Genomic DNA, 70,840 nt, shown 5'->3' with positions numbered 1-70,840 from the left:
TAAAGACTATTGTATTTGAACACTCTGAATTGAAATGATGACTTTCAGAAGCAGTTTAGCATCAAGTGTTGAAAGTGTTATTTGACTATCTTTTAGTCATAAAATAAGACCAATTGGAAATAGACATATTAAAGATCATATTCTATGTAATTTCCATGCTACACATCCATACTTGATCCATGTTGCTAATTTTGTTAATGTTGTGATTGATGATAGGTCAAGTTATAATTATGATTAACCAAGGCCGCTTTAATCCTATGTTAGCATAATTAGTAGACCGGATTGTTTAAGGATATTTTGAATAAGATAGCAAAGATGAGCTCAATAAAGTATTATCATGAACATTGTTTGTAATATATATGTGGTCCAAGTGGGAGATTGATAGAATAAATGTGGACCGACAATATATTAAACATTGTCCAGGATTAATCCATCTTTTCGCATGCAATTTATGATTTAATCTTGAGTATGGGCCACCTAATGTGTAGAGCCCAATGCCATCACGGGCTTTAGATGATGGGCCTAAGGCCCGTGAGGCCCAATAACCAATGGGTATGGTCCCTAAGGCAGGAGGGTATAAAAGGGCTTTGGCTTGTGTCTTTTGTAATGATCACATCCTTTTGAAAGAACAAAAAAAAAAACCGCTCTCTCTCCCGCTCCCATTGCCTGAGAGAATTCAGAGAAAGGTGGTACCCTCCATCAGCCTTAGAAGATCCATACCGTCTTCATCAAAAGCGTCAAAATGGATTCAGGTTGGTTCCTATCTAAAGATTAATTGTTGAATATATTCTATATGTGTGTTTTGGTGTTAATGGAGAAGACATGAAATTTTGTTTTCAGTTCCTACACAGACTCTCTATTTTAAGACAGAATATACAGCCTTCAGTTCCCTCTCCTCTGTTCCCTTTTCTCTCAGAAAACTTTTTTAATTTATTTATATTATCATTATGTAGTTAATCTAATTGAATTAAAATCTTATATGTTATTTTGCATTGACAACCTCGTAATTCTTTGAACTTGATATCAATCATACTCTCAAGGCTAACACAATAAATAAATCAAAAGAAAAAAAAAAAAAAAAGCCTTCAGAATGAGGGTTAATTACACAGAGACAACCAACTCATCATCTAAATAGTGGCTTAGAAAGCTAAGAGGGATATCTTCCTATGGAACTCAGGAACTTTCTAGAATATGACAGACCAACCATGATTAAAATAGTAGTACTTAAAGTATTCTCTAATTAAAACCAAACTCTCAGAATCTAAATGTTAGCTTCTTCTATAGCTCTTGGTCTTAGCTAGAAATAGAAGCTAAATCTTTAAAAGAACAATTTTAATATGGTAAATTAAATTTTTGTTAACGTAAAAATTAAAAGAGGCTTGGCCCCATGAAGAGAGTCTAGTCCTTGTAAAAAATAGAGCTTTTTAATTAATGGCTTATTAAACTGCTTGTGAAGTTGAAAAAGTGAATCCAAAGGTGGCCTTCACTGAGTTGTAGAGTGAAGAAGAAGCCATGTGGGTGGGGCTCCATGGAAATTCAACGGAGCTCAAGGAGTGGGCAACTCGCCGCCCAGCATCCCATTTCCCTGGCTTTGGAGCATGGTCAGGCCAGCTCCAACATGATCACGGTCTACTCTAAAACACTATTCAAGTAAAAGTTAATGAAAGTGTTTTATATATATATATATATATATATATATATATATATATATATATATATATATAGAGAGAGAGAGAGAGAGAGAGAGAGAGAGAGAGAGAGAGAGAGAGGTGAGGATCCATTGGCACGAGGATGAGGAAGCAAGGTATCAATGGGACAAGAAGGAGCATCTTCTGCCCATATGGTACAGATTTCTATTCCAGCCTCACTGGAGTGGACATATGACCTCTGCACAGTTAGCAATGGACCCCCTACCTTTCTTGTTGTTCATGCACCCTCTAAAGGCCAAGTGAAAAACAGGCAAAAAGGAGTCAAAGAAAGGGGAGGAATTGGGAGGACTTTAGAGGCCATTACGCTCTTTTCATCTGAGTAAACCACATTGCCCCATCCTCTGGCGGGCATCATATGGCCCATTCAAGCTGTCCTCTCTTCATCCATATCTTTGGATGCACTGCATCTGAGTTCCTCCCTTTAATCCCATAAAAATTATTGTCTACTCCTCCATCATTTCAATCATGCCCTCTATGAATTGGCAACATCCATGAGATTCTATTTATCCATTTGTTTTCTGGACCCATCGCTAATCCCACTATTGTCGTTTTTATTTACTTGGCTCTGTTCGATGCTGGAGGCTGTCGACGATTCTATGTCAAAAGCTTGTTGCCCCCCAAATGCTATCTGCACCCCCTCACTTGATGGCAACCCATTACCACTCCCAACTTGTACTATTGGTCCACCCATCGTCGGACACCTAATACTTGGACTTGTTCCTCATCATTCGTCTGTTTCCCATTCCTTGTTGTGGCAGAAATTCGGTGTCGTGGAGCCTCTCTGATATGTCCATGGATTGCCTGCCAGTTGCTCCTCCTGTTGACTCACTTTGAAGCTGTCTTGCAGATGGTGTATCCAAATATCATGATTGGTATTTTTGACACTAGGGAAGTATGATAGAACCCTATCAACTTACCTTCTAGATTAAACCATAACTTGTTCTTATCAAGTTTATACATATGGGTTGCAAGTGTTTTTTGGGAAGATGTCATGGATGTTGATTAAAGATTTTTTTCCCTCACTCACATAGGAACATCCACTATATGACACCTCCATGATTTATTGCTTGCAGTGATTGGATCAGTTGAAAAAACCAAAGTATGACTGAGTTGCATACATATCAAGCCAGAGTGTATATGACAAATGAAAGCAACACAAATCCAGAAAAATTCAACTGTGAGAATGTAAACATAGTTGTATTTACGAATTGTAAACATGGGTGGACTCTCCCCCCCTTTCTCTGCCTTCCAATCTTCAAGAAACCAGAGACTACAGGCAAATGATGATAGGGGTTAAATAGCCGAGATAGGTGCATTGGGGCCCCAAATATAGGGTCATTTTTCACTATGCTGCCCCATGACTGGCAGTGATTGCATGCGTAAGAGTACTTGTCCCTCCAAAGCCAACTAATCAACATCAGCTGCCCATCAACATGGAAGCATCAGCGCACAGGATGCAACAAGCCACAAGTGATTTGGGATCGATGCTTGAATGCAGAAAAAACAACCACTAAAAATGAAAAAAAAAAAAAAAAATTGGATTACAAGTCTCTATGCAGCTGGATCCTCTGTGTGGAGAAGTGCAAATATCAATAGCACTTGTGCCATGTCAAAGGAAAGTAGGAAACAGACTTGATTTGTGGAGAGGAGAGAAAGGGAGCACATTCATGTGATATGTGGCAATGGGGGAATAAGGGCCAAAATTGTAGTCAAATGGTCCTTGTCGGGTAGAAGCAAGAGTGTTCTCCATATCCTTTCCTCACTATTTTCTCCATCTCCTGCCCCTCATGTGTATTTGTTCCCTGCGGCATTCAACATTCTCCATTACTCTGTAAGATACATAAACAGGAACACATATACATAGATACATCAAGAATTATACGCATACAAAAACTGCATGTCTATTCGAAAAAATACATACATAGATATATAGATTCATCAAGTATTATTTTCAAATTAAATTGCAGAATCTCCTGATCATTTCAATTCAACAATTTTCTTTGTTTATTTTGTGGGACAATATGAACTAGAATCTGACCAATTTAAAGTTTAGATAAAAGGCATACCTGAGCATTTTTTATAGCTTCTGTTTCAGAGTTGAAGTTGTGAAGTGAACTAGCTGCTGCAAGCTCCCTAGAAAGAAACTGAAGTTTTGGGAAGCAAAAATGAGAAGAAACCGAGAAAATCTGTCAGGGTTTTAGATTGTAAGATTTGTTTATTTACCTCGACCTGATTCTGCAGTGAGTGCACATAATTGATTATCTCATCCAACATTACTGCCATTCCCTTATTCTGTGGATCATAAACCTCTGTTAATTGGAATATATACATGCAAATTACACCAATTCAGCCATGCATCAATGCATATTTTTTTACATAATTGTATACATAAAAGCTTGAAGGTATTCATATTCATGTATTCTACCTTGTAGCATCCAGGAACAAGGTCCTGCAAGCATCGCAGCCGAGTCTTGATTTTCTCCCTTCTCACCTGATTCAAAACAATACATTGCAATTTAATTCTTGGAGACATAATGTTTTCCTTTAAAATAAAACTCCCACTCTAGATGGGAGATCCCTTTTTTTTTTTTTTGTCATGGATTTTGAAAATGAAATTTATGGGAAAAACAATACAAGCATACCCTTTCTGCTATACTGTGGTTGTCAGTAGCTTGTCCTCTTCTTGCTCGGACATGAATCACTTCATCTGGTTTGTCCAATAATTCTTTATCACTGTTCCTCCCTTTCTTTCCTTTACCCAAGTTCTGAAAACAGTAAAAAATCAAAGGATCAGGACCCAAGTTAATATGAAACTTGAAACCAGAACTGGAAACATAAATAAATAGACAGCAAGGCAGAGAAACTCACATTCTTTTTCTTAGTACTACTAATTTCTTTCAAACCACTTCCAGAAGCCATAGAAGAAATGTTCTCTGAGCTGCTTTTTGATTGTTCCATCACCTTTCTCCTCTTGCTTTCATGGAAAGCATTTCCACTCGAGGGCATGCTCTGAACCACTGGCATTGAGCTCAGTCCATTGGACTCAAAACTAGATTGAAGATTATAAGCAAACGTTCCCATGAGCTCAGGCTGCTGGTGGGCCAAAAGATTCTCCACTGAAACATCAGTTATGTTGAAATTCTCCAACATAATTGGATTCATCTCTGCAAACTGGTTCACCATTTCCATGGTCACATCCATGCCCAAGAAAGGTTGAGAAGGCCTAAAGCTCTGCATACTGTCAGAAAAATCAACTATTACACAATTCCAATTATAGAGCCTCCTGAGAGAACTCAAGGGATGTTCAAATAATTGAGGGTATGGTTCTGCCATTTAAATAGCATTTTTCTGATGTAGTGCACCCACATAGAGTGAATCTCTCTTGTTTTGGCCAATGGGGTCATGGATCTCACAACTGGGTTTGAGGGTAATTTCATTTTCCTTTGTAATTAAGGAAGAAAAAATTGGAAGCATATGATAGAGACACTTGGCAACCCAATAAAAAGGCTGTATTGCCCCTTGGCGGGGTCTGAATTGAGGATATGTATCCAATGGGGAAGTGGGCCATAATAAGCTTCCGGTGTTTGGTTAGGCAGATGATAAAGGTTCAGGTAGGCATGGCAAAAGATAAGGAAACAGGGAGGGGCTTTCTTTTTTGGTTCTTTTTTCTTCCATCCATTCCTTTGAACTAGGTTACACGCATAACAAAGCAAAAAAAATAAAAAATGACTAGGTTTCTTCCAATCAGATTCATGAGAAATGTATGGCCTTGTGGATGGTAGTCATTTTCAGGGCTTACAAACAACATGGTCTTTGAAATGATGTGGCAAAATTTAACGTCATCCTTCTTTCAATTCAACTATCATTCTCATTCATTGTGGCACTTGTCTGAATTTTTCTTGACTTGAGAGGTATTTTAAAGAGTCATCAGTTTGTATAAGCATTGGTTTCACCCACCCCTGTTTTTGCTACATGTTATGCCATTCAATTAGCATAAATGAAAAGATATGGGCACCACCAAGATTTCTTTTATATTCCAAATTCTTCTCCAAGGATTGAGCGGCATTTATTTGTTTTTGACAAACACTTCAATGTTAGGATTTGGGTGGTCAGGGCTCACTCCCTCTTTTCCCTTTCTTTGATTTCTATTCATGCCACACTGAGAGTCCAAGAAGTGTGCTTGGGAATTGTGGTGAAATGCTGTTAAAATGAAAGCAGAGGAAAGACACATAGTTAAGGGAAGTGTCAGAATATAGAAGCAATCTTCTCTGTAATAACATGCCCATGAGTTTATGTGTCTCCTTTTACATGCATCAAAGATTGGTTTTAATTGAGAGGTATGGCTCACAGAGATCTTACTTGTGGCTATGATCCAAAGGAGACTGTGGGCCTATATGTGATGGTTTAGGATTTAGAACAGAAGAAAATGGGATGTGTTCCTAGATAATGCATTATATTTGTGCACCACATCCCATTTTCATCTGATCTAAATTCTAACACCCCATAAAATATGACTTTAGCGCTGCCAAGTGTTAGAACTTAGACCTATAAACACCCACACTAGAAGATAAAAGGCAACTCTTTCTGATCCAATCTTTCTTTTGTCTACTAATAAAGAAGAAACTGACCTAATTTTCTGAGGGGACTGATCAAAGTTACAAAAGGTTTTTCTGTATCTCTAATCTGTCTCCTATCAAATTCGAAATAAGTTTTTTGTGACAAAGAAAGCAAGGTACATTGTAGCCATAACTTTTAAGCATCATATCTTCATATCTTTTTGAGTAAGAGAGAGAGAGAGAGAGAGAGAGAGAGGGGGGGGGGGGGGGGAGGCGCTGGTCAGGGCAGCTAATGTGGTTTATATCAAAGAACACTGAATCTTAATAACCCATTGGTCAAAAGGTGTTCTTTATGTTCACACTTGAGAGTTGAGACTTTGGTAAGATTTAGATGATTCTATCTTCTTTTTCTTCCTTCTTTCCTTACCAAAGCAGGAAAGACTTTCCAAGACTTTATCTAACCTTCTACCATTCCTCCCTTTCATTTAACATACATCAACATGCTTACATTACTTGGCTTCTGTCCTAATTTGGAGCTAAAAGTGATGAGTTTGCAATCTGGAGGTTAAGACCCCTTTGCTAATAATTGGAAACCTTTTTTTATCACTAAAATACGAAAACATAAATAATTTATTTTTCTTTTCATATTTAAAATTGAATTGAATTTTTTTTTAAATGAAGTTGTGAGAAAATTTTTATCAGCCACATCACACTTTTTTTTGGGCAAAACAAACTATGTGGACCCTCATAAATAGATGCCAAAAAAATTGGTATAGTTATGTTTGGTTGCAGGAAAATCTAAGAAAAAATGTGAAGGGGAAAAGTAAAAAGAAAGAAAATTTTAAAAATTAATAAATTGTTTCTATATATTATTAGAAACTCATTTCATTTATTTTATTTATATATATATATAAAGACTAAATAATTTAAAAATATATTAATTTCTAATAAATTTTAATTCTATTTAATTTTTTATATTTTTATAATAAAACCAAACATAAGAAAATTAATATGTATATATATATATAGGATGAGGTAATATGCAATAAAAACATAAATTATGTCAAAACTCAAAATCAAATAAGAGGAATTGGAAATTAACAAGATATTTAACAAAGAAATTTAACGAAAATGAACATCAAACTTTATATTACATAACTTGAAAAACATACTTATAAAGAGAAATAGGGAAACATAATATCTTACAATGGAAAGGATAGGAAAGCTTTGGCTTGAAGGCTTACATGATGAGGAAGAATAGTGAAGGGAGAGCTTAATATGAAGGAAGAACAATGAAAAATTTAACCATGCTAACGACTGAGGAACTAGCCTCCTTAAATAGCTAAAAATAGGAATCTTAAACAGTACAAAGCAGTAGACAGAGTACTATATGCTTTTTTACTTTGGCTACGAATAGTTACCACCCGTGAATGAATAGTGAACAGTAAACTGACTTTTTATTGTAGCATTATAGACTTTTTGGGGAACGAATCTCACTTTCGACGGAGTATTGATGGCTGACAGGCTGCTTTTGAATTGTAGTATCACATGCTGGAGACAATTATGCTTTCAATGCTAAAATTGCTTAAAGTTTGTCGTTGAAGAATATTCTTGTCAATGGAAAGTCACAAGAAGGCTTGAATGGAGTGTGCTTAATGTCACCATATGACAGAAGCATATTACTGAAAGAGCTTATTTTGATTTCCTTACTGGAGGGAGAACCCTCTCGCAAACGTCACCATTATCTTGGAGGTAGTTTGTAGTAGAATCATTTGATTCAGCATAAGAGTCATCTTAGGAAAAACTTGAGCTACTTTTGTCAAGGATTTTCTAAAATTCTTGAGGGGTTTTTGTTGCGGCAAGCATGGACTGGAGCTGCTGTTTCTTAAGAAGAAATTGTAACATATCATCAAAGGTTGAAGCTTGTGTAAAGTACTTAAGAAAATATTGTTTTACTGCTTAAAATGAGGCATCATTTTTTAGAGTAACCCACCATTTAGTCTTGAAAGTCCTTCCCAGTGCTAGAAAGGTTGTTGATTCATCCGTAATAATGATATAGTCACACTAGACTATCCAAGTAAGGCCAAATTCACTTAAAAAGAATAGTAAATGGGGAAAAGTTGAAAGTTCTCTAGGGGCAACAAAAGAACTTTTGAATAGATTAAAGCCATCCAAGACGGGTTTTGGGAGAACCTTAATAGTCAAACCAAAATAAGTCCATTGTCCACTAATTGTGGAACCAAAATGGAAAAGAAGGGAGTTGAAGCTTAGATGGAAAATAAAACATCCATGAATGATGGAAGTCCTTATTTTGGATAAGAAAAGCATCAAACCATGCTCTCTGGTGGTCCCAATAGTTGAAAAATCTTGGTTTTGAAGGCTTAGAGAATTCTCTTGAAAATTTTGGATTTCCACCCCACTGCTTAACTGTAAGAATTTTAAAAATATGGCAAGTAGAAAATGTCAAATCCAAGTTGCTGTATTTATCAACATTGTGCTTGATTTTAACAAAGCCAGTTTCCACAAGGATATGTTCATAAAATCCCTTGTTTTCAAAAGATCACTAGAGAGATAATGAAAGTTTTCATGAAAAACTTTTGCAGCTATCTCCCCAGGGTTTTCAGAGAAAAATTCTCTAAAATAAACAAAATGGGTTGATTAAAATCTTTTTGCCAATATCTTGATTTTGCAAAGAGAGGTGTGGGGTTGACAGCCACCACAATTTGCTTATTTGAAAAAGACGAGTTTGATGCTAATTCCTTTAGAGAAGGATTAGCCTTAGTCATTTGCTTAAAGGTTTGAGACCCTAAAATAGTTGGAAAATGAGTAGCTTTGACTGGTTTAGAAGGATCTGAAGGATCATAGTACAAGGATAACATCTTATTAGGCATATGGTCAAAAGAATGAAGCCTTGCTTCTTCTTCTAATTCAACTTGTTGACTCCAAAGCATTTTATGGGGAGAAGGATCTTGTACTATGATCCTTCGGATCATTCTAAACCAGTCAAGGCTACTCAATTTCCAACTATTTCAGGGTCTCAAACCTTTAAGCAAGTGACTAAGGCTAATCCCTCTCAAAAGGAATTAACATCAAGCTCGTCTTTTTCAAACAAGCAAATTGTGGTGGCTGCCAACCCCACACCTCTTTATGAAAAATCAAGATATTGGCAAAAAGATCTTAATCAACCCATTTTGGTTATTAAAAGAGAATTTTTCTCTGAAAACCCCATGGAGATAGCTGCAAAAGCTTTTCATGAAAACTTTCATTATCCCTCTAGTGATCTTTTGAAAACAAGAGAATTTTATGAACATATCCTTGTGGAAACTAACTCTGATACCATAGACACCCAGGACGAGGTAATATGCAATGAAAACATAAATTATATCAAAACTCAAAATCAAATAAGAGAAATTGGAAATTAACAAGATATTTAACAAAAGAAATTTAAAAAAAAAAGAACATCAAACTTTATATTACATAACTTGAAAAACATACTTATAAGGAGAAATAGGGAAACATAATATCTTACAATGGAAAGGATAGGAAAGCTTTGAAAAAAGCTTTGGCTTGAAGGCTTACATGATGAGAGAGAAAGAAGAGAGAATGAGGAGCTTAAGATGGAGAAGATGGGGAAAATTGGTTATGAATAGAGCCTACTTACAACTAAGGAGCTGGCCTCATTAAATAACTAAAAAATAGAATCTTAAACAGTACAAAACAGTAGACAAAGTACTGTATGCTTTTTTACTTTGGCTATGAATAGTAACCATCCATGAATGAATAGTGAATAGTAAAACTGACTTTTTGCTATATCACTATAGACTTTTTGGCGAACGAATCTCACTTTTGGTGGAGTAATGATGGCTGATAGGCTGCTTTTGAACTGTGGAATCACATATTTGAGACTAAAATGCTTTCGATGCTAAAACTGATTAAAGCTTATCGACGAAGAATATTCTTAACAATGAAGAGTCACGAGGAGGCTTGAATAGAGTGTACTTAATGACGTCATATGACTGAAAATACTTATTTTGACTTCCTTATTGGAGGGAGAATACCCTCGCAATCATCTCCATTATCTAGAAGGTTGTATGTTGTAGAATCATCTGATTCAACATAAGAGTCTTCTTGAGAAAAACTTGAGCTGCTTTTGTCAAGGATTTTCTACAATTCTTAAGGGGTTTTTGTTGCGGCAAACATGGCCTGGAGCTGTTGTTTCTTAAGAAGAAATTGTGACATATCATCAGAGGCTGAAGTTTGTGTAGGGTGCTTAAGAAGAAACTGTGACATGTCATAAAAAGATATGTAATACAAAATGCATATAAAAAAGTAATATCACTTATAATTCTATCAAATCAAATTGTGATGCATATCTATGACCCACAAACAAGTTGACTTTAAATTAAACAAAGAAATAAGAAATTTGATAATTAAAATATAATTACCAAAATAAATAAAAAAATGGTGAATCTAATAAGTGAAAAAGTAATTGTCCATCATTAATAAATTAGAAGGTATCCAAATGCATTTTCCAAAGTTTCATATATATTTTGTATTTTTAGTTAAAGATCATATTTTAGGGGTCAAAACTATCCAAATTATGTTTTAAAATATCTCCAAATCTACTTTGATTAAGGAATAACATTTATAAGGAATAAGAAAAACTATTCAAATATAGTAAAATCATGATAAATAAATTTTCATTAAATTAATAACAATGTTTAAATAATAAAATCTTCTAGTTTCGAGTTGGATCAATATACTGAATTAATAATCTTTTTAAATGCATAAAATAATAATAATTTTTTAATTATATTTCAAGAATCAACGAAATATAAATTAATAATTGATGAAATACATAAAAAATAGTAAATAAAAATTCATAATACAAACTCTTTATCAAAATATGCATCTAAAACTGTCTATCCTCTGTTTGTATATAAACTAAATTCAACCTGATCCTTAATTTTGTTGTAATTCATACACTATATATTTTTCATGTATAGGTAGTATAGTAAAAATATAATATTCTCTCTAAATTAATAAATATTCATTTATTAACAAATCAATAACTCTATTAAAATAATAATTTCTTTTGGTTTTAATAGTATTGTTTATGGGGATTTTAATATGTCTCATATACCCTATAAATAAAGGGTCTCTTTAATCTACAAAATTGTACTAAACACAAAGAAAGAGTTTCACACTTGAAAAGAATTATAGAAAGCTCCCTCAAAGACTATAAAAGTTTTTTAAAGCCTTTAAAGATTCTAAGGGCAAGTTTGAAGATTCTGGATTTGAAGATTTGAATATCAAGTTCAAAACTTTGAAGATCAAGTTCAAAGCTTTGAAAATCAAGCTTGTGTTATAGGAATATAAAGTTGAAATAATATTTATTTTTTTTCAATATTAAGTGTAAAAAAAAAAAAAAAACTAATTGTCAATAATATCCATACATATGATTTAAAATAATTTTTTTTTAAATCTCACATTGTACATAGTTTAAAATCATTTTTTATTTTCATTTTTAAAAAAATCCTTGAGAATTTATTTTTTGGCTAAATAATAAAGACCTATTTGGGTATGTGATTTAAAAACAAAATTATTTTTAAAAATTTATATCACTATTTAGTTATTATTCTTTAAAAACAATTTTTAAAAACAAAGCAAAATAAAGGATTGTTCTTCCAAAAAAAATTTCGTTAAAGAAAATGAATTTTAAATCAAGTGAGAACTTGTATTGAATTTATTAATAAGTTTAATAATAAAAAAAAATAATTTTTAAGTCAAAAAATATATATAATGACTAAAAAAATACTAGACATGATTAATGTTTTAAATTCTTTAATAAATCTTGTAAATTTTAAGAATAATTTGAAATTCAAATAATTCAAATAATTTAGAATATCATATTGGTGATTGAGTCATAAATGTATGGATATAATAAAAAATTAAGGATTAGAGGTTTATGAGAAATGATAAAATGTTTTTCCTCTAATATGATGATCAATTGTTCCCGTGAGTACAAGAGCTATAAGTAGATTAATATCCATACTTTTATAATATTTATAAAATATATAAAATTATGTAAATAGTATTAGAAATTATTAATTTTGAATCATTATTATTTATTTTTTTAAAATAAATCAATTAATGTTAATATCTTTTTTATAACATTTATAAAAAAAATAATTTATGATTTTTTTTATATTATTAATATTTATATTTTATTAAAAACCATTTATATTTTAATTTATTTGTAATTAAAAAATTAGTTTTATTTTTAATAAGATATTAAATTAAATTTGCATTATATAAATTGATTTTACAATTTGTGTTTTTTTCAAAATAAAAAAAATGTTTTTGAAGACAACTTATCTAAAAAAATGTTTTTAGTTTTTAAATTTAAAAAAAAAAAACTTATACTAGTTAAAATATCTCGTAATTGTAATGAATTGAAATTCAACTTATAAGTGAGTTTTTACTTTCATTAAAATTACTTTTAATTTTATTTTATCATAATTTAAGTTATTCAAACAAGAAAATAAAGAAGAAAATAAACAAGATGTTTATTCCTACTCTTTATTCTTGTGTTCCAAACACATTTTTAAGATATTGATTCACAACCTATCAAACTATAATTTTAATCATTGGGAGTATATGATAAGATTTAGAACATTAGAGGAGTATATAAATAAATATGACCATATATTATAAATAAATATGAAATTGTATGTATGGTATGGTATGATATGATTCATCCTGGTTTTCAATAGTTACGAATTCCATTATGCAGCTGGACCTAAGCTCAAATATTTTCAGGGAAAATTCTTTATTGTAAATTTTAGTTGGCTCCCAATAATTGTAATGTGAGTGGGTGAAATTCCCAATGAGATAAAAGTGTAACTGAGCAGTGGACACCCTCAAAGCTCCAACCTTGTGTTGGCAATGGCTGGTCTTGCTTTTCTTCACACTACCTCTCTTCTTCTCACCAAGTCTTGCTCCATCAAAATGGCCATAATGGACCACCAGGGTCACAAAATGAGAGCCCCATACCAGCTGAAGCAAGGTCAAAGCCGTCTTTTCCACCCGCTCCCATCTGGTTTGGAAATGGAGGTTATCACCCAGAAGAAAATCCCAAATGAGAGAGGTGGAAAATCTGATCAAAACCCACCTCTAGTCTTCATCCATGGAAGCTATCATGCGGCCTGGTGCTGGGCTGAGCACTGGTTGCCCTTCTTTTCAACCAATGGCTTTGATTGCTATGCTGTTAGCTTGTTGGGTCAGGTCATCTTTCTCTCTTTCTATTATTGTTTGCTGTTTTGATTGTATCTGAAATGGGGAAAAACGTCTAGTGCTTATTTGGTTCTTTAGCAATTTTCCCTGCTCAAGAATTTTAGACGACCCCATGTTTGCTGTTGCTCTTCTTTTCTTTTTCGTTTTCTTTTTAATGATTTGTTTGGCTGTTCAGAAAATGTAGGAAATTTTTTTTAATTTTAATATTGATATTTTCCTTATTGGGGGACATAAGGGAAAAGAAAACTCCAGTCTAAGAGAGCATAGTTAACTGCTGAGCTTATCGAGTTGAGTGGGAAACCATAACAACATGAAAAGTAAGGTTCAGAATTTTGGTTAATTTTCTTTGGGGTAAAATTTCTCAGCTACCAATGATCATCATTTGTTTAGGGTATATACTTTCTTTCATCAGCAAAATCTGCATTATCTACACAGCCTAACTGTACATCAGGATCCATGGATGTATTTATAGATTTAGATCTTGACATACTAGTCTCCATTAGTTAATTCTGCACATGTTTTCTTTTAGACAAAACCAACACTTTCTTGCCATGAGCAAGCTTAATGCCTAAGAAATTGTCTTTAGTTTGAAAAATATTTTGCAACTGTGTTCTCACATCTTCAATCCCTCACAAATCACTACCATGTACAAGTATATCATCAACATAAACAATTAGAACCACCATTCCTCACTGTATAATGTTCACAAAGACTGAGTGATTTAAGTGACATTTAGAAAAAACTAAGAGAGGTTAGTACTCCACCAAGCTTATCAAATCACGTTAGAGGGGATTATTTCAACCCTTATATGGCTTTCCTCAAGCTACACACCTTTCTTTACTCCCCTTGAGCAAACCTAGGTGGTTTTATTTTGTTGCTCCATATAGATTTCTTTCTGCAAATCATCATATAAAAATGCATTTTTAACATCAAGTTAGTATAAAGGCCAATCAAAATAGAAAAAAAAAAAAAACCTTCAAAATTAACAAGTGCATTAAATTAAGTTTAGCCACAGATGAAAAGTAATCAACATTGTATGTTTGCATATATCCCTTGGCAACTAGTCATACTTTCAACCTCTCAATAGTACCATTTGTGTGGTATTTTATAGCAAAGACCCAGTGGCAATCGATAATTTCTCTTTTCTCTTGTAAAGTAGTTAAATCTCATGTGCCACAGTCACACAAACCATTCATCTCCTCTTTCAAGCTAGGATGAGAGAGAGCCTCCAAATAAGAGATCATTCAGATGTTCAACAAAATTAAACTTTGACAGGTGTTCTTTGAGTGATCCTAGGCAATTAAGTATTCAAGGCATAATAAGAGATCATTCAGATGCAATACAGACAGTTCAACTATTGAGGGGAATATTAACATTATTGGAAGATTTTTTGCAAGCTAAACCTCTGTGCCTATCCAATCTAATCATAGAGGCAAATTCTGCTATTGTAATAGCTTGGTTGTCTAATAGGGAGAGAAGCTCATTGAAATTTGACAACTGGATCCACAAAATTATAGATGCTTCTTTTGAGGTGGGATGTTTCTTCTCTTGAGTTCCTCATTCAGCTTATCAAACTAAAAACTAGTTAGCCAAGCAAGGAGCAAAGCACTTGGTCTCCTTTATTGAGATTTCTTCCCCCTTGAGTGTAAAATGTTTCTTTAGTGTTTGTACATTTCTTTTTCTTTTCATTGTGCGAGTAGTTCTAGATTTTTTGTGGAGTAGGATAGTTATTGACTTTGTGATCAGAAATTGTACATCCTGGAAGAATCATTTGTCCTTCTTTGTACTTACCATTCATTGAATGAATATGTTTGTTTCTAGTAAAAAGAAAACATAAAAAATAGAAAGTTAATTTTTTAACCATTTTCCAAGAAGAGCTTTATTTCCGGTTGCAAGCCTTCTTAAACCAAGTCCACAATTCTTCTTTTCCTTACAAACCACATGTCACTTCATGAGATGCATCCCTTTTCCTGAAAGCTTAACCTTCCACGAGAAGCCATGTTTCTTTTTTTTTTTTTTTAAGCCAATTTTTTTGATACCTTAGAATTGACAAAGAAAGGCATAACAAAATTGGCAAACTGGAAAGGGTGATCTTGGTTGCATATCATCGGTTCATTTAGCATATCAATTGCATATTATGACTACAAAATCTGTGCTTGTGGATACTTTGACTGCCATCCTTTTTTGCATTTGAATTGCTCAATCATTCATCATGCTCATGAAAATTGATTATCACCGCATTCATTTGGTTCTGACAATGATAAATCCACTTCAACATTCTAATTTATGGCTGCTTCCTGTACCTTTTTACAATGATTGATTATTTGTAAGTGAATGATGACCTTCATCTGCATTCTAACTTCCTTATTTCATTATGGCATCAAATCATGTACTACTCCTCCTCTTTTGCCTTTATTGAATTACAGATATTTTATTTTATTTTGTTTGCAAACCTTGTGCTGATTTCTCATACCTTCTCTTCATGCTTAGGGTGAAAGTGATGCACCTACAGCTTCAGTTGCTGGTTCTCTCCAGGTATTTTAGCTCTCCACCAGAAGACAATTTTCTTTTACAAACTTATTTTGTAACTCATGCTTCTCTTCTTCTTCTTCTTCTTCTTCTTCTTCTTCTTCTTCTTCTTCTTTTTTCACTCTTTTATTTATTCTATGATTTCCATCTAGGATACAATGCTCTCCTTGTTTTCAGTTCACTCCAGATTCTGCACTAGACACATGCAGGTGATGTTGCTGATTTCATCCGGAAAGAACTAAAATTGCCACCAGTGTTACTTGGGCACTCCTTTGGAGGTCTTATTGTTCAATATTACATTGCAAATATAAGGAATGAAAAATTTCTAGGTAAGCATTCTTGTTCAGTTAGTTCTTGTCCATGCTTAAGAAGGCAAAGTAGGGCCTATAGATGGATGGGGCATTAAACTTTAGGATGAAGCATAAAACCCATTTTCCTCATTATAAATAAAATATGATTAAAAAATGAAGAAATTGATACACATGTTTATGAAACAATGTTTAAATGGATAATTCATCATGTTAAGAGAATAGATTCATCAGAGTCAAAACAAATTTATAGGTACAGTTACTTTTGTTTATCAATCCTGAGTACATTGAAAACAGTAGTAGAAGTTTGTTTGCATTATTCAGAAAAAAATGAAATTAATGTGCAGGTTTACTATGTAAACTCTCTTTAGTCAATGCATGAGGTATGCATCTAAAATATAATGTGAAGCCTTCTGGTGTAATGCATGCATCCAATATGAAATTTACATTTCAGACATGAGCTTAATGCAATTTGACTCTCTGATTCATTGCCTCAAGACATTAACCTTAATCCCCATCCTGAGGCAGAGGTGTCACATGCTTTTTGAGACATTGATTCATGCATCTTGAAAATGTTTTTTATTGGTTTCATGGATGTAAGAGACATTTCCTAACTTGCTTTGGTTTTCTTCTTATGTTTAATTTGGCCTGATTCTAGAAATGGAAAGTTTGTGTCCAAAACTGGCTGGAGCTGTGCTTGTCTGCTCTGTACCTCCTTCGGGTAATAGGTGACACCCCATACCATTTGAACTCTTCTTTTACTTGATGTAATTGAGCCCAGACTGACATTCTTTGTTTACTTTGTCCAGTGGGTTAGTATGGCGGTATCTCCTTTCTAATCCCATTGCAGCTTTTAAGGTATTTATTTTTGCCACTTTTAGGAACATACTTAGCAAGTCACTTGTTTTTTTGCTATATTATAACTTATACTTTGCACTTTCTCTAAGTTGTAAGTTGCAATTTTAGGCCCATAACCATTATTGAAAATGATTTAATATTTGATCTCAGCTTCTTCTAAGTAAATATTTGCTTCTTTTGCTTTCCAACCAAAAAATAATGGGAAAAAGAAAAAAAATATTATTCCTTACGTTCCTTGGCTATTTTATGCATTTGACATGCTTGTTTGATCAAACATCATAACTTATGTTCAATTGCTTCATTTTTTTTTTCTTTTTTCACATGAATTCTGATAGTAAATGTAGAAATAAATATTATTTAATCCTATGTCTTAGATATGATCCATATGAACTCTTGATTGAGCAGGTGACACGCAGCTTGGCAGCAAAAGGATTTCAAACTTCTCTACCTCTTTGTAAGGAAACATTTTTCTCTGCAACAATGGAAGATCATCTAGTCCAACGGTCTGTCTATGAGCATGTTTATTTTTGTCCATGGGGATTTCTATTCTTTTAATTGTTTCAAAATGATAGGCCATCAAAGTATATTTACACAAATTGACCATCAATTTGTGTACACATATTTTGGATTGATAAAGTGTGTTGGTGTAGAAAATCAAGGCACAGGATAATTGTTATCTCAAGAATGTATTTTACAAGAGAAGAAATTGAATCCCATTCAATTTCCCAAAAAAACTATATTTTTGTGTAAGGAATCTACATTAAAATTGTAACGACCTACTCTTTCCCGTATGGATACTATTCACACTAGGTTCAATTGGCCCTTATGGCTTTAAAACACGTCTATCCAAATAAGAGGAGTCCACTACATATATAGTATTAGAAACTTCTTCCTTTATCCAATATGAGATATCATAATCAATCCCTCATACAAACACATTATCTTTATTGTATCTCATAGGATAGTGAAGTCAAAGATGGACACCCACAGTGGGATAAGGGATCAACTCTAATACCATTTTTAATACATGCTTCCTCTCGTGCATATATTATCTGTTTTGAGTGTAATGGACTCTTACCACTTAAAACACATCTCCTTGGTTAAAAGGAGCTCACTATATATATAGTGTAAAGAAGATCTTCCCTTAACCTATGTAGGATATCACAATCACTCTCTCAAGCAAACATGACATCCTCATCGTGTCCCATGCGATTGTGGGGCTAGACAAATAAATGCTCGTATGGGATCGAACAAACATAATCTTACATTGGGGTTGTTTGCATGAGGGGGGATTGTCATATCATGTATCAGTTATAGGCAATTCTTGACATTATATATGTAGTGGACTCCTTTTAACCATGTAGATGCATTTTAAAGTTGTGAGAACCCATTAGGTCTAGGGCGGATGATATCTACACTTGTAGGAGTAAGTCATTACAAATAGTATTAGAGCTAATTCTCAATTTCCATGGAACATGACAAGGACGTTGTATCTATTTGGGAGTTTGTGATATTCCACATTAGTTAGAAAAAGTTTTTAACACTATATATGTAGTTAGTTTTTTTTTAATCATGTAGACGAGTTTTAAAGCTATGAAGATCCATTAAGCCCAAAGCAGACAACATCTATAAGGGAGGGAGTGGGTTATTTCAAAAATAGATAGATTTGAAATTTTAGTTTTCTCCATTTTTTTTTTCTTTTCAAATCTATTACTATTTGACTTTTCTCTTCTTTTTTTTTCCATATAATTCTATTTTGAGGAATTTCATGACTTCATTCAATCATGAGTAAGCCCTATTGATTTGGTCTAAAATCCTTTCACAACCTTGGGTAGTAGTTAGGGGTTAATCGAACAAAAGTATCAAGCAAATTTTTTAACAAGTCTAAGTCTAATGGAAAATGTTTGACTATGATTTGATTTGGCTTTGATATATAGTTGTTTCTAGTGATTGTTTCATTAGATTCTGTTTCAGATTCACATTTCATGGTTAGCTAATGCAATGCTAAAAACTTGAAGGTGTAGGGGCTATTGCTTCTAAATGAATCAAATGCATTGATGCTCTCATGTAGAAGGAATTCTTTTCATGTCTTAAGGATATGATTCAGTTTATCTTGTAATCCATGTTAAGCCACAAATTTTTCTTCCTATGATGCATGTATAGATGAAATAGTTTTAGCAAAGCATTATTACTTGGCATGTGTGCAATTATTTTGCAAGATAATTATTGTATCGAAAATCAAGGCACAAGATAATTGTTGTCTCAAGAATGTATTCTACAAGAGAAAAAACTGAATCCTATTCAATTTCTTCGAAAACTATGTTTTTGTGTAAGGAATCTACTTTAAAATTGCAATGGTCCACTCTCTCCTATATAGATACTATTCATATTACGTTCAATTGACCCTCATAACTTTAAAATGCATCTACCCAATTAAGAGGAACTCACTACATATATGGTGTCAAAAACTTCTTCCTTTATCCAATATGAGATATCATAACCATCCCTCATGCAAACATAATGTCTTTGTTGTGTCCTACAGGATAACAAATTTAAAAATAGACGCCCATGTTGAGGTCAAGGATTAACTCTGATAACATTTTTAACAGCACGTTCTCTCTTGTGTAAATGTTATCCGTTGTAAACCTAATGGACTCTTACCACTTAAAACACATCTCCCTGGTTAAGAGGAGACCACTACATATAGAATGTAAGGAAAATATTTCTTTAACCTTTGTAGGATATCACAATCACCCTCTCATAAAAACATGACATCCTTGTCGTGTCCCACGCAATTGTGGGGCTAGACTGGTAGATGCTCCTTATGGGATCAAACAGACATAATCTTACATTGGGGTTGTTTGCATGAGGGGGGATTGTCATATCACATATTAGTTATAGGAAGAAGTTCCTAACACTATATATGTAGTGGACTTCTTTTAACCGTGTAGGTACATTTTAAAGTCGTGAGAACCTATTAGGCCTAGCATGGATGATACCTACACTAAAGGGAGTAAGTCATTGCAAAATTAGAGCTAATTCTCAATTACCATGGGACTTGATGAAGACGTTGTGTCTATTTGGGAGCTTGTGATGTCTTATATTGGTTATGTCACGACGACGAAAGGTTTGATGCAATTATCGTTAATCAAGAACACAAAGACAAAATAATTAACACAAACGGTACACGAGGTTTTAACGTTGTTCAATCAACCATGCCTACGTCCACGGATGAGAGAGAACTATTTCACTATACAATAGCGAACATTACAGAGGGCAGAACCAGAACATTATAAAGGACACAACCAGATACAATTATTGAGTTCCCGAAACATCCTATGTTTCCCCACTCTTCGTATCTCTACCCTACCACGAGCCTTCTCGTTCCCTTTGGTTCCTCCCGTTCTTCCTCACATCTCTATCCACCTTGTATAGTCTTTACAAATCCATCTCCACCTCATAACTTTTTCCTCTTATGACCTAAAATATTTATAAAGATATTTCCAACAACCTTATTCTATAAAAAAAAAGTCTAATATTGCAATAATATATCAACCTAGAAATATTTTATATAATATTCTTTACAAAAAAGAATTTATGTTAATTAGGAATTTAGGACACTTCCTAACAGGTTAGGATGAGTTCTTAACACTACATATGCAGTTGGTTCCTTTTAACCATGTAGATGAGTTTTAACGTTGTGAAGATCCATTAAACCCAAAGCAGACAATATCTACAAGGGAGTAGACTATTACAAAAATACATAAATTTGAAGTTCTAGTTTTCTTCAATTTTTTTCTTTTCAAATTTTTTATTATTGACTTTTTGGAATTTTTTTGTTTTTCCATAATTCTATTTTGAGGAATTTCATGACTTCATTCAATCATGAGTAAGTCCTATCGATCTAGTTTAAAATCCTTTAACAACCTTGGGTAGTTGTTAGGGGTCAGCCAAACAAAAGTATCAAGCAAAATTTTTATTAAGTCCGAGTTTGATAGAAAATGGTAGACTATGATTTGATTTGGGTTTGATATATAGTTGTTTCTAGTGATTGTTTCATTAGATTCTGCTTCGGATTTACACTTAATAGTTAGCTAATGCAATGCTAAAAACTTGAAGGTGTAGGGGCTATTGCTTGTAAATGAATCAAATGCATTGATGCTCTCATGTAGAAGGAATTCTTTTCTTGTCTTAAGGACATGATTCAGTTTATCTTGTAATCCATGTTAAGCCACAAATAGTTTTAGCAAAGCATTATTACTTGACGTGCGTGCATTTTATCATTGGAACATAAGAACCTAAAGTTTTTAACTACTACTGTTTTCTCAGTTATCAAGAGCTAATGAAGGAAAGTTCAAGGATGACATTATTTGATCTGAGGAAACTTAATGCATCCCTTCCTGTTCCTTCTGTGCCAAAATCTTCTATTGAAGTTCTTGTGGTGGGTGCAAATGATGACTTCATTGTGGTAAGCTCTATTGCTTAACAGATGTCCTTCCACATCAAATTTATGGTGTGATTCTACACAGTACCATTATGTATCTCCATCTTCTATGAATTGGAGAGCCAATTTATGTGTTGTTACTGTTTTTGATATATGCTATTCCACTATGGCTTGCATTAAGTTGTCCATGAAATATTTATGGACCATTAATGCTTTCTGTTTGATGAATTAATCCATGGTTATCCTTCAAAATTTTTTACAAAGACTTATGTTTTCAGGATTCTGAAGGACTCCGTGAAACAGGGAAGTTTTATGGCGTCTCACCAGTCTGCATTGAAGGGGTTGCCCATGACATGATGTTGGATTGTTCATGGGAGAAAGGCGCAGAAGTAATCTTATCATGGTTAAATGGTTTAAACAAACAGCACTTGATATGACCTTGATGTGTTAAGTACAGATTTGGCCACTGGTTACTACGCCAAGTCACCCATGTCAAGGAGAGACCATGGCAAGATCTGAAGGCTTCTGTACTATTTTATTTTATTCTTCCAGAGAGAATTTTTGGGAGCTTGAGGCACTGCATGTTGATTTCACTACAAAAATGAGAACAAATTGTTTCATGGCTTAGTCAGATAAAACATTATCACTGTTAAATGAGTGCTCCTAAACATACTTTTTTGGTCAGTTTTTTTGAATAAATTTCTGAAATAGTTGGATTTGGTACAGGGATGATATGATGCAAGTGCACAGGTGCCATTTTTCCCCCATATCCAGACCTTGTGGTTGAATATCATGGACGGTATGAGTTATTGTACTCAACATCTTCATTGGCATTTCCATTTTCTTTTATTCAGCTGGACTATTCTCCAGTGACATGGCTCACCGAGCATCCAAGTTTAGGTGGTGGCCTTACTGAGAGAAAAAGGACAAAGAATCATCTGGTTGTTGTTCATTTTGAAACTTCTGATTGTAAGGATTCATCACCGGAGTCGTTTATTTGGATTCTTGAAAGCTGTTAACGAATTAGAGTGTGTTTGACAGTAATTTTAAAAACCGTTTCTACTCTTTTTAAGATTTGAAATTTTTTATCTTTTAAGTATTAAAGATATTAGAAACACTTAGGTTATGTTTGGTTCCCGGAAAATACTAAGGAAAGAAAAAAAATGTAAAAGAAAATGATTTTTTCATGTTTGATTGTCATATGAAAAATATCAAAGAAAATCAAATATAATTAAAACTAATTAAAAGCTTATATATTTTTAAATTATTTAATCTTTATATTAATGAGTTAAAATAAACAAAATGAGTTTGAAGTAACAAAAAAAAATAATTTATCAACTTTTAATCTATTTTTTTATTTTCCTTCACTTTTTCTTTCCTTCACTTTTTCTTTTATATTTTCTTTTCCTTATATTTTTCTTCAAATTTTCTGGGAACCAAACATAGCCTTACTAAAATTTTGAGGAAAAATCAACATGGGCTACGGCTCAAAATTGCCTTTTAATTTTTGCTCTTAAGGGGGCTCAAACCTCAAACAAAAAACCTTAAGCCTAAAACTTAGCCTAGCACTAGGGCAAACTTGCCCCTTATTAAATATATTGCACCAAAAATATATATATTCAAAGTCATCACATAAATAAAATATTAAAAGAATATTTTAGAGAACAAATTAATTATAATTATTTTATAATTAAATCAAAAAATTTCATTTGATTGCTTGCAAAAAATATAAAAAATATCATAATAATTGTTGTTCATAGTGTTTTTAATATTATTAAGAGATTACTTAAATATTAAAAAATTATACATATATCACAATTTATTTTATATCATTTAATACAATTGAATTAAATGAATTATAATTTTTATATTAGACATATTATAATCAAATATCACCATATTATTCTAAAATAATATTTGATGTAATTTAATAATAAATATACACTTATAAAATTCATATTTTTTATTGATGCATATGATATTATTATCATATATGATAAATTATATTATATATATATATATATATATATATCAAATTCTTCAACAAAACAATTTTAAAATATTTATTATATTTCTAATTATGTTTTTATAAGGTTTTTCTTACATTTCCATGAATTTTAATAAATTTTAGGCTTATTGATATTTTTTTTTCAAAATATCTGCTCATATATCTTTGATATATCTGTAAAATCGAAATATCTATATATTCAAAATTATCAATATTTTCATCATTGTAAAAGAGTACATGGTTACACCATGTCTTGTAAGTCCTAACTTACGTTTTGATCACATTCACACACATTTTCATACAGTCATGCTAAGAACATACCATGTTTGCTTCATTCTAAAAAAATTTGATATAATAAAAATTTATATCAATATAAACTAGGGTTTCTTATAAATTTATCATTATTACAAGTGTTGATCCATTTTTCACTTCATATAATACCTCATTGACTTCAAGTTTAATTCTCATGTTGTATGTAATAGAAGTTATAATGCTACAATTAATAAGTATATATATACATAAGTTCAATCTTTACTGAGCTAGGTTGTTGAAGCCTCAATCCAGCCCAACCCACCTTTGATTGGGCTGAGAGCTTGGATTTTTCGGTTCGGGTTGGACTCAACCCACGCAGCCCTACTAGTTTGATGCAGGTTTAGAAATTTTGAAAAATTTAGGGGTCATGTTGTAATTTTATGAAAATATAGTGAAGAGTGGTACTCATATATGAGAGGAAGAAACCCTATATCCCTCTCTCGTTTCTCACAGCCGCCGTAGCCACACAGCAAGCAGCGGAGCTCCCCCCTGGGTACCGGCGCACCGCCCTTCCACCGCAGCGGTCAGTCTCTGTGCTTCTTTCCTTCTCACTTTCTTAGATCTTATGTGTTGGTTTGACGAATATTGTATATGAAAAGTTTGTCTTCTTTCTTTTCCCCATATTATGTACTATGAGAATGGACAGAGGGATGGATGGTTTTCATATTGGGTTAGGTAAGGAAGGAGAGGCTTTTTCTCCACCTGGGTTTTTGATTGGGTCTTTTGGGTTGTTGCGGGAAACTGGGATTTTGTAAAGATTTTAAGCTTGCATAGTTTTTATTCTACTGTTTGGCAGAGTACTGGACTAAACAAATGAACGTATAATTTAGAAGCTTTAACAGGTTTTTAGTGTGTTTTTAATGGCATTTGAAATGAGCCCATCTTGTTTTAGTGATGAGTTTCTTGTGTTCTTGCAACTATGGCGCATATTTTTATTGGGGGCATTGAAGTTGTGTCTTTTTTCTCTTTTTCGGGGCATTGAGGATTAAAACCTCAAGTTTGTGGTCTCCATTCTTTCTGGTTGCCTACTTTTTTCTCATCAAGAAAATGGAGCATGAGGGCAATGGCTGTTTTTTCTGCAATAGCCCAATGCAGAAGATGGCTATATACCTTCAACTTCTAAATGCTCGCTTAATCTGGAACTGAAGTTGCTTTTAAAATTACTCTAGGTCTTGGCAATTGGAGTATGAAGTAGCACCATCTTAACCTTAATATATGCATATGCAATTCATTGTTGTTAATGTATATCACAATTTTGGTTTGTTTGGCTGGCATCAAATTTCGTTATGTGATCATTAGACTTGAAAATACGTCACCTAATAATTGCATCAGTGTTTGCTTCTAATGATTGGGGATGGGTTTTGTGTCTTTAGATCATCTTACTTTCTAACATATATGCAGAAATGGTCCAATTTTATTGTCAGCTTTGGTTAATCCCATTGCATTACTGCTTTAATAACCCACTAATAGCTTCCTGTGTATCTATCATTTCAAGAATCCTCCAAATCTCATTTTATTTTCTTTTCCATATAACGGAATTGCAGTTAGGTATTTCATTGTGTAGCTACTTCAAATTAATGGATTTACAAACCTTCCAATCTCGCTTTACTATGTTCTTGTTATTTTAGCTAGTAACTCTTGCTAAGGATGTTTGTCATTCTTAAAAGTAATGTCAAGATAAAAAGATACCTCGTCATCTAAGGATGATACTTGTCTTGATGAACTTGTATTGACTATTAACTATTATCCAAGTTGTAGACCTAACTTATTGCTACTACGAACCAGATCTGTCAAGATGTACTCTGCAAGCAGGAAAATTCAAAAGGACAAGGGTGCTGAACCCTCTGAATTTGAGGAGACAGTTGCACAGGTTTTTTATGTAGCCATTTTCATATGTACCTCATTTTTCTTATTATTCATCTGCAAGAATTCTAATTCTTCATGTGTCTGCAGGCATTGTTTGATTTGGAAAATACGGTCCCAGAGCTAAAAAGTGATCTGAAAGACCTTTTCATAAATTCAGCATCGTAAGAAACAATACTGCATGGGTTTGTTCAATTTTTTGGATTGGCTATTCTCATTTACTCTTGATGAGGTGACTTTTCTTTTGTTTGCTCTGCAGTCAAATTGATATTTCAGGAAATCGCAAGGCCATTGTTGTTCATGTTCCCTACAGGTTGAGGAAAGGTTACCGCAAAATTCACCTTAAGCTTGTTAGGGAGCTTGAGAAAAAATTCAGTGGGAAGGTAATATTTCATTTCTATGAATTTTAACTTGTCTTGTAACTCAAGGGAACTTGTTTCTCAAGTAAGACAAAATGTCAATCTCTTCCCTCCAAAACAGACTATCATAGTGGGAATTTAAAGTATAGGTAAATATTTTTCTTGTTTACAATTCCATTTTCCAATTTATTTAAAGTTATCAAAATACCAGGTTTGGGAAAAAACCATAGACATAGTATGCATATAAAGTTAATGAATCAACACAGAAGTTTCCAGATGATAGGAGATGAAAACATGCTTTTTTTATCTTGTAATTAATTTAAGTCGCCTTTGTTGCTATTCTGCACTTGGCTTAATTTTAGGGACAGTCCTACCCATAAATTCTTTTCCAGGACTTCATTTTTCCTGCATGTCTTCCATTGTAAATCAGTTTTTTTTTTTAAATTGCATTTCATTCACTTAATGTGCTGTGTAAATGTGTTGCATCAATTGGAATTTGCAAGTAAACTCATAAGCAGTTGTGTAGTTTAAGTTTGATTTGCATTGATGATATCGATTGTTTATCTAATCATCCTGCAGGAGGTTGTTTTGATTGCCACCCGAAGGATAGTGCGGCCACCAAAGAAAGGTTCTGCCGTTCAGCGACCTCGCTCTCGCACTCTTACATCTGTGCATGAAGCCATGCTTGAGGATATTGTATACCCTGCTGAGATTGTTGGTAAACGTATCAGATACCGATTGGATGGGTCCAAAATTATCAAGGTAATTGCAACCCTTTTAGTAAATGGAAGCTTTGAAAAACAATTTTGATAATTGATTTACTTGTGTTCTTTCACTTCTACATTCCATTTCTTTCTGATTTGTTCTAATGGGTTCTCTGTGACTGGTGGCAGATTTTCTTGGATCCCAAGGAGCGGAACAACACCGAGTACAAGCTGGAGACATTTGCCGGAGTTTACAGGAAGCTTTCTGGGAAAGATGTAGTGTTTGAGTATCCGCTTACGGAGGCTTGAAGGAGCTGTTCAGAGTTTTGATGCTGTTATTTTTTTTCTATCATTCTCTACAATTGCATTGAATAGGTGGTATTATTTAAAAATTTTGAGTCAGAGTGGATTGTGTTTTACACAGGAAGCTGAAACATTTTTGAAGTTTTATTCCATTTTGGTGTGTTCCCTTCCATCATGAAAAATGTTTTGGTTCTATAACCATATACTTTCTAAGAAGTGAAGCTTGTTCTCCTATGAATGATCTGCTCTCATAATGCTGCAAAAATATTTGGGCCTTGTGCCAGCGGTTGCTTCTCCCTTCCAGGTTAGTTGGTCCTCACAAGTCAATATGGGCTGGAATAAGAAATAAGAAATGGGAATGGGAAATGAATTTCATCTCCCATTCTACCTGTGGATTATAATTAGATATGGGAGTTAGGAATGAAGAAGTGAAGTCCAGTGTTGTGATGTTTCCTTTTCCATTTCTATTTTCTCATGGGGTGTGACTGGTAATTAGTTTAGATTAAGAGGAATCTTGGGGTTCCAAGAGGAAACGAACATATTTGTCTCTTGTTTTTGTTTGATTGTTAATATATGTTTATAACAAATATGTTAAAGTTTATTATTAAAAAAAATAATTAATTAATTCTAATTATTTTTATTTTATATTTTATTTATTTTATTAATAAAAGTATAAAAATCTTAATAATTTTTTTAACATCATTTATATAATAATTAAATACAAGAAATATACATATTAAAAAAATCATATATACATAATCATTGATTTTTTTAGAATATATTTGAATTAAATAAATTATAACTTTAATATTAAATGTATCATCATTTATCTTATTAATTTTATTTAAAAAAATTGTTATCTTTTCACTTTTAAATTTTTATATTTATCTTTTTAATTTTATTTAATTGTGAATGTTTTTTTAAATATTAAAAATATAAATTTATTCAAAAAAATTACTACTAATTATTGTTTAATATTTTTTTAAAAAAATAACAAAATATTATTTTATAAAACAATATACACTATAAATATTATAAGAATATTAAGGACTTCAAATCCCTTCATATATCCAAATATTGGATGTTGGGTTGGTTCCCAAATGTTAGGTTGGACCGCACCAACCTTCAAAATTGCACCCCTTATTTAGAAAATATTTTTTTGCTATGGATACTATGTTATACAATTTTCTTTAATTTTTAAATACTCCTTTAACAAAGTAAAAATCAGAGTTCTACAAGAAGAATTAAATAGCCTTTGGTTGGAAAAAGGCTTCCCATATACTTGCTCAAACTAGAAGAGGTGAGAGTACATCCAACAGCTGTCCGAGAGGAACCAGCGGGACCATGGTCAAGAATCTATCCATTCCCAAGAGATAAAAAATCATCCATATTTTCTTGTGCACCTAAATTCCAGTACTCATCCGCCTTCATCTGTCTCTTACCATCTTCCAAAAGTCACTCGGCAATTTGTTTGTTTCCTAGGAAACGAAAAGAAACAGATTGGGCACATAGATCACTAGGCCTTATCATCTCAGAATGGAAACTCTTCTCTTATTACTGTGACGTGACTCTGAATATTATTAGTTATAAGGGCGACATTACATACAGGTACATAATACACATATTCATAAACACAGCAATACATATTGCAGGGCGCTGGCTGATGTATGCCGACTCCCATAGCTCAAAACAGCCTGCTGTTCACACCTGCCCTATAGAGGTTCAACTGGGTTGAAGTCCCAAAACTAATTTCTGTGTCCGCAGGTGCAAACAGAACATCACCCTCACCAACCTGCTCTTCACATGCCCCCACATGCGCAGTTCCCTCTCCAACTGTCACCACAAAAATGGAGGGGCCTTCTACTGCAGGAAACATGGCTGACGCCCCCTTTGGAAGACTGCAGCAATCCACCTCAAACTCATCAAAAGGAGGTAGGTACCTTCTGGTATATGGGTTTAAAGGAACTCCTTGGAGGATTTCAGGAAAGCCCTGCATACAAACATTTAAAGCATACGATCAATGCAAATTAAAAACCTTCGTTATAACGTCAACTTTAAACTAATTATATATATAAAATTATATATTATGCCATATCAGCTAGATGGCAAACCACTGATGCATAGTTTCCAATGGACACCAGTGACTATGTATAGTTTCCAGTATCATTGTAATTCAGTATACACAAGATGCATGAAGTTTGACAAACACAGGACCTCTGTAGTCCAATTGAAACAGAGGATTGAATCAAGAACCCAAAAATGAGAACATTATTAAGTTCCATATGTTTGAATGACTCTTTACCTGCTTGTATGTGAGCATGGAACAGAGTGTTTGAACATCCCGGTGCTTGGGAGTAAGGCCAGCACGCACAACATTGTCTGAAGTTGCCATACATTCAATGCATTCACCATAGAGATACGCGTGGGGTTCATTTGCCCCCAGATACAATGCTTCACCAGGATTAAGCTTCACATAATTAAAAAAGAATGCTGATATGACACCCACATCCCCAGGATATTGCTTTTCTAGCCGCAGTACCAGTTGTTCCTTATCCGTCAACTGCCTCACCTGATTTGAAATGGGAGGAGCTATCAAGCAATGAGCATGAATATGGAAGGATAAAAATAAAAATAAATAAAAAGGAAAAAGAGGAAGGCATTGTTTAAGAACTCATAGGCATGCAGCAAACACCACAAAAGTTTACAATGGAGCTCCCTCAAATGTTTTGAAGCTCAATTAACCACATTTAAGTGAAAAACTGTGAACACAAGGCTGACAGGCTATGCGCAGCCTGCTACATAACTGCCTAATCAAGCAATGGCCATAGCCTTCAACCATGAGGCAACTTTGAGATTTTTTTTTCCCTTTTTTCCTTTTTTTTTTTTCCCAAGATACTAGGATATATCAATAAAGGGAACACTCAGGCCCACGGCAAGACAATGGATATAGCCCTCCCCCATAAGTACTATGATATGGGAATATTCAATCCTATTATAGGTCCTGATTCTTGGAGTGTTAGAGGCCTGTACTCTTATTCCACAACTCCATATGTAATTAAATTTCAGTTCACAATTTTCTGAACTCTCCACCAAGAGAGTGAGTTCAGTTTTCAATTACATTCAAAGAAACCAATTTTCGGACTTAAAAAATATTAGTATAATGTCCTAATTCCTAATGATGTATAAGTATTTATCATTTACTCTAAATTTAAATTCTATCTTCTTCCTTATAGGGTATTAGTAACCAGAACTATGCTTTCCATTACAATCTTTTCTCAATGATTTCAAAGGATGTAATTTCTTGGTAATGCCAGAATAGAAGTTTGTTAGCTTAATCCATTTGAATCATTAATGTGCACCGTTATGATTATGATAAACAGAAAAATCTAAGAATAATAAAAACTAGCTTACCTGACTTTCCATTTGAAGACGAATTTTCAATTTGGTGATTATTTTGGAAACCATCTCTTTGTTAGCTGACATAAGTTGAGTGAAAATTGACTGCAGAACCGATTTTACTTTCTCCTTCCCATCTTCCTCACTAACATCTAAAACCTGATTTGCATCTGCACTGCCAACTACTTCCACAATCTCAGGAACGTCCTTTAACACAATCTTAAGCTCCTGGAGAAGCATATAACAAGTTGAATCAAGTAAATCGTAGTAAGATAGAAGAATGAACATATCCACAGACAGAAAGGTGTAATTTAGATTAAAATGATCCATATTCTTATTATGTTAATCACTTGATACTGTAATACACTACATGCATTCATACGGAGAAACTGAAAATAGCATTAAATATCTATGAGCCTTATCCAACAAAAAGGAGAAAAGGAGCTAAAAGACTGAAACGACGGTTGCAATCTCTTTGGCCATGAAATGAAATGAATACTGTAATAGATGAAATACAGGACTCTTGAGTATGTCAGATCTGCTAGACCTATAGGGAACTCATGAATAATCAGAATTCTTCAGTTCCTGAAGCGAAATTCTAAGAGACACATCTCTCATGGACTAAAACTACCCTAAACCTTTCCAGGTGAAAAGTTTTATTCCATTCAAAATGTGCCAGGTATGATGTTTTAGATGCTTAATAACAAACCTATTTTACCCGGTTCCTCAATCTTGAATATCCTATTTCACATAAACAAGTACTCCATTATGCAATCCTAAACTGTTCTATCAACCACACATTGATTCATGGAATTTGTCTTTCAAGATGCTTTGTACATAATTTGCAAAGGAAGGCATATTGGCAGAGGTAACTAGGTTCTAGGTGGGGCAAATTAGGGAAAATACTGCCACCAAGGAGGGTTTATCTTGTAAGCAAAAAGAGTGCATTAATGCAGTACATAATGTTTCGAGAATTTACAAATTCCCTGTGATTGTTGCTACACTGGCAGCCACAAATTTGTCCCAGTAGCAAGATAAATCAATTCACATTGTGCAATAAAATGACCAGCGATTTGGCGTGCTAATATGACTAAAATTATAAATTATGTCTCGATTTTCTGATGGGTGTATCCAGCTTAGGCAAAGATGCATGTGAATGAACAGAGAATTAACAATAACATGTACATATTGGGTGGAACGAAATTCACATCCAATTCAGTAGCCAGTTGAAATTAACTTAATTCTGCAGCAATCACTAGGGGACAGAATCCGTAGCTTTACAGAAAACTCGAGTTTCCCTCTCTTTTCTTATCTTATATTCGTTCTTTTAGTTACAAAAGAATCAAATTCCAAGCTATCCAACTTGGAGTGAATAGGATATAAGTATATTACCCCAAGACTGACAAACCCACAAAGGGCCTGGAACTCTGTTATGGCCAAAGCCATCTCCGGCTTGTGATTATCGTCTTTATAAACATGGGGCTGCAACTTATGCAGCGTCCTCGCCAGTTCCTTATCTGGATGAGCCTGTATTGATAATGCTTTGGCAACTGAAAGTACCTGGAACACACCCAACTATCAAATCCTACAACAATGTACACGACCAATAATGACAATTTCAAATTTTAAGGTTCCTCCATAGTTCGAAGCCTATAATTATTCGCCAAAATAAATAAATAAATAAACCTTTTAAATACCCAATATTAAAATTTTAAAAATTTGAAATTTTGTGCAGCAAACCAATAATGACAATTTCGAAACTTGCGGCTCAAAGTTCAGAGAAAAATGGAAATTTTCTCGCAGACGATTTTTTAAAAAGAAAAAATCGAGAATTTCCCTCTTTTCTGCTTTTTCCATTGAAATTTTGTTTCAAAAAACACAACTTCAAAAGATCATTTTATTCGCAGACGAGTTTAAACAAAAAAATCGAATTTTTTTCTATTTTCTGCTTTTTCCATTTAAATTTTGTTTCCAAAAACACTTCGAAAAAATCAATAAAATGATTGTTTTTTCGATTCAAAATCTTCGTCGCTTTCATCGACAACACTTTTGAAAACTCTCCGAATTCCCAAGAACAAACATCCTGTCAAATCAAAACCACAAATTTACACCGAACTCAACTAGAACAAACGAACTGAAAAATCATACCTTAAACAAGAAAGGCAGGTCAGAACCCCACTTCTCGACAACCTCATCCCCAAGCACATTAGGGTTCTCCGAAATCCACGACTTCAGAGTCCGAGACTTCCCCTCTCCAATCAGGAAAGAGGGCCCAGACTCGTGAGTTCCCATCCACAACTCCGCATAAGGCTTATCCAACTGAACCTCCGCCCCGGAATTCATGGAAAACAGCCTGGCCACAGTCGATTCCGAGCCGAGCCGGCCCCAGTCGTAGTTCTGAACAGAGCATCGCAGCCTCCGAAGCCTCTTCTGCTTGTCTGGAACTTGAACCTCCATCCTCCGAAACCTCTAAAACCCTCGAAAATTCAAAGAGAAAAGAAAACAGCAAGGTTTCAAGAAGAAGAGAAGACAATGGACACGGAAGAATGACAGCCTCTGCGGGCTCCGAAGCGTTTTAAAAGGGCGAGGCCGCGAGAGACGAGAACGGTAGGAAAGAGAGTTTGAGTAGGAAAAGGGAAAATACGGGTTGAATCGAAGGAGAAAAATACCATGTGTGGAGATTTCGTTTTTTGTTGGCAATCTTCCGTTCACTTTTTTTTTTCTTTACTATTATTAAAATAATTGTTTAATTAATGCACGTGTTAGTCGCTTTTTCGGGAGTTTTTGCCTATGGAAAATCTTGTTTGGTACACGTAATTTCCTTAATTAACCTTTTTTTTTATTATTTTAAAATAATTTCAAATAATTCTTTAGTTTTTCTAGAATGTTGGAAAAAAGACAATTAAAATAATAAAAATAAAATGCATGAAACGGTATTGGAAGCCGCCATATACCTTTGAAAACAACAGAGAAGAATTTTGGTGGAATCAAACCTTCCAGCCGTAGGATTTTATTGACAGAGGTTTGACCATAATAATTAACCTTTTTCCCCACCTTACACCGAATCAAACCCACCGTATATGCATAATGCATTAACCCCTTCAATAAAATTGAAACTTGAAAATTCCCTTTCAATATCTCGCGATATTTCAGAGAATATCGAGGAATGCTCTGGAGAGAGAGAGAGAGAGAGACGTAAGGGTAACGGCGTTAAAAGAAACGAGGGAGTCGGTGGAGGGTGTCAGTATGTGATGCAAGTGACAGTTGTAATGATAAAACAGCCTTGTGCACGCCGTCCGAATCAGGGACTTTTTAGACGGGCCCACTTCCGTAAATGGATTAACATCACACACAGACACTGGACCTAGAGATTTATTGTGAAGGAAAGGAATAAGAATTTATGCACATAAATGCGAATAGAGGTGACAAGAGGGAGTCGTTGGAAGTTTCCTACTCTATCTACTGGACCATCCTGGATTCGCCACGTGGCCTCAATTATCTCATCACATCAGTGTATATACTATAGACGTTAACACAAAATTAATTTATAAATGTCACGTGCTAATTGTGAACTTAATAACATATTGCATAATGTTGTTAATGATATATGTACACACGAATTTTGTGAACACAAAACGTTCTAAAATTAATTGATTATGGGATACAATTTTACTGTTAATATATAAACAATTTTTCTTTTGTCGAGAAAATCACCTTTATTTAGTGAAGATAAAGAATTTGATTTATTGATTTTATGAAACTTATAAAATATTTATTTTTAATTCTATTTTGATCTGAATACCTAATTTCATATATTTCTAAATTATATCAAGTATTACCCTCTGAGTTGTATGCCATATAATCAATAACTTCTCGAACCCAAATTTCATTGAACTGTAAAGTTATAATTTTGAAAATCAATCTAATGATAATTTAATCTTATTAAAAATTAAATTCTAGTATATATTTGCTTATTTATTTAATATTGGACCACACTCTCATGGCCGTGACACATGTTTTCTTAATATAATTTTAATAATATAGATGTCGAGGTATTAGATCGATACTTATCAAGTCTTAAATTTGAAATTTAAATCGATAAATTAAAGTCTAAATATATGAAAACTCTATGCATGATATAAAAATGAAATTTAAGTTACATGTAGTACATCATATGATGACTAGGCTTCTATGTCAAACCAAGCCTTCAATAATGGTATCATTTATTCATTTTTAACGGTTACTAGAGCATTATTCAGCCCTTTTTCCATGTGAGTGAGAGTGATGGGACCTCATCCCAAGATTTTCATATCCAAGCGAGGCCCAATGTTTTCATACGCACATTGTTCGTTCCACCACTATGCTTGTTTGGTTCTGGATCACGGGTTGGGGCATTGATTCCATATGTCCAAGCTCCAAGTAGGATATTGTACATATGTTATTAAAATTAAATAAAAGATTTGAGTAAATAAGATATTTTTAATCATTTTGATTTTACAATTAAAAATAAATTTTATAATAAAATTTTTAAACTTAAGTCATATTTGATTGACCTGATATAATTTATGATAAAATAAGAAACTTGGGATTGAATTTTTTAAATACTATGATTGTATCTGATTTATTAAAATAATCATTAAAAGGATTACCCTTTAGATAAAATCATACGAAACGAATGATAAAGTCTTAATAAAAATGAAAACGAACTTAATTAAATATCATATTGTAGTCTATTTTACTGAGATATAACAAGGGGAAAAAAACAAAATAGTGAATTAATATGTATTAAATTTTCAATCTCAATTGTTGAGGGTGTATGTGAGATGGGTTTGGACTGAGTTACTTATCTTGATCATGTCACATTTACATAAACTAATTATCATTATTATCTCAATACAAAATTTCATTAGATGGAGTTGGACGGTACAAGCTTGCCTTCCCTTTCTTGTTTATTTTTAAATATAATTTAATTTTTTTATTATATTAAAAATAAATATAGTTTATAAATAAGTAAATACGACAACGTGTTTAATTATTTTATACCTTAAAATTAGGATTTAAATTAAATTATTTTTTAATTAAAATATATATAAAATCAAGGGGTGGCCGAAATTCATCCCAAGAAATTCTCAAATCCATCCTTAGTATCATTTATTTAATGAAACATACTAAAAAACAATGTGACATAATTGTACATGTCACGTACTGTGATTCAAAAGCAAAGTGGCAGTAGGTTGATAATTCAATATGTTTGATATGGGGTATGGGTCCAATAGATAGGCTGAGTTTTTATACGAGTGGGACCTGATCATGATCGGATCAGGATTTGGTTGGCAGTTGAACGGTTGGGTTCACTTTCTAAAACATGGTCTTACCCTGATCCTAATATAAAAAAGTAAAGTCAACCGCACAAAACGAGAATACATAAAAACTCAGATGCTCTTTAAGAATTAAAGAAAAGCAAAGGGGCCTTGCTGTAAAATTTCATTGTCGTCCTCGCACTAGGGTTTCTCTCATACTCTCAGTCTCAGAGCTTGAATCATCCGAAGAATGGCGGAATCGATTTGCAGAAATCTTCGAGACGGTGCATTAGAAGGGGAACATGCACCAGCTCTCTCAATAAAGGATTCGATAGCCACACCTTTCGGTTCCGACGTCTTCAATTACGTTTTAACCAAACTTTCTTCCAACATTTTGGCTGGGAAATCTCAATCTAAGTTTGTTCCGTTCTCCACAAAATAACAATTTATCTCTAATTTAGGTTCTTCAATTTATATTTCTAAGTGTGTTTTTTTCCCCGAGTTCATTGTAGAGGTATCGTGCTTGTTGCGTTTTCTCGGAGTCCTTCTTTCTATGTGGATTTTCTGAAGACGAATGGAATTGACCTCGTTTCGGCGAAAAAATGGTGAATAATCTTGCCGTCTTTATACTTTGAGCTCCTTTTGGTTGCTGAGAAATTCACGATAATTGAAAAATGTTGTAGTCCTAATGGTTAGCTATTCGTTCGCTTGCTGAGAAAGTTGAGGAAAACAAAGAAATTAATGTTCTTTGACATTGCTCAGCTGTAATAGGGTAAATGGAGTGTGCTTTTCTTTCCCGATTTTTCTTTTTGTTGGGTACTAGAAGCTAAAAATGAATTCAAAATTTTCATGTTTGTTTTTCCTACATTTTTTCAACAATCAAAGGAGGCATTCAATTCTTTTGGTTTCCCACATTTTTTTCTTCTTCTGGAAATAGAAAGGGGTCTTCATTTCTGCTCATTGAAATTTCCTCACCATGTGTGATTGTATTACACATGTGTTGAAAATGACAATTATTTGAGATAAAATTGTGATTTTGACGCATGGGTATGTGTGGGCTCAATTGTTGTTACAGGATTTCGATTCTGGATTGTTATACAGATCCTCTTGGTTGGAAGGATTCCCTTAAAGGGCCATTGGACACTGAGAATTTCTCCTTGAAAGATCCAATTGAGGCTGTTCTTTTCAGACATGTGAGGAATCTGGATTTATTGTTATCTGCCATAATTGAAATGGGGGAAGGTATGTTGTAATTTTGCGATTAGAGAGAGAAAATTCTGTTGTTAGTATTCTAGTTTTGAGTAAATTTACTTCAACAAAATTTATCTTTTTAACATCAAAACTTTCATTTGTAGTTTACCTTATCTGTTTTCCTATCTTGTTCTTTTGACTTTTGAGTTTTTAAATTGTGTCTGATTGTTTATACTTGCAGCATTGGCTAGGCAAGGAAAAGGGAGATTCTCTGTTTCTATAGATTCGGTAATTCTGCATTCTATAATTGTAAATTTTTAGTAAGTTATATATTGCTAATATGCAAACTGAAACACCAAATGCCATTACTGTGGGGGGTGCTAAATGGGAATTTAAACAAGAATGGTTCTGTTGCATGGTGATATTTGTTTCCAAATGTTTGAGTGATCCATCATTTGTCTGAAGTCTTATGCAGATGCATAAAATCAAGAGTTGGGTGTATGAGTAGCCTGGTCGCTTTCAGTGGAAGTTTCATGGGAACTTCCTATAAATTGTTAATCATGTACAAACAAGCACTATGAGGATTCAACAGGAAAAAGATAAAAGCATTATAAGGATTAATGTGCATATGGCCCTATGATCAATCATAGGGAATAATCCAGTTAGAAAACTTGTTTCCTTTTAATATTGGAAACATTTACTGAATTGGCTGGATTTGATTCCTTCTTGTGTTCTGTCCCATATCAGGAAGATGCAACCTGACATACTCTGGTAACAGTAAAAGTTGTTGTAGAAGATTTTTGCATTGCTGTATTGCCTAATTTTAGATGACTACTCTGATGATCCTACATAGTCTGTCATTGTCCTGGGAATCTCTCATTTGATATGCTTCTGATGTTGAGCACATATTACTGAGATATGATTCCATGCTTTATAAGCATAGAGATTGTTTAATGCAACAAGGGGGAATTTGGAACATGAGAACCAAATTGGACTCTCTCTATCTCTCTCTCTCTTGATAGGTAGACTTTCCTTTTATCCTCACAACCCCCCTATATATAAAATACTTGTTTTCAATGGTGTGAAGATCAGATCCTGATGACGTATCTTAAATCATGGTCTACTGGGAATATATCTAAGTCCTCTATGGAAAATTGTCACCATGTATAATCTCATGAGAAGAGGATGGAAGCTGGCCAATTTTGGTGTTGTCTCTGTAAACATGATTATGAGTCTGTAAATAATCTTCTCATCCATTGTGAATGGGTTTTGATATTTCCTGTAGGAGGAGTGGTCTTAGGTTTTTCTGCATTGGGTTAGAGTGTTGCTTGGTTGGCATTATGGGTATTCTGCGAAGTGGTTTGGAGGCTGATTCTGTTATGCCTGGTTTGGACCATCTGGAAAGAGTGCAATAACAGGGTGTTTTTGAAGGGGTGGCATGTTGTAGTTTGGAAGTGAAAATGGTTTACTACGTACCTTGTTTCTGTGGTCCAATGGGGGGCTAGGCTCTCCCCTTTCTTCTTTATTGGATTTTGATAATAGAATGGGCATTGGTTAGTTGTTGTTTGGATTACTGCTGGGTATGTTGTTTTTTCCCTCTTCTCTAGGTGTGGAGTTGTGTACACTGTGAATGCAAGATTGTGCCCCATTTTTTATAGCTTCCTTTATTAATGCATCTCTTTTTTCCTATATATAAAAAAAAATCTCGTAGGTAATACTTGTAATTTTTGGTTGTTTCTGATGCATATTAAATTTCAACAATTGTATATGAAATGTAATTCCAGATTCTTCTGATGGAAAACAAATGGCTTAGAAAACAATCGGAGGGAGAGGTGGTACAATCCAACTAGGATGCAAAAAAGAAAGAAACCAATATCCTTTCTCCATAATCCTGCATCTGTTTTGCCAATGATATATTTAGACATGATGTTCAAGAGTGTTGTGTTTTGTGATAAGTATTCAGTGCCAATTTTTTCTTTGATGATCCATCTTAATATAAAGTTATAAGCTAGGAATAAAATTCAGAATTTGAGATTGCAACCATAACTTGGTCCATGAGAAATATAATCTGTGACAAAGATCTTGCATCAGAACTTTCTCTAAAGAATCATTTATCTTCCAAAATTTTTTGAGGACTAAAGCTTTCTATCAAAAAGTGTCGGTCAGGTACCAAGAAGTAGACTGTGGAGTGGGGTTTAGTTGCAGTCTAGGAGCAGTAGTCTCGTGCAGCAGAGGATGTTTCTCAGTAACTTCCTTTCAATTATCAATCATGTTCCAAAAATGAAATTAGGAAAATTGAAGCTTCCTATTGAAAGCTGCCTATCTAACAAGTATTATGGGAACTGAGGTCATTAGGGAAACAAAAAGCATTATGGAGACTGATGTTTTTGCAGGTCTAGTCCTAATTGTAGGCGAGTAGCCCAATTGGAATAATTTTCTGAAAGGATTTGATTGCTTCAATCCAAATTCAGACATTTAACCACAGAGCTATGCTGTCTTATTCTAGGAAAGCAGTCTCATAATTCTGGCTTGCTCATATGGTTTGCGGAAGCACTCAGATGGTTGTGGATGCTTCTGGCAATCTTTTGACTTACATCCATGGACTTTTGCTGAAATCATCATAAAGCCTTTGTCCCATTTATATGGTTTGGATGTGGTGATGGATCGCCCCCTAGTTAATAATTCATTTCATTATCTCATATGAGCACAATTTTTAATGCAATAAAAGAGGGAATTGTAAGACATGAAAAGTTACATTATTACTGTTTTAGAATGGGATCGAAGCTGAATTTTTGATGATGTAACATTTGAAATGCTGAGAGCTAATTGACTCAACAATTGTTTTAGGTGAACATGGCAAACTAATTGACTTCAGAATTATCACTTAGAATTTTATATCATCTTATGAGATCATTTCAGTATAATTATTTATTTTTATGCATGTATCTCTGATTGTTATAGTCACCTAAAATTGTGATTGCATATTTTCTTGGAATGAATCATTTTTCCCCTGATGGGTATGTTAAATCAGTATATCTTTTAAGTAATTTTATTTTGATAGGCATCTTATATTATAAAGAAAAGAAAGTTAAAGTGGACAATTAATTTTTGTCAAAAAAAGAAAGGTTAGTCTAAAATAATTCAACCTTGAAAAATTTGATATCACTGCCATCTTTTGCTGATATTTCAATTATTTACAGAACTCCTTGCACAAAAAAATTTGCATTGCATTTGGAGATTTGTATTATTGATTGAACTTTGCATGACAGAAATGACAAATTTTGCCATTTTTTTCTTTCTTGCAAATTTGTAGAACTATAAAAACAGATGGACATGGTTAAATGGAGAAATTGTTTTGCCTTTGATACTTAATGAAAAATTGACCAGGCTAGAATGTATCTATGCTGTAGTGGTCAACATTTGTGTTAGAAATATATTTCAATGGCTTTTTTTGCTTGTATGCTGTAGCTGACCTATTTGAATGCTATTAGTTATTTGCTTGATGTACATTCTATTGTTCCCTTTTCTTCTCTTCTTTCTCTCATGCTCTATCTCATATTGTCTGTGTTTGTGGTTTCTTCTCATGTTATGCCAGGTAACTGAGATGTTAAGACATGCATCATTGTCATCAGTTGCAAACCTTTTAAGCAAAGTTCGCAGCCATGGTATGTATACACTTTTAATATCTTCTGCTGTTTCTTAGTCTATTACTTCCTGAATCTAGGAAAAACTATGGAATATATCATGCCATTTAGTCATCATTTGGTTCCTAGTTCTGGAAAACATAACAGGTTAGGTTGATACTAAATACAAAAAAGTCAATTAAAATTGTTAGCTTGATAATACATTGTAGGCCCACATCCTAACAGTTTAAGCTTTTAAAAAAGTTGTTAGCGTAGCATGGTATCAAAGCTAGAGGTCCCTAATCTTGGAAGATTGGGAAAATCATTTCAGTGGCATATTTCAGAGTGTCATGCTGAAACTAATTTCTGATTGCTCTCTTCCTTTTTTAAATGAAGGAGGGATGAGGAGAGGCAAACACCCTTTAAATGTGAAACTATGTGGTTTAAAGTAGAGGAGTTCAGAGAGTTAATTAAAAGCTAGTTGATGGGATACGATGTTGTGTGTTCTTTTAGCCATATTTTAGCTTTGTAAATTGAAAGCTCTAAAGTAGGAGGATCTAAGAGTATCGAACAAAGAGGTGTTTCAGAATGTCTCAATCAGAAAAGTTGTATCTTTAAATCATATTTGTTTCTGGAATTCCAAGGAGAGGGAAACTGTTCTCTCTGTTGAGGTTGAGGATAGAACGGTGGCAGTGGATGAGTATGAGAAATGGGCCACTATGGAAGAAAGTTCTTGAATGTGGTACTCTAGAGAATTATGTTTGATTTGGGGGGTGGTTAAAAATGATAGCTTCTTTCATAAAATGGTTAGTGCTCATAGAAGAACAAACTTCTAGGACAAAGTTAGAGTGAATAGAGTTTGACTTTCTGAAGATACAGAAAAGAAAAAGAGGGTGTCAAATGCCTTTCATCATCTCCTCTATGAGGCAGGAGACTGGAGACCTACTATCAATGAGATATCTTTTGAATTTTGATTTTTTGGGAAGTGAAGATTCGGGTAGCCTGGAGACTGCTTTTATTGAGAAGTTTTCACTGTTCTTTCCAATCTGTGTGGGGCTAAAGCTCCTGTCCTGGACAAGTTCACCATGCCTTTTAGGCAACATTGCTGGGATTTTGTAAAGAAATTGGTGATGGGGTTTTTTGGGAAGTTTTACGAGTATGACTATTTTGAAAGAAGTTTAAATGCCACATTTCTAGGTCTTAATTCCTCAGAAAGGAGGAGTAGAAGAATTGAATGACTCTAGATCCCTGGCTTGGTGGGAAGGTTGTATAAGCTTTTAGCAAAGGTTTTGGTTAATGGGTTGAAGAAAGTGGAATCTGATTATCAATATGCCCTTATAGAGGGTAGTTAAAATTTGATGTTCTTATTGCAAATGTGGCCATAGCTTCAAGGCTGAAGATTGCTATTAATGGTGTTATCTGTAAACTTGACATTAAGAAGGTTTATGATCAAAGTTAATTGGCATTTCTTACTCATGCTTTTGGAAAAATTGAGATTTTAGTTAAAAGTGGGTTGGATTAAGTGGTGCATCTTGTTGGCTAAATTCTCTTTGTTAGCTAATGAGACTCCTGCAGTCTCTTTTCAGATATCAAGGGATTTTAGTTAATCAGTTAGTTGCCTGGAAAAGGTGGGGTTTGGCATTAGAAACCTTTCTATTATCAGCCAAGCTGTTCTTGACAAAAAGAGTTAAGAGATTTGCTTCAGAGAGGGAAGCTTTGTGGAAGCAGGTTATTGTAGGAAAATTTGGGGAAAGAGGGGGGCTGATTCTGGTAGTGTGGAGGGTGGTTATGGGGTGGGAATGTGGAAGGTGATCAGGAGCGGGTGAGAGTTAAAGTAGAACTAGCTTCATTGTGGTCAATGGAAGAAGAATCGAGTTTTAGAAGAATAGGTGGGGTGGTTACATCTTTGGGTGCCTCTTTTGGGTTGTTTGCTATAGCTGCCACTGGTTGCTAGTGAAGTTTTTGCTAAAGATAATCTCCTTCTGAATCTTATTTCATTAGCCATTGACCTGGTACTTCATTTTCCATCTTTTTTTTTTCTTTTTTTGTGGATGTGTATTTAAAATTGTTATTTTTAAATTACTTTGCCCAGCCATTTGTTGTTTGCTATTATTATGCCACAACAACTGGAACAACTTCTTAGCTGTTATGGCATTCATTTTCGTGCAGTAGTTATCAGAGTTTGCTTTCTGCTTCTGTTTGAGCATTTCCAGCTGCTGTATGCTACAAAATTTTACAATGACGTAATGTAATTTTTGGTTTTAGTTATGATATATGTCTGGTTTGTTGAAATCCTAAATTTCTAAATATGTTGTATTAATACATAAAATACGCTTCTGGACATTGCATTTTTCCACTGTTTTTCTCGATTGCAGATCGAATTTCTAGTACCTTTTGGTTGTTACATTCAGACCTTCATGAAATCAGGGCCATTGCTGCTCTCGAGTACCTGTCATCTATGGTTGGCAGTTTAGAACCAATGAATCTATCTTTAAATGGTCAAAGAGGCGATTTGGAGAAGCTCTCTTTGCTTGAACAGAATTCAAGGAAAGGAAAATTTCATGTGCGATTTAAGCGTAGAAATGGACGAGTTAGAGTAATGGTGATACCTTGTTCTCTTTTTCTCTTTGAATATTTTTTATGCTGATGTACAAAGCAAAGCAACTGACATATCTAATATATTTAAAATTCTATATGTAGTGTGAGGACTTTCATATCAAGCAATCAGGCATCAACTTTACACCAGTTTCTTCTGAAGAGGGAATAATAAATCAAGGCCTTCTACCAAAGGTCAGTTGCATTGCATTTTTTATTTTCCATTGGAATTTTGGTTCTCTCACTTACAAGGAACACAGATGCATTTGCACTGGCTGCCTGCCACAGAATATGCTGCATGCATAAACATGCCATACTGGCAAGGTAACAAAACACCTGCATGGGCAGATTGCACATAGTCCGAAATACATGTACTGATTCAAGCACTAAAACGCATGAACATGCAATGAAATGCTCAGATATAAGAATATATGTGTTCTGTTTTATGCATTTTAGAAAAAATGCTCCTTCACAGGTGCAGTTCAATCTACAGCTGTCAGAGAAGGAGCGAATTGATAGGGCCAAGGTTGTACTTCCATTTGAGCACCAAGGTATGATGCATCTTGGTTATGTTTTATTTTTGTTTTTGCAGTTGAAATTTAGGCTTCTATAAAAAGGGTAAATATTTGTTTTTATTTTAATTAATTAATTAATTTATAATAGTTATTTTTAACTTCCTACTTCAGGAAATGGAGAACCCATGCACATTTATGATGGGCGAAGGTCACTTTCCGAGGGAAAAGATGAGAAAGCATCTGTATTGTCCGAGAATTTGCAGACAAATGAGAATTCTGGAAAGGGTGAGATAATATATTTTCGTGACTCAGATGATGAGATGCCAGATTCTGATGAGGATCCTGATGATGATTTGGATATATAGCAAACACTGAGCATTATTTGTAAGCATGCCTGGACCTGAAGTATGGGTTTACATATTTGGGTGCTTCAATTTAAGTGGAAAAGTAAGCGCAATTCAAAGATGTGTTGGTGATCATGTTTGTTCAAGTCAGTTGAATTACTCAATGCGGAATGCTGGTGCAGGTGAGTTTTTGTTAGTTTGAGCGAGATAATTAATATTAGGGGATACATCTAGAATCAGTTATTAGCAAAGGTATTGGAAGAGATGTCCAGCCATTTATTATATGGCTTGACCTCTTGGCTCTTTTAACCATGAACTTCCTTGTTATGGTCATTGAGGAAATTGATGATCGATTATAGATATGTGCATTTGTCATTAGCAAAGCTGGCCCTATATCTTGTTAGAGGCGTTATTCTGTAGCTGATCAGTACATTATATTGATGAGTGGGTTTCTCTAAATTTATGATATGGTATGAATCTTAATATTGCAGAAGGTGATACTCACTTCTTCCCTATCATAACTACCTGTTTTTTCTGTGTTACTAGGAGTATTTTTACATATATATATATATTTTCAAATTGCATATTACATAAGTTACACAACCTCCAGCAAATTTGGCAGTTCACCATCACCATTTGGTTAAAGCTCAACTTATGATGGATCAGGCTGGAAGTCTAAAGTGGAGGGTAGCCTAATCTGATAATTGAAAATATGCATCCGTAAGTCTTTGAATGGGTGCAGACCAAAAGTTAGGGTAAATGATGTTCAGCAAACAGCAAGTTTCTCAGGAAAATTTTGACCAAGAATATGGAACATAGGGTCATAACTTATGACCCATTAGAATAGTAATGCCATCATTTCAATTGCATGATTTACTTAGAAAAATTCAATCAGGAGAAGCACCATATTCAATATTCAATAATTCATATAGTTCAAAATGGTTTAAAAGGGGTGGGTTTGGGTTCCTAAGACTAATGTGCATTGGTGCAATTGCTATCATGCAGAGTTCACGATCTATATCAATTGAATAACTCAATTTCTTCCATAATCTAAAAGACATCAACATAATGCTCCTATACAGAATGATCATGAATGTGATAATGTAGTAAACCCCGACTAACAAAAGGGTTAAAAGAATGAAGCCATGAAAAGTGTGGTAAGCGCACTTTCAGTATCAGTTGAATCCAGAAACAATGCCTGAAAACAGCATAGAATGTATCATTGAGGAAACAAAAAGAATGGGCGAGGGTCGCCTCTCTGCTACAACAACAAGACTTTGAAACCAAGTCCCTGAACCTGAAAGGAAAACAAGATTGTTATTTATTATGGGTTATTCAATATGCATTATATGATATGTAATCTTCTCAACCCTTTTCCCTCCTATTAGCTTTTCAGTTTCTGATGGCTGAGAGATCTGCAAAAAAGTTGCAAACACTGCAAGATTTTTGGGCATGCTTTAAAGAATATGTTCATCACAGGTATTTAAACTGCATTTTTGTTTGTTTTTTTTTTTTAAATTTCTAGCCATTTTGAGATCTCGGATCGATTGACGTTGGTTGGCAAGACACTCCTTAAGTTATTTCTGGCATAAGAGTAAGATGAATGATTTTTCAGAAAACTTAGCCTTGGACAGCTGCTGGAAAAGGTTTTCAATAAGATTTAGTTGGTAACCTAAGCATTTTCCTGGTAAGAGGGTGTTGGTAAATCAATTTAATGACTTCATATGACTTAATAACTTAAGTATATTTCGTAAAATAACTTAATATTATAACTTAAAATTAAAAATGACTTTAATAAATCAATTTAATGACTTGAAAATTTAAGCATAATTTAACTTAAAGTCATCATAAGTCATTGAGTATTAAGTACTAAGTTTTAATAAATGCCCTCTAAGTGGGATGCTGAAGTATGAAAATTCATATTAAGAGGTGATGCAACATCATATAAACTATATGGGCTATTTAAGTAATATAGTAATAATTAATAAGTGAAGCATTTTCATAACATAAGAATTTCAATAACATGCCACAACTGCAAGTTATAGGCATGGATTGAAAAATCGGAAAATGTCGCCGATATTTCGTCGAAATATCGGTTATCGGGCGGCATGGAAACGATAAACGGCACCGATTATCGATCGACGGAAAAATCGGCCAAAAATCGGCAAAATCGACGATATATCGGCGAAATATCGGTGAAGCACCGAAAAATCGGAGAAAAATCGCGATATTTCCTACCAGTCCAGCCCGCGCAGTTGTGTTTTTCAGCCTGGCTCAAAAATCGTGGATTTAGGGTTCGTGAAATTTAAATCCAATGGCACAACAGCAAAGAGACCCCTAAAACAGATCCAGAAAACACAGGGAGCAAAAGAAAAGCAATTTTTTTGGTTTTCTTTGGGAGTTTTGAATGGATTTTCTCGAAAATCAAACGAGGATGAATTTTCCCGGAAATCGAATGGGGATGGATTTTCTTGGGAATCAAACGGGGGTTGCAAAAAAAAAAATAATAATAACATGATTAGATTAGTACCTGCGAGGATTGAGATTTGAGAGTAGCAGAGGAAAATAGGGCTTTTTAGGGATTCTCTCGCTGGAAGACACCTTCAGAAAAGGGTTCTTGATGCCCGAGAGAGAAGTGGGTGCCTTTTTTATTTATTTATTTTTTTTAGATTCAGGGGAGATAAAAAAAATAAAAAATTAAAAATTAAAAAAACATGAGAACAATTTTCTATAAATAATTATTAATTTTCAACTTTTATTTGGATTATTAAATAAATTTATATTAATAAAAAAAGTTGTTATCACATTTTTTAATAAATTTTAAAAATTAAATCTCAAATAAGATATTTTATATAAATTAATTTAATTTATCATTTAAAATATAATAAAATATGTAAAAAAATCATGAGAACAATTTTCCACTCTCTATATAAATAATTATTAATTATCAACCTTTATTTTTATTATTAAATAAATTAATATTAATAGAAAAAGTTATTATCACATATTTTTAATAAAATTTTAAAAATTAAATCTCAAATAAGATATTTTATATAAATTAATTTAATTTTTCATTTAAAATATAATAAAATATGTTTTAATAAAAATATTTTAAAATTTTTAAAATAAATACTGTCTTCAACAAGATGAACTCCCTTCATCTAATAATATATTGAAACTACATCGATATCTTTATTAGTATAAGGACTATTGCAATCTCATATTTCTTAACTCAATTTTAACTTTATACACTTTCAAAATTCATATATATTATTTTTAAAATTCAAATATCGAATCTACCAATATATCTCTATTTACGATATTTTTCTTCTTAATTATATATATATCAATTACACTTACAAGATAACTTTAAAATGTGTATTCTTACTTATGTTATCATTTTTTGAAGTTTTTTCAAGCATTCCTATTAATTTTAAATAATTTTCACTCCACCGATATTTATAAAAAAATATCCACCGATATTTCTCCGATATTTCCGATATATCCGTAAAATTGAAGTACCGATATATCCGTAAAAACCGATATTTCAATCCTTGGTTATAGGAGGTGCAATATGGTGTAGAGAACTTGATGGATGCTCCTATAATGCATGCAAACTATGGAGGAGATTAGTAATTAACCATATGGATCAATTCTAATTGAACACTTCAGAATCTTCTAAAATTACTTACTATTTATTTATTTATTTTTGGAGAATGTTTAGTTTCAGCCAACAGCATTGACTTCAAAACTTCGAAACTATGGAAAAGAGAGACACCTGAATGAACCAGAACTAGACTCTTCAACCAGCCAACGAAAGTGAAAACACCCTCTTATTCTTTTCAGGGGCTCTTAATAATATTTTCAAGATTCTGCCCATGACATTTGTTCCCTGATTTACTTTTCGGTCCTATATTTTTGAACCTAAGGGAGATGCCTACTAATATACTTCATAAAGGACTTCACAACCTAGCAAAGGAATCCATTCCCTTGTCTTCATCTAAATTTGTACATTGTGAAAGTATGTCTCATCCTTCAAAGATCTTTTGGGTTCTGATAAAACAACTTGGTAGCCTCAAAGCATTTGAAACTATTCTTTCTCCATATTTATTGACAGATCATCCCCAGAATTTAAATAATTAAGTCTCCTAGTATTTCTATTTTTCCATCAAATGTGGGTGATGCCTACAATTATTTGTAAAGGCTCCATTTTTTTAAAATTCAGCATACTTGAGCCTTCACATTCAAAGGGAAAATTTTGCATGTGAAATGGAAGGGTTGGTATAAGGATGAATTTAAGTAATAATATTATTGAATTATCATAATTATTTTGATATTTCTTATTTAGTTCCTATATATTATGGAGTCTTTATGAATCCATATGACCCTTAGTTCTTCCACACCTGCTAAATTTCCCAATTGAAAGCACATTAAATTTTACAAGTTAAAGAAGCAGATCCTACCTCAAGATAAGATGACAAGTCCAAGGTACATGGCTGCAGCAAGGAATATAAATGATATCATTCCCCTGCAACAAAAGCCCATCAGAATAAAATTGGCAACAGGACATACATATGGTATCAAGCATGGAAGCATTTAGAGAAAATCTCCAAAGTGATCAAGGGTGAATTTTTTTATTGTTAAGATGCTCACCAAATAACTCCCCAACCAACACCATTACAAGGGCAGGGGCAAATTTCAGCAAACTTCTCAGCATCACTGGAGTGAACTCTTCGAGATATTAGGTCATCGTATATGTCTGCATATTACATTCATATTATATGGCAGTTGCAACTTCACAGGCAGATACTTAATTTACTAGAGCAAGATGATTGATTATACCATAAACTGAGAATAAACTGTTCATTACACCTGCATGGTACCAGAACAGATGTAAGCTACACCTTTTTCCTTCCAAGAGACAATGATTGAAAATTGTATGGTAGCAAGCCCACTTAAGATAAAGGGAAAGATATAATGGATAAGCATATACCCATGAAGAGAATGAAGAACCGAAGAATACGAACTTTAGTTGTTTCTTGCAAAACCCAAATTATTGCAAGAAAAATAATGAATCCTGAAAGGTTCAGTTGCCAATATTAAATGACATGAACATGGAAACCTGTGGATACTATGAAAAGAATTATACAAGACCATAAAAGTACTCACCAATGCATAGTCCTCGAAGTGTCCACTGTTTGGATGATGGAACAAAGAAAGATGTGGGTGTTAGAAATATTGAGAACTTAGAAACTCTACTTTCTTGTTCAAAGAAATAAATAAATACCTACAGCATCCGCATAAGGCATACCAAATATAGGTATGAATATTGTCACTCACATTTTTAGCAATGAAAAGCACCACAATCAGAGCAACAGCAAAACAGCCAGCAGCAATTCTTGAAGTGAGAAGATTTGTAGATGCTAATATGAAAACCATTCCCCAAAATGATGAGCCAAGATCTGGATCAAAAAGGCAATTATGAATTCTCTGAATGCACTAAAAGAAGCTTTTTTAGAGAACAACAAACCCAATTTGACATCATTAGAATAGGAAATCTTATAACTTAAGAAGTTAAATGTATTTGAGTTGATGATGACAAAGTCATTCAATTTTCATGGCTTTAGATCATGCTCTGCTAGAAGGATGCATCATAGAAATAATGTTGTCAGGAGAAAGTGTATTACATCCAGCAGGCAAGATCAACCAATATACACCACCCCTTGTTTGTGTCACCCCACCCTCATCTGCATTAACCTGGATCCCCTCCACCTGCATATCGAAGTAGATTATAAAACTTGTGATTGAGCATTAAAAGAAACACCAAGCAATTTAAGGAAATAAAATTATAAAAATAGCAACCAACGTTGTAGGCTCTCATCTTTATTTTATTTTTTTATTTGTTTTTTTAAACTTGCAAACCAAAATGATATCTTGCTAGTAGGCATTATAGAACAAACAGAATATGAATTCCTTTACCTGATGGGAGTTGATAACAGTTTTTTTTCTTCTTATTTTATTTTATTTTTTATTTTGTTGATAGGCAGGAGTTGATAACAGTTTTATTCTTTATTATTTCTCTTATCTAGCTGATGAACATCTCAAATGCCTATAAACCCTTGTGACATGATGGAGCTTGACTGGATCTCATCAGTGCTTTTGTAGGCTTAAGTTTGATGTGTAAGTGCTTAACACTGATCACATGACTGAATAAGAACTCATTACTAAATGAAATTGAATGCCTCCAGTGTATCCCAATGCCCAGATGTTATGAAACATTGGAAAATAATGTGGAACCAAATCCTAGAACTAATTCAGAAAAATGAAGAAGGATTACAAACACAGTTGTGCCTGATCTAAACAGGAGATGGAAAGAATATAGGGTTTCAGAAAACAGTCTGACTCACAGAGCTCCTCTCACCTTACCTCAATCAAAAGACCCAAAATGAAAACTGAAGGTTTTGACAAAGATAAATTTAAGTTCCTAACTAATACTTTCTTAAAAAGCAATATGTGTACTAGGTGCAAAAGGAGGAAAATACCCATACCAAGACAGCAACATATCTCTAACTGGCAGATCATGCTGCTAAGTGCAATATGGTGCTAGAGGTGCACAGACTCAGATAGTTGAATAGTGAATATCTGAATGAAGAACATCTCTAAAAGAACATCTTCCAAAGAACTGACAGGATGTCAGAATTTTCTTTTTTCAATAAGGAAAAATAGATAAAAAAAGAAGGAAAGGAAAGGAAAGAAAGAAGATTGCTTTTGCAATACTTGTGACAAAACTGAAGACACGCACACCTGACAAGTTGTCAATCATCCTAATGCTTTAATGTCTCTCATAACCTTAATGTTCACACAACTTTTAATAGTTAATAGATTAATAGATAAAAACACAAGTTCTTTTTTTAATGGAAATATTCAAGTTTTTTTAACACATTTTTGACAAAAATACAATTTAAGAAAATCCAATGTCAATCAACGTTAATTATAATCCATTTTGCATCTAATGTTCCATAATTCCATTATAAATCACCTAAGAATTATAAATGAGTATCGCACAGTTTTCTTTTTTGGACCATGTTATAAAGTCATTAACCAAAGAAAAAAAATGGTAAATGTTTCGCACAAAGCATAAAAAAGCTAATCCATCTCAAGAAAAAGTACAAACCAACAATAAAATCAACGGAGAAAGTTCTGGCTGAAGGAAGATAATAGAAGGTCCAAGAAGAAGGAGCATCTTGGAGCAATTCCTTGAGCTTAAAGTTGGGGCAGCTCCATATTATGAAAGTTCTCCTATTCTATTCTTTCAAAACAACCCAACCAGTTTTCACTTTATCTCTCCTTAACTTCTAACCTACTGAAAAAGGAGATCCCTCACCAAACTGGTAAAGTCCAACAAATCCCAAGCAAATACAAAATAAGATAAAAAAGTTTCTGATTCACATTATAATTGAGAAAGAAAGGGTTCCCAAGCTGTGAAAGAGATCCCTTATTGAACTAGTTAAACCCTGATAAATCCCTAGCAATTGCTCTTGGCACTGATTGAATTAAATTAATGGGGTTAACCGATTAAGTATCTCGAGCCAGGGATAGAGTAAAATAAAGATAGGAACAAAAACCTGTTTGGTCAAGACAAAATGAGATTTAACAGTTCCAAAACCAACTTAAAATGAAGGAAGAGATTTTGCTCTCACATTGTTCATCCTTATCACTTATCCTTATTACTCACAGTATGAAGTATAATTCTCATAAATTTCTGATCAGAATGGGAAAATTTTTATAGTTGAATTTCAATCCCAAGAGAGTTGTTACCATACAGGCTAAAATGAACTCAATCCAATCCATGGGGAGTCCACACAAGCCCTTCAATATATGCCTCTTCCACTTAAAAATGCTCCCCATGGAAGCCTATGAGTATTAGTGGAACGCTTCCCTGGTCTCTCTCTCTCTCTCTCTCTCTCTCTCTCTCTCTCTCTCTCTCATATTCTCATAACACACACACACACTCCATGTATAATGCTCTGTCACAAACAATCCATGTGTACTGCGCTCTCTCTCTCTCTCTCTCCATCTCTCCATGTGCACAGCTACCTACAGTTTCATCATAACCTGCGTCTACTGCTTCTCATGGACACAAATTCTCTCTCTCTCTCTCTCTCTATGTCTACTGCTATTTTCATCATACCCCATGTTATGGGATGTACATATAAGTTATTGGATGCATTCTTTGTAGTAACATACATTGGTTTGTGAAAGAACTGTAAGGTGAATCCAAAGTCAAAAAGCTTCCATTGTAGTCCGTGAAAGTACCCAAGAGTATGGTGTTCGAATCCTCTGCAGTTACGATTGGTATCAAAGCTATTTTGACTCACATTGAATGAGAAGTTTCTCATGTTCAATAGGAATGAAATTTCATGCAGCTTACCTTGAAGAAATAAGAAAACTCAATTTTCTAGTTTTTCAGTGACTCCTGCTGGAGGGTATAAAGCTGTTGCCTACAGGTCCTAGAAAATGGAATCCCCAAAATATGTAAAAATAAAGAAAGGTTATCTTGATTATTTTGAGGAATGCATAATTGCTATAGATAAAGGATCTCTGCTATTTCCCACAAGAAGGTGGATAATTGGGTGCTTCTGAATACAGGATTTAGTTTTCCTGAACACCAAATGTTTCATAGTTCATTAACATTCAGAATCTAAAGTAGCATGCTCGATAGTATCTTCTAAAAGAAACAGTCACTTCATTTGAGCTTGGATTAGAATTAAATGTTGATTTAAAATTTTTCCAAAAAGAAATAGCAAGTACATCTTTTTTTTTTTATAGGAAGAAATAGCAAGCACATCCAGTTGAGGAACAGTGAACTATTAGTCTGTAAAAGCTAAATAAGTTTGAACCTATGGTCATCGGGCCTTGCTAAAAAGACCTACTAACTTTTTTGAGTTGATGAATAGCTATTCCCTAGGGAGGAAGTACAACATGTTATTCAACCCTGTAATCATGTCATTAAAGTAAAAACACCAAACATTGTCCAAATTCAAAGTGGTCACATTGAGATATACAAAAATATATATTTGCATATACAAAAATATATGTTTGTACTGAAAATGAAAAATATGATGGGCCAAAGTGTTCTGTACCTGACCACATGTAAGCTTACAAGCGATTGCATGACTTGCTTCATGAAGAAATACAGTGATGAGCTTAAATGGAGTCAGCAAGAATGTCCTCCATAGCTATTGCAAAAACAATCCAACATTTCAGCATTAATCGATTGAGCAAACCAAAGACACAAGATTTGGAAAATCAAATCAATCTAAAATTCACACATTATCTGCAAGAGATATCTCCTCTTAGAAATCACCTGCATTGATTGGTGTTAAAATTGAAATTTCTAGGACATATGTTAAAAAATTCAAGTCCTTCCTCAATTCCAATAGCTCTAAATCCTGAACAAAAATACTGAATTATTCATCTTATTATTGCATCAACAGTTCCTTGCACATGATCAAGTTTTTTTTTTTTTTTGATGAATAAATAGTAGTATATTAATAAAAAGAAAAAAGGCACATCAAGGAAGCATCCCAAAGTATACAGGTGGCCTTGCACATGATCAAGTTACATAATCTCATTTTGCTCTCAATTAGTGCTCTCTAACTTCCTGCAATTCCATTCATTTCTCACCCATCATTTCGTTCTTGTTTGTCACGCTGAAATTTTTTTAGAATAAATTCTTAGTAAAACACAAATTACAAATCTGCTCTGAAAGGACCTCAGAAGAATCACTGTTGAAAAAATTTGCAACACCAAATCTAGGAAAAAAATAAAACAAAATAGAGAAGACAAAAAATTATGTGGTTCAACATAATTGCCTACATCCACAGAAAAAAGAGAGAGATCAAATTTACTAATAAATTTCAAAATTACATATTCGAACTCTCTCAACCTTTCCCTATGCAAAACCTAATACACCTTTTACCTACTTCTCTTCACTCCTTATTTTTTTCATTCTCCCCACAAATTCTATGTAAAGCTGCATATTTATAGACTCCTATGGGCGAACCCAAAACAATAAGTTTTCCAATCCTAGTTAAGCTCAAAAACAGTAATTTACCCAAACTAGAACTCTACGAATATTGATTTTCCTAAAAAGTAAAAATAAATAATTTAAGTCAAAATTACCAACAATCTCCACCTTGACTCAAATTCTCTCAATCCAGGCATGGGGTAGCTCTTCTTCATACTCACCTTTGCACCCCTTATGGGTGGGGTGCTACAGCTACACAATCAATGAGAGTAAACATGTGTCGAATTCGAACTGTCATTGAACTCACCTTCTGGAATTTGTCCCATCCTTTTTTCAATAAGTACCCTTACCTGAAAGCAGATTCTTGATCAACCTGCCTTTGTATTTTTCATCAAATACCAACATCTTGTCCCATTCTTCTACTTCAACAACTTCTATAGCACTAGCATAATTCTTTATAACATGGCTCTACCATCATAACTCCACCCAAAATTAGCATATTAATATTTATTCTTCTGTCCCCTTTGTAGGAAAAATCATAGCCTAGAGTGTCCAGAGCCCCTCAAGAAATCCAGCTCCTCAATTTAGAAACATGCTTAAGATTAGCCAATGTCTTTCCAACACATCAAACATCTTTACCTTTACAATACCAATAGCTTTAGAGTAAGAATCATTGTGTCCATTAGAATAGTACTAGCATCACATTCCTTATAGATGCCAAAACATTCCTTATACGAGTACATATGAAAATAACATTCAGAATCCCAAATTTATAAAGGCAATACCTTTTGCAATGCAAAACATCCAACAACAAATAAACAAACTTTCAATTTGACAGCATTCAACTCTACAATATCTAATTGTCCCTTCTATTATTATATTCGACAAAACCCAACCCCTTTCCAGACCCCAGAAAAAGAAAACTTTAAACCCACCGTTTGTCTGCCAGGAAAATGCAGAAAAGGAGAAGGGCCCCATTTCGGACCAAACTGTCCACCCATCTAAGCTCAATACAGCTATCTGACTCAGGTTTATTTTCAAATACTTCATGAAACAAAATCAGCAGAAAACATAAACACCCAAAAATCTGTTTTCTTCCCCATTGCTCCATTTCTGAAAAACCAAACAGAGAAAAGAAAAACTAAGATACAAAGAAGGAAGTGTACCAGTAGGATGACAACAGTGAAGACACCGATGGTCGCAAGGAAGACGACTTGATCGTGCTTACAGCAGTTCTTGAGCTCCCAATTGGCCATTGTGTTCCGGGAATTACTAGAGAAAGAAGAGTTAAGGGGGGCGTTTGGTAGGCGAGAAAGTAGAGAGAAAATAGGGTGGAGAGACAATGATTCAACTTCTGTTTAGATTGGCGGACCAATAGTTTGTTGTGGACACGTCCAATTGGCCAATTACGCGTGAGGATTTTTCAAATTTTATTTATTTTATTCTTTAAACAGAGAAAATTTGTTGTCAACTTGCATAAAAGTTAAAAGCAGACCTGGTCATTGTTGCTGCTCACCAAATATTTTTCAAAGGTAAAATATTTGGATATAAGAATTTATTAGAACTTGAAAAACAGGGAAATTTTGAATGGCTACTATTTGAATGTGCATTAATTTTTACAAAATATTTATCAATTAAAATTCACTTGTATTAATTAAATCTATTAAGAATATTATAAGATAATAAAATCTAGATTCACAAGAATTTGATAACTAATTAAGATGATGACAAAAATAGTTTTTTTTTTAGGTTTATTACACTTTGCTTCCCAACTTATAGTGTGTTTTGCACATTGTACCCTCAAGTTCAAAATCAAGTAATGTACCCTCCATGATTTATAATTATATGCAATGTGTATTTTTTTAGACATGTCTTCACATTTTTAGATGGAATGACATGTGCTCTTTGAGCGACGGAGGGCAAAATGAGCATTTTTTTAATGATGACAAAAAAGTCATTTCATTTTTAATACCTCAATTTGCAACCCTTTCCTCTATTGTTCCTGGTGAAGCCCTTCTCTCCCATTCTTCGTTCCCTTTGAAGCCCTAAAATCACAATCCCATGAAGTTGTTGTCAAAAACCCACATAATTTCTCCTTGTTCGTTGTTCCTCCTTGTTCGTGGTATGGAAATTTGCAAAATCCCCAAATAATTTCTCTAGCCCTAAAATCCCACATAGCTCCCTAAAGCGGCCATTGAAGTTGAAGATTTGTCCATTAAGACTGAAGATTTATGAAGGCAAATGACAATAGGAAGATTAATGGATCTCCAATCCATTGTTATTATGGTAATGAAGCTCGTGTGATGACATTGTGGACAAATTTAAATCCTGGTATAAGGTTTTTGGGATGCCAAAATTACAAGGTAATATTGTGTTTGTTTATCAATTTTTTTAAATTTATCCTTGGTGTTTTTGTAGACATATGTTCAAATTTGGTACAAAAGTATGGAGGTTGTGGATTCTTCTTGTGGTATGATGGTCCCATGTGTGATAGATCAAAACAAATAATTCCTGGATTGTTGAATGTTGTGAAGAAGAAGGAAAATGAAGTTGTGATAAATTGAAGAAAGGTTAAATGCATGTTTTGGTGATGATGATATCATGGGCAATTTGTTTGCTTCTTCTAGTCGTCTCGGTATAGAAAAATTGTGTTCTTTTGGATCAAGACTCCTCAAAGTTACTTGGAAATTAGAAGGTTCCCTACTTGGTTTGAATTTTATATTTTGTGTAAACATTTTGAACAAATGAGGAAATGAACAATTTCTGTAAACATTTTGTGTAAACAACATGTGGGGGCCTTAATGGAATTACTGTGTAATTTTGTGGTTAATAGAACGAACAAATTGAATTATAAATTTGCAGCTCAGTTTTTTACATTTTGATTTTTAATTCATAGTGTTCAAATGATTTATGTTGGTACTTTGCATTATGCATTTTGAGCAAATGCAGTTGTCTGGAACATGCAACTCATATCTAGGTTGAATATACAACTCTTTGATTTATTTCCTTGAACTACAACAAATTTTCAAGTGTTGCCCTTATTTATAACAAAAAAGACACTTTTGCCCTCGGTTACACGGAGAGCACATGTCGTTTCGTCTAAAACTGTGACGCCGTCTCTAAAAAAATGCATATTGCATGCAATTATAAACCATGGAGGGTACAATGCTCTATTTTGAATTTGAGGGGGCAATGTGCAAAACATGCTATAAGTTAGGAGAGTAAAGTGTAATAAACCTTTTTTTAAATAATAATAAAAAAAGACTTTGAAAATGACCTCAAGAATTATAAATGTTTGATGACAAAATTAAATGTTAGAGAGGAAATAAAATTATAAGCCTCACTGATTTGTTTGGTGAAATAAAACCTAAAGAATTATATATATATATATAGTTGTTGCGAGCGGTTGGCACCTCAAAGTGAGAATCGGTTTGGGTCCCCATGGAGAGTTCTAAGGGTTTGGTCATGCAAGATTCCTTGATTGTTATATATATATATATATACTATTTAAATTTTAATTAGTTATATTTTTTAGTGAACTACTTTTAGTCTTTTAGCAACTCTTAGACTATTTTTGGTTCCAAAAAAATATTAAAGAAATAAAAAAATGTTAGGAAAAATGATTTTTTCATAGTAGAAAATAAAAAGAAATTTTAATAAAAAGAAAATTTAATATAACTAAAATTAATTAGAATTGATCTATTTTTAAATTATTTAATCTTACTATAATAGAGAGAAATAAGTGAAATGAGTTTAAAGAAGTATATAAAAATATTTATTAAATTTAAATCTATTTTTTATTTTTCTTCATTTTTTTTCTTCCTTTTTACTTTTTCTTTATATTTTTTTTTCTTTTTCATTTTCCTTCAAATTTTCCTCCAACCAAACATAGCCTTTGTGAATTGGGAAAGTTTTTTTTATTATCAAGCAATTCTTTTTGGATAAAATTATTATTATTTTTGTAAAATAGCTTGTCATTTAGTTAGAACTTAGAAGTGATTTTAACCATTCATGGTGGGTTTATCTCAAGAACTTTCAAAATTAAAAATAAATAATTTTCAATCAATCAAAAAATTGATATTAGTGTCAGATATACAAGTTGGAAACATATAAAAATAATAATTAAAAAATGTGAGTCATTTAAAAATATATTTAATATGGAGACATATAAAAATTGTCTACTTTAAAATTTTAAAAATTGGCTACTTTGAAGATATGGAAATAATTATCACAATATACTTAAATCTGCTTCTAATTAAAGAACAAGTGTAAGTATAAGCAACCAAACCCTTTTTTTCCTTATCTTTATCTTTATCCCCAACTCAAGATTTCAATAAAGGCATATAATGATGCTAATTTAAACAATCTAGGATATCTTTTAAATATAATTATAATTGAATAGATAAAATATTTTTGGGATACCTATGCCAAGTTTTCAAAAATCTAATTATTTTCAAATATAAAATTAGAATCAAAAGCAATTTTAAATGTCTGATATAAACATAAAATCTTTAGCCTATTATAAATGGGAGTCAACATAGTGGGACTCATAAAAAGCAATTTATCTCATGCATTCTCATAAGTGGTGATGGAAACATACCCAATTTAATAATATATGACAATTCATTAACTATTATATGATTATAGGAACCACGATGATTCAATAAAACCTTCAAGCTAAACCAATCATAAATTTTATTGAGATAGATAAACCAAAGGGACTCCCCCTCTGAGAACCGTATATGAGAATTTCAAGTAAAAACTCCTAAATACCTCCATATAGAATCAATATAGCACTATGGTGTTGAAATAAAATATTGTGTTATTTAGATATTTTGATAAAGCACTATATTTCGATATTGTTTGATAAAATATTGTCATTGAAATTTTCAAATTGTGTATCCTAATAGCCATCTCTACCATCAAAATCTTATTAGATACATGGAAATGGTGTTGCTAGGTATTGATTTTTCTAAGAAAGAGGATTTTGTTTTATAGGGGGGGATTGTTATTAGGGATTTACCTAGAAGAGTGGCTGTTAGGTGGCAATTGCGATAGTAGTAGGCTCCTGCAGAAAAAGGCATCACTAGCAAAAGAAGTAGCTCCACTGGTTGCTACTAAGAAAGAAGAGTTTGAGGGTGAGAGTGCAAATGTTGATAGCTGTGAAGCAAAGCCATGAGAAACTCCCTATATGCCTGATGTTGATTCTAAACATTCAAATGCAACTACCTAAATTTCTGCTACTTGCTTGTTTATCCACTTAGCTTATTTTAGGTCTTCTTACTTTTCTCATCTTAACATTTTACTCATTTTGGATATATTTTAGATTTTTGAGTTCCTAGGTTTCTTCCAGATTATCTTTGCTTTAAGACATATATTATGATACTTTTCATCTTATATTCTATTTTGGCATTTTCTCCATATTCTTTGAGTTTCTAATATGGTTATTTGTTGTTCTTTGCTTTGATTGTTTGAAAGGGTTGTATTGTTGATGTTGCTTGAGGTACCTCTATTTCTTCTGTTCTATTTTATTTTACCTTGAGAAAAATGTACTGAATAGGTTTGGGGGAGAGGATCATAGGTAGCAAATTTGAGTTTAATAAAAAACATCAAATTAAAAGATTTTTTTTTCTTTTTAAATTTTTGTTGATGAAATACTTGAATTCACAATTTTAGATTATTCCATTTCAGCTCAAAAAGAAGAATTATGCTTTCTTTTCAATTGTATATGGATCAATTGGGGTATTTAGCAAAATAATTAGTTTATTTATTGATTTATATACTTGGAAGTTGATAAAGTTAGGTTGACATCCTATTAACCTTGAAACTTGATTTGTTATCAATTTCTAAATCGAAGTCATATTAAACACTATGCACAAGCATACTCTTAGATTATCTTACTCAATAACGAAGTTCCTTAATTAGGAAGGGTTAAAACATCCTTTTGGATAAAAAATCGTCACTAAAAAAAAATTGCTATAAAAGAAGACGAATAATAATAATAAAAAAAAGTAGAAAATGCAATGTCTTTGTTTAAAGCTAGAACACTTGTCTTGAGGGGGTAATAGTCAGTTCATCTTTAAGCCTTAGTGCCCATAACCAACTAGTCACATGTCAATGATATTGTTCTAAAAACTTAGATGCCATTTTATGCAATAAAAAAGGTTGGGAAATCGGTCCCTGTTCTAAAAAGCTTGAGGTGAACTTGATCAAACGTTTCGTGGCTTTTGAGGTTCTTAAAACTTGGTACATTGAGAGAATACTTGGGAGTTACTGATGCATTTTAAGCCATGTAGAAGGTGATTTCTTACACTTTTGTTGAGAAAAAAAAATCCATTATAGGATTCACATTCTCCAAAGATTTTTCTTGTCTAAGGAATTATAACTTTTGAAATAGTTATTGTTTGGGTATGGTTCCTTCTAAGTTGACGACTTGTTTACAATTGGTTCATAGACTTAGAAAATCCATCTAAGGTTGTAGTACATTATCTTCTAATTGGAGGAATGACTTGTCTTAATCATTGAGATGCATTTTCCTATGGTGAGTGGATTAATGTGTATGGTTACACATTGTATAGGACTTATAGTGAATTATGACATTGACAATTAGGTAGTCATTATTTTACTAAGCTACTATGCTGCATGGATTCTTAACCTTGAGAGAATATTGAGTTAGTATTGAGGTCTTCAATGACTTTGACTTTGAGTGAGACCCTAAAGTGGTCATATATTCGTTACGGATTGGGGTCACTATTGATTAAGGCAGGTAGTAATAGGTATTCTCAAGATAGGTATCATGGTATCCACAGTGTGTTCCGTTGGATGGTCTTAAAGACTTGTGATCATAAAATCTATGACATCATAGTGATTCCTTTAGTGAAATTTGACATATACTTTTGATGAGTTAGAGTATGTTAGTTGATCATATAATAAGAGGATATGAGACTTAAAGATTGTAGAGGTAATCTTGAAAGGTTGATGACATCTACCTTGTTAGATAATAAATACCAATTCATGGGGAGTTTGCATGCAATGGATAGTAGGTCATAGATCAGAGGAATTGATTAAATTGGGTTTAATCAATTCTTATCTTGATGTAATAAAATAGAATATTGGAATGCAATTGATTTAATTGAATATCAAGTTAACTTTAAAATTAGATTATGAGGGAGCTAGTATTTTCCTATGGATCCCAGTGGTCCTTGTTTAATTTCATATCCCTCGATGACATGTCATTTGTGTTAGGATAGAGCCCTTAAAAGCATGAAATGATGTAACAAATTTGGATTTCATTATTCATTGAATGATATTCTAGGTTTACTTTTATCTATCCTTATTCTATGCATTATACTTTATGAGCATTCTCACCTAGCATTTCTTTCATTATACATGTCTTAGGTACATTAGGAGTTGCATAGAAGATCCAAGTTATGAGTTCCTTGCAAGTAGATGATTTGTTCATTACCAGTTCATTGATTTAGATAATCCATTTGAGGCTATAGTACACCACCTCCTAATTGGAGGGATGACTAGTCTTGGCCATCGGGATGGGGTTCCTCGGGTAGTGCACTAGTGTGTATGGTTACACATTGAACATGACTTATGATGAATCATGACATAAGGTTATTGGGTAGTCATGACTTCACAAGTTGCTACACTGTATTATCCCTTAACTTGAGAAAATATTGAACTTGTGCAAAAATTAGTAGTGGCTTTGACCTATGGTGAGATCATAAAGTGATAATATATTCTTTATGGATTTGGTCACTATTGATGGAAGCTGGTAGCAATAAGTATTCTTAATAGAGGTATCATGATATTTTCTGAACTTTGAGATAACGCGTTCCCTTAGGTGATCCTAAGGACGTGTGATTATGAAATTTGTGGGCCCATAGTAATTCTTTTAGTGGAATTTGACATATGTTCTTAGTAAGCTAAAGTATGTCATTTGATAACATAATAGGAGAATCAGTAACTTAAGGATTGTGGAGGTAGTTTTAAAAGGTTGATAGCTTTCACTTTGTTAGACTATGGATGACCAGTTCATGGGGAGATTGTATATAGTGGATAGTAGGCCACAGACCTGAGCACTTGGTGTCTTGTTGTAATATACATAAGGTACTATTGTACAATTGACTTTTTATAGTGAGATATTGAGTTAACTTCAGAATTGAACTTTGAGGCAGTTGGTACCGTCCTATGGGTCGTAGTGGTCCTTGTTCGATCTCATATTCATTGATGACACAATTTATGAGGGTTGAATAGGTTTTTAGTTTAGTCATGTGTATTAGGACGTTTTGGTAATTACGTAAGGTTACATAGGGGTAAGCGAGGATATTTCTAAATTGAACTAATTGATTAATTAGAGTTTTATTATGTTAATTAAGTAATTAGCAACCTTTTTAGGGCTAGATCAAGTGATTCAACCCTAGAGTGCACTCAAGTCACTTAAGCTCAGTAGGAGGCTTATAAATATCCCTCTTAGGGGTTAGGGCTTCAATCTTGTCATTCTCTCCCTTCAGCCTAGAGAGAGAACCTTAGCATCCAACCCTGAGATCTCTACCATCTCAATGCCTAAAGTTAAGGAGTCATTGAGTGGGAGATGACTGAGTTTATGAGATCTTCTACACCTATTAAGAATTCTACACTGATTGGAATCTATTAAGGAATATCTGGATCACAGGTATGACACTATTATCTAGATCTATGGTTTGTTTATATATATATATATATATATATATATATATATTTTAAATGTCATTGTTTCCGTTATGTGATAGATCCAGAGAGCCTAGGATAAGATTTCATGCACCTTAACGATCCAAGGCTTGGGAATGGAACAATCCAGGATTTTATAACAATTTAAGAGATAGATGAGTTTCTTATTCATAAATGTGCATAAGGGTATTTTGGTAAAAATGCAAGGTTACACAAGAGCTTATGAATAGTATTTTCAGATTGGACTAATTAATTAATTGAAGCCTAATATGACTAATTAATTAATTAAGATTCAGTGGGAAGATTAAGTGACTTAAGACCAAGATGGACTCAAGTCACTTAAGCTTATAGGTAAGCCTATAAAAACCCCCTTAGGGTTTAAGGCTTGTATCTTTTAGCCATTCTTTCTGTCTTCTATATATATAGAGAGAGCCTTAGCCTCCATCCTTACAGACCCTAACATCTGAAAAGAACCATCGGGTGGAAGATTGTGAGGTGTCAAGTTCTTTATTATGAAATGATTTAGATTTGAGATTATTCAAAAACCCTAAGTATAATTTCTAACACACCCTTAGGATCTTAGATGCATGTATCCCAAAGCTTAAATGGATATTAGATCACCCAATAATTTAATTGACAAAGGCTAATAACTACCACGTTGGAAGATTTCATCATTTTGATATAACATGCAACTTTTGGCACATGTTTGATAAAACGATTAACATGCAAAAAGTGTAATGACTTATATCCATATGGGAATTGATATTGATGACCTAAGAGATGTGTTAATGTTTTGTTGAAATGTATTGAATTTTATAGTTCTTGTCTTAAAATTTCAACATCAACCATCAAACTCTTGATTTTTACTATTTTTCTATGGTTATAATATATATGATGTATGTAAATATTCAATTTTGATTTTATTTTAGAGTAGTTTTAAGTATGTGGCACGATCCTATTGGGCTACTTGATATATAATATAATATAAATAGGTTGTTTGTTGGTTAGAAAATAAAATCCTTTTAGACTTTAACAAAATCATTGAATTTAGAGATCATTTTTGAACTCTAGGTTTTTCCTCTCTTGTCTCTCTACTCTTCTCATATTTTCTTACTTTTTTAGCTACCAAACATGGTGAGCTTTCATTCACCATGATCTATGACCAACTCTTTTTTACTTTGGGAGAATGAGTGATAAAAGTGAGATCGTTCATGAATTGACACTCAAAGAGATTAACTTTTCAATTGTAAGATTTGTAAGTTTTCGTTTACAATTGAAGAAGCTCTCTTGAACTCTATCATAATTTTAGTATAGTTTATACTTAGTTGACATTTTGAATGCTTTTTAAGAAATTAGATTCATTATGATTTATATTAGATCAATTATAGGTGACTTTATGATTACACACACTAAGGTTGATGATCTAGGGCTTTAGATTAGAGAATAACCCAAAGTTTGTAAGTGCAAAGTCAATTGCTTTAATTTTGGTCCTATCTAAGCGAAGATATCTATTTTAACATGATTATTTTCAAATGTGCCTTGGTAATATGTAGATTTTTGTTTTGGTAAGCATTTTTTCATCAAAATTACTTCACAAATCACATTTTAATATCTCGCTTAGCGTTTGATTAGACTTGAGTTTAATGATTTCACAACTTCCTAATTCTCATAATTGGAAAGGAGTTTTTAAGATCTTAACATCAAATCCTTGTAGAGATGACCTAACAACTATATTAAGCTATTAGGAGCTAATTGGTATTCCATGAGACAAATTTTATTGCTAAGGAGAGATTAGTGTTGCATTCTCATTCATATCATCAATAAAAGACACAACTAGACCTACAAACCATTTTCAAATTAGTGAGGAGAATGAGCAACATCTAACAATTGTTTTGCAAACTTTGAGGTACAATTAACTATATGTTAAGCTTAAGAAATATGAATTTTGGTTGAATAAAGTCCCCTTTATTAGCTATGTAATTTCTAAGGATGGAATACCCAGATAAAATCGAGGTGATTGTTAGTTGAATAAGGCCTAACTTAGTAATTGAGGATAAGAGTTTTTTAGGTTTGACTAGTTACTACAAACATTTTATGAAGACTAAGTTTGTGTGGTATGATGATTGTGAGAAAAGCTTCCAAGAGCTGAAAAGTAGATTGGTGATGTCTTAGTGTTACCAATCCTCTCATGTTTTGGAGGTTATGTTATTTATACTAATATTGCTTTGTATCAAGGGCTTAGTTATGTGCATATGCAGAATGGAAAAATTATAGCTTATGCTTCTAGATAACAAAAACCCCTATGAGATAAAATATCCTACTCATGATTTGAAATTAGCAGAAGTGACTTGTGCTCTTAAGATATGGAGAAACCATCTATATGTTGAGAAATGTGAGATTTACACTAACCATAAAAGCTTGAAATATTTTCTTTCTAAAAAGAAATTGGATATGAGACAAAAAGGTGGCTTGAACTCCTCAAGGATTTTAATTGTTTTATTTTGTATCATCTTTGTAAGGCAAATGTTACTGTAGATGCTTTAATTAGGAAGTCTTCTGGTTCTTTAGCAGCCTTGAGGGTGAGATAACCACATATGCTATTTGAATTAAAGAGATTGTAAGTTCAATTTAAAGTTTCAAAGTTTAGAAATTTATTTTCTCCTCTTATGGTTCAACAATTTTTTTTTAAGAGGATCAAGTCCTTACAAAGTGATGATCCATAGGTTGTTCAAATTATAGATGGTGTTAAGAAATGGATTAAATCAAACTTTATACTTTCAGATGTTGGAGTATTGAAATTTAGAACTTGTTTGTATGTGCCCTGTGTTGGAAATCTCAAGAAGGAACTTTTGAGGAAACTTACATCTCTAAGTTTGTAGTCCATCTAACGAAACTAAAATGTATTAGATTTGAGACAGTTTTATAGGTGGTCTGGTTTAAAGCATGATATCATTTAGTTTGTTGTCGGACATTTTGTTTGGTAGCATGTTAAAGTTGAGCATGTTAGTCCATTTGTATATTGCAACCACTCTTCCTCCCCTAGTGGAAATTACAACATAAACAATTATTTTGTTTGTATTTTTATGTAGTTTGCCTCAATTTGTGGTAGCCAACAATGAGATTTTTGATAAATGTACGACTAATGGGGAAATTATTTTTTAAAATGCTGTAGATTAGAAAATAATTCCAATTTTACGACACTTTTGAACACATAGGATTGAAAATGGAAAAAAAAAATAGCATTTTATATTTGAAGAGAAATGAAAACCCATTTCACCAACCCATTTTTTTTGGTGTCAAAACCCATTTTTTTCTCTGCTTGAAAACCCATTTTCCCATTTTCCTGTCGGCTCACCATGGAGTGAAGTTCCTTGCATCAACACTGATAGGAAGGAGGTGAAGTGCAAATCCGAGACATCATTGCCCCAAGTGTTTTCTATAAGTTTTGTGGTTATGTTTGATGATGTGGTTGTGTTTGGTTATCGAGAAAGTGTGGGAAAGTTGAAAAAAAATAAAGTTTTAATTTTTTTTTTATAGTGAAACCGAGTAGACTAAAAACCCATGCTCTGTTTGTTTGTAGAGAAAATTTGAATAAAATAAAAGAATTGAAAATACTTCTACACGATAGTTTGCTTTGTAGTTTCTACTGCAACTAAAGAACAAGCAAAATGTTAAACTTTACTATTTTTCTTTTTTTTTTCCTTTAGTTTCCAACATTTTCCATGCAGCCAAACCAGGGTTCAAAATCTCGATCAAGACTGGTATGACTCGACTGAGTCGTATCCACCTCGACCATGGCCGGTATTAGACCGATACCTGAGTTGGATATTTTATCAGCTCATGAACAAACCTGGTTGAATTGAAGATAAATGAACAGTCTCAGAGTGAATCCCATGGAAACTTTGAGACAACTCTAACATCATGTTGAAACTAAGCTATTTGGGTAATTGGTAATAAGAAAAAAATGTAATATTGGAGTAGAAATGGTGGAGGAGAGGAGATGATCAAAACTCATGAAAATGAAAAATATAGAGAGTTCGAACCCTGCATCTTCATCTCTATTTGCATCTTCATCCCTATTTACATTTTCATCATTCTATATCTTCATAAAGATATTTTGTCTTTGGTCTAAACATTCTTCAAAAATGGGTATTGTGAAAAGAAACAACGAGTTGTGGTATTTTGTAGAGAAATATAGAGAGTTGTGGGTTTAGAGGAGAAATGGGTATCTTGAGAGAGATTGGTGTTTGATCGGTGGATGGGGGTTATGGGTATCTAACAGAATTGGGGATTTGGGTTTTAAATAATATGTATTTTTTTTTTTAAGTAGATAATGAGTATTTGGTGGGGATTTGGGTTTTAAATAATTTGATGAAATTATAATGATAAAAAATGAATAATGAATATTAGGCTTATATAAAATAAATAGGAAATGAATATTTATATAAAAATTAAAATTAGTGAATCTATTTTATAAGAAAAATTTTATTTATTTTTTTAAAGATGAATCATGGTTTTATTTTTTTAATAATTGAAAATATTTTAAAAAATTCAAAATATTTAATTTAAACATTTTTTATATAAAAAATTACTTTTTATTATTTTCATCTTCAATAAGAAACAGTTATTATTAAGTGATTAAATTAAAATATTTTTAGAGATTTTTAATATTATTATAAATCATCCCAAAAGTATGCTTTTATTATAATTTGAATAATTTGAATATAATAGAAGTTTATTTTATTAAATTTTTATGCTACTTATTTGTATTTATTTATTTTTAATAATTTTCATAATTTTTTAAAATTATTTTGAGCTTTTAAATTAGAATTTTTTTGCGTATCACCCGATATTGTTTCGAGACCGATGTGTCTCGGGACCTTCCGAGTCAATGACCGATATTGTGACTTTGAACTATGAGCCAAGCAGAACGTGAGTGCCAGCCACTACAACTATTTTTCCGTCTTAGAAACTTTTGTGGATCACAAATGAGCTATGCTCTCGTGGCCGTGAATCTTAACGAGTGATAACCCATAATTTTACTATAATTATTGAAGCCTTTCCTTTTTTTTTTTCCTTTACCCTGACTGAACATGGATAAATGCTTATCTTGAATTTGAGGATCATGATAAATGAAGATTTTTAAGTTATAGATTGTGGGTTTTGTTTGTGTTAGTAACTTTTTTTGGTTTGGTTGGTTGCTGTTGAGTTTTTTTGGTGGTTGAAGTATCTTTAATGCCTTTTTGTCCTTTGGTTTGTTTTTTCTTTGCAGTTTTTTTAGTTTTATCGATATTAGTGTTAGAATGGTGCTATGACAATTCCCTTTATTAATTTATTTGATAGATGCTTCACAATTTTGTGTTATCACATGAATTTATCATCTTGAACACAATCAACTTCTCATTATTGTTACTTATTGAGTTTTTGAATTATTATTATTATTACTATTAATTAAAATAATTATAATAATAGTTATAATATTAATAAAAATAAATTTAGTTCTACTAATGCTAATAATAATGAAAAAGTTATTTAATTGAAATTTGCTTAAATTTGTTTTTATTAGTAATCATATGAATAATTTTCCAAACTTCCTTTTTAGGACATGTTTAGATATTTATATTACTTGGCAATTGTGGATAATTTATTATTATTATTACTATTATTATTGGTATTATTATTAGTGTTATTATTATTACTACTATTATTATTATTATTATCATCATTGTTACTATTCTTATTTTTTTCTTAGTTATTATCAATTCAATCTTATATATCTTTTATTTGATTATTTTTAGGTATTTGAATGGATAGTTGATTACAATTGTGTGTTACAAGGATGGTGAAATAATTGATGGCCCAAATGGGGCGTGTTACAATTGTCCTCCTCAAAAAGGTGTTTTAGTGAACAATTTGATAAAATATGATGAGTTGGAGGATAAGTTGTGTCATGTTATGTTGATTGATCACACTCATACGATGTTATCCATGATATTTCGATATCCAATTCTTATGCCAATTGGAAATGGGAACATTAACTATATACAATTACCAATTAAAGATGATGATGATGTAAGGTTAATGTTTCATGCTGTAGCACAAATCCCACCATTAAATACTATTGAAATGTACCTGTAGACACGTCCAAGGGATCATTCATCTAGGCTAAGTCCATCATCTGATTATGAAATTATGGGTCATGATGTGGAAGTACTAACAAAGGGGAATTTGGTAGTGCACATTGATGATATGGATGGGAATTTGGCACAAAATGATGAAATAAGGGGGAATTTGGCAGTAGTGACTCAGTCGGTTATGATAGTGACAAACAACTATGTTGACATCCCATTTATAAATGAAAATGATGATGTTGAATTTTATGATGAAGACGAGATTAATGAGAATAATTATGATGATGAACCTCTAAGAAATAAGGCTTCTTTAGATGATGGTGAACATATTATGCCTTCCCCAATGTTCAAACAATTGAATTGGGATGCAATCAATAACATGATTGCTGAGCCTCTCACATCACGTACCAGATTATGGAATGAATCCAATGAGTTGTTTAAAGGATTGAAATTTGAGAGTAAAGAAGACTTGCATTATGCTGTAAAATGTTATGCAATATGTTGGAATCAACATTTGGTTGTTTGTGAATTAGAACCACAATTGTGGGCAGTGAGATGTAAGAAGTGGCAGGAAGGATGTAATTGGAGGCTTCGTGCATGTCGTTGTAAAAGCCATGAAATGTTTGAGATAACCAACTAAGCAGGTCTTCATACTTGTGTTTATCCTAAATTATCACAAGACCACTCTCAATTGGAATCTTCATTGATTGCAAGAGAGATCCAAAATGTAGTTCAAAGGGATCACACCACTTGTATTGCTACATTAAATTAGAAAGTGAAGGATAAATTTGGATATGATGTCCATTATAGGAGAATTTGGGAAGCTAAGAGAAAAACAATGCTTAGATTTTTTGGTGATTGGGATGAATCTTATCAAGCATTGCTGAAGTGGATGAACATTCTTAAGCTAACTAATCCTAGAACAAAGATTGTTTGGAAAACAATACCTTTAAGAGGGATTTATGGGAACGCACATTTTATGCGTGTTTTTTGGACATTTGGGTCAAGTGTTGAAGGGTTCAAGCATTGCAGACCAATTATACAAATTAATGGTACATTCTTATATGGAAAATACATGGGGAAGCTTTTAATTGCTACTTCAATTGATGCAAATGGTCATATATTTCCCCTTGCATTTGCAATTGTTGAGAAGAATCACATGATAGTTGGTCTTGATTTCTTATTGCATTAAGGCATCACGTCACTCAAAGAGAAGGGATATGCCTAATTTCAGTTCACCATACAGGAATAAATGTTGTTGTTAAAAATCCATCAGTTGGATGGAGCCCCCCTCATGCGCAACATCGATATTGTCTTAGACATGTAGTGAGCAATTTTAATGACAAATTTAAGAATAAGGTCTTAAAAGAGTTGGCGTATAGAGCTGGATCTCAATATCAACTGCAAAAGTATGAGAGATAAATGGAGGAGTTAAAACAATTAGATGAAAAAAGTGTGGATTGGTTTTTAAAGTTAGACACTAAAAAATGGACTCAAGCATATGATCTAGGATATCGGTAGGGGTGGATGACCACAAATATTGCTGAATACATAAATGAGGTGCTTAAGGGAGCGCGAATGTTACCTATCACTACACTTGTTCAAATAACTTTTTATCGATGTGTGTCATACTTTAAGACTCGTAGAGTAGAGATACATGCTAGAATGACAGTTGGAAATGTGTATGCTGCGTATGTAATTGATAAATTTAGAAGAGTTAAAGTTAAAGCTAGTGGACATATTGTGAC

The 70,840-nt window shown here is 33.1% G+C and overlaps 6 protein-coding genes across 11 annotated transcripts; 3 read left to right on the top strand and 3 right to left on the bottom strand.

Moving 5' to 3' along the window:
• Positions 1-2,854: 2,854 nt before the first annotated feature.
• Positions 2,855-5,167, bottom strand: LOC104881566 (transcription factor bHLH75). 2 transcript variants are annotated; one of them, XM_010662116.3, is made up of 6 exons: positions 4,578-5,167; positions 4,352-4,474; positions 4,135-4,200; positions 3,933-4,001; positions 3,776-3,853; positions 2,855-3,538 (listed from the first exon to the last, which is right to left on the bottom strand). In XM_010662116.3, exons 1-6 carry the CDS (start codon positions 5,040-5,042, stop codon positions 3,521-3,523), a joined length of 819 nt encoding a protein of 272 aa, XP_010660418.1. In that variant the 5' UTR covers positions 5,043-5,167; the 3' UTR covers positions 2,855-3,520. The 2 variants fall into 2 exon arrangements, with proteins under 2 accessions (XP_010660418.1, XP_010660417.1); XM_010662115.3 differs by having other exon boundaries at positions 2,855-3,511; positions 4,578-5,154.
• Positions 5,168-13,123: 7,956 nt separating this feature from the next.
• On the top strand, positions 13,124-22,425 carry LOC100242848 (uncharacterized). Of its 3 annotated transcripts, none has more exons than XM_019225391.2 (8): positions 13,127-13,552; positions 16,052-16,096; positions 16,290-16,419; positions 17,057-17,126; positions 17,208-17,256; positions 17,662-17,759; positions 21,586-21,697; positions 21,979-22,425. In XM_019225391.2, the coding sequence occupies exons 1-8, from the start codon at positions 13,214-13,216 to the stop codon at positions 22,135-22,137; spliced, it is 1,002 nt and encodes a 333-aa protein (XP_019080936.1). In that variant the 5' UTR covers positions 13,127-13,213; the 3' UTR covers positions 22,138-22,425. The 3 variants fall into 3 exon arrangements, with proteins under 3 accessions (XP_059598468.1, XP_019080936.1, XP_002280445.1); XM_002280409.4 differs by having other exon boundaries at positions 13,131-13,552; positions 21,586-21,724; XM_059742485.1 differs by lacking the exon at positions 21,586-21,697 and having other exon boundaries at positions 13,124-13,552.
• Positions 22,426-24,413: 1,988 nt separating this feature from the next.
• LOC100241243 (40S ribosomal protein S7-like) lies at positions 24,414-27,487 on the top strand. 2 transcript variants are annotated; one of them, XM_002283882.5, is made up of 6 exons: positions 24,414-24,543; positions 25,806-25,890; positions 25,974-26,047; positions 26,143-26,266; positions 26,822-27,004; positions 27,136-27,487. In XM_002283882.5, the coding sequence occupies exons 2-6, from the start codon at positions 25,816-25,818 to the stop codon at positions 27,253-27,255; spliced, it is 576 nt and encodes a 191-aa protein (XP_002283918.1). In that variant the 5' UTR covers positions 24,414-24,543; positions 25,806-25,815; the 3' UTR covers positions 27,256-27,487. The 2 variants fall into 2 exon arrangements, with proteins under 2 accessions (XP_002283918.1, XP_019080916.1); XM_019225371.2 differs by having other exon boundaries at positions 24,444-24,543; positions 25,779-25,890.
• A 1,291-nt stretch (positions 27,488-28,778) lies between these two features.
• LOC100263511 (mannose-6-phosphate isomerase 1) lies at positions 28,779-33,316 on the bottom strand. Its single transcript, XM_002283890.4, has 5 exons — positions 32,794-33,316; positions 32,038-32,205; positions 30,661-30,873; positions 29,552-29,818; positions 28,779-29,239 (listed from the first exon to the last, which is right to left on the bottom strand). Exons 1-5 carry the CDS (start codon positions 33,100-33,102, stop codon positions 28,934-28,936), a joined length of 1,263 nt encoding a protein of 420 aa, XP_002283926.1. The 5' UTR covers positions 33,103-33,316; the 3' UTR covers positions 28,779-28,933.
• A 2,758-nt stretch (positions 33,317-36,074) lies between these two features.
• On the top strand, positions 36,075-44,706 carry LOC100258368 (elongator complex protein 5). Of its 2 annotated transcripts, none has more exons than XM_059742538.1 (9): positions 36,075-36,362; positions 36,458-36,550; positions 37,021-37,187; positions 37,378-37,424; positions 40,732-40,801; positions 43,135-43,361; positions 43,460-43,549; positions 43,848-43,905; positions 44,041-44,706. In XM_059742538.1, exons 1-9 carry the CDS (start codon positions 36,196-36,198, stop codon positions 44,232-44,234), a joined length of 1,113 nt encoding a protein of 370 aa, XP_059598521.1. In that variant the 5' UTR covers positions 36,075-36,195; the 3' UTR covers positions 44,235-44,706. The 2 variants fall into 2 exon arrangements, with proteins under 2 accessions (XP_059598521.1, XP_002283938.1); XM_002283902.4 differs by having other exon boundaries at positions 43,830-43,905.
• Positions 44,707-45,233: 527 nt separating this feature from the next.
• On the bottom strand, positions 45,234-55,658 carry LOC100253235 (uncharacterized). Its single transcript, XM_002283908.5, has 10 exons — positions 55,410-55,658; positions 53,357-53,452; positions 49,901-49,985; positions 49,554-49,675; positions 49,383-49,407; positions 49,207-49,290; positions 49,056-49,085; positions 48,867-48,972; positions 48,677-48,741; positions 45,234-45,510 (listed from the first exon to the last, which is right to left on the bottom strand). Exons 1-9 carry the CDS (start codon positions 55,497-55,499, stop codon positions 48,678-48,680), a joined length of 702 nt encoding a protein of 233 aa, XP_002283944.1. The 5' UTR covers positions 55,500-55,658; the 3' UTR covers positions 45,234-45,510; position 48,677.
• Positions 55,659-70,840: the final 15,182 nt, after the last annotated feature.

Source organism: Vitis vinifera, chromosome 14, assembly GCF_030704535.1.
Source record: "Vitis vinifera cultivar Pinot Noir 40024 chromosome 14, ASM3070453v1".
NCBI lineage: Eukaryota > Viridiplantae > Streptophyta > Magnoliopsida > Vitales > Vitaceae > Vitis > Vitis vinifera.
This window is presented reverse-complemented; position numbering and strand designations above follow the sequence as displayed.

What these genes read in the sequence shown, in the direction of transcription:
- LOC104881566 (XM_010662115.3), bottom strand. Translation starts at nt 5,042, where the DNA reads ATGGCAGAACCATACCCTCAATTATTTGAACATCCCTTGAGTTCTCTC. An exon ending in ACCACAGTATAGCAGAAAGG is followed by an intron (nt 4,201 to 4,351) that starts GTATGCTTGTAT and finishes GTTTTGAATCAG; the next exon opens with GTGAGAAGGGAGAAAATCAA. An exon ending in TTGTTCCTGGATGCTACAAG is followed by an intron (nt 4,002 to 4,134) that starts GTAGAATACATG and finishes TATGATCCACAG; the next exon opens with AATAAGGGAATGGCAGTAAT.
- LOC100241243 (XM_002283882.5), top strand. Translation starts at nt 25,816, where the DNA reads ATGTACTCTGCAAGCAGGAAAATTCAAAAGGACAAGGGTGCTGAACCC. An exon ending in AGAAAAAATTCAGTGGGAAG is followed by an intron (nt 26,267 to 26,821) that starts GTAATATTTCAT and finishes ATCATCCTGCAG; the next exon opens with GAGGTTGTTTTGATTGCCAC. An exon ending in ATGGGTCCAAAATTATCAAG is followed by an intron (nt 27,005 to 27,135) that starts GTAATTGCAACC and finishes GACTGGTGGCAG; the next exon opens with ATTTTCTTGGATCCCAAGGA.
- LOC100242848 (XM_002280409.4), top strand. Translation starts at nt 13,214, where the DNA reads ATGGCTGGTCTTGCTTTTCTTCACACTACCTCTCTTCTTCTCACCAAG. An exon ending in GAAGATCATCTAGTCCAACG is followed by an intron (nt 17,760 to 21,585) that starts GTCTGTCTATGA and finishes CTGTTTTCTCAG; the next exon opens with TTATCAAGAGCTAATGAAGG. An exon ending in CAAATGATGACTTCATTGTG is followed by an intron (nt 21,725 to 21,978) that starts GTAAGCTCTATT and finishes TTATGTTTTCAG; the next exon opens with GATTCTGAAGGACTCCGTGA.
- LOC100263511 (XM_002283890.4), bottom strand. Translation starts at nt 33,102, where the DNA reads ATGGAGGTTCAAGTTCCAGACAAGCAGAAGAGGCTTCGGAGGCTGCGA. An exon ending in GTGGGTTTGTCAGTCTTGGG is followed by an intron (nt 30,874 to 32,037) that starts GTAATATACTTA and finishes ATGCTTCTCCAG; the next exon opens with GAGCTTAAGATTGTGTTAAA. An exon ending in CCATGCTCACATACAAGCAG is followed by an intron (nt 29,240 to 29,551) that starts GTAAAGAGTCAT and finishes GTTTGTATGCAG; the next exon opens with GGCTTTCCTGAAATCCTCCA.
- LOC100253235 (XM_002283908.5), bottom strand. Translation starts at nt 55,499, where the DNA reads ATGGCCAATTGGGAGCTCAAGAACTGCTGTAAGCACGATCAAGTCGTC. An exon ending in GTAAGCTTACATGTGGTCAG is followed by an intron (nt 49,986 to 53,356) that starts GTACAGAACACT and finishes TTCGATATGCAG; the next exon opens with GTGGAGGGGATCCAGGTTAA. An exon ending in GTTGATCTTGCCTGCTGGAT is followed by an intron (nt 49,676 to 49,900) that starts GTAATACACTTT and finishes TTTTTGATCCAG; the next exon opens with ATCTTGGCTCATCATTTTGG.
- LOC100258368 (XM_002283902.4), top strand. Translation starts at nt 36,196, where the DNA reads ATGGCGGAATCGATTTGCAGAAATCTTCGAGACGGTGCATTAGAAGGG. An exon ending in CTCGTTTCGGCGAAAAAATG is followed by an intron (nt 36,551 to 37,020) that starts GTGAATAATCTT and finishes TTGTTGTTACAG; the next exon opens with GATTTCGATTCTGGATTGTT. An exon ending in ATCAAGGCCTTCTACCAAAG is followed by an intron (nt 43,550 to 43,829) that starts GTCAGTTGCATT and finishes GCTCCTTCACAG; the next exon opens with GTGCAGTTCAATCTACAGCT.